The 64,477-nt window shown below is 38.2% G+C and overlaps 1 protein-coding gene and 1 long non-coding RNA gene across 2 annotated transcripts; one reads left to right on the plus strand and one right to left on the minus strand.

The window, feature by feature from the left end:
* Positions 1-9,809: 9,809 nt before the first annotated feature.
* On the minus strand, positions 9,810-47,723 carry LOC144456249 (uncharacterized). Its single transcript, XR_013485168.1, has 3 exons — positions 47,539-47,723; positions 13,984-14,139; positions 9,810-10,145 (listed from the first exon to the last, which is right to left on the minus strand). It is a non-coding gene; the product is annotated as an uncharacterized LOC144456249 (long non-coding RNA).
* On the plus strand, positions 26,465-42,132 carry LOC110200639 (cytochrome P450 2C23-like). Its single transcript, XM_078150648.1, has 8 exons — positions 26,465-26,574; positions 27,534-27,739; positions 28,056-28,210; positions 31,064-31,240; positions 36,594-36,735; positions 39,730-39,917; positions 41,327-41,468; positions 41,951-42,132. The coding sequence occupies exons 1-8, from the start codon at positions 26,465-26,467 to the stop codon at positions 42,130-42,132; spliced, it is 1,302 nt and encodes a 433-aa protein (XP_078006774.1).
* Positions 47,724-64,477: the final 16,754 nt, after the last annotated feature.

The raw sequence follows: 64,477 nt of genomic DNA on the forward strand, positions 1-64,477 counted from the left end.
AGAGTTTAGGTACCAACTACTTAAGATCACCATGCTACCACTCAAAACAGTACATCAGTCTGCTAAAGACTTATGATTTTGTTAGTTAAAGTCCAAGAGCAGGTGAGAACCCAATTATAACTCAGTAGCTAAATCTGAGAGTTGTCTAAAGTTCTTAGACATCATGGTACTTGCCTCTGGCCACATAGCTCTAAATAAGCAAAATTCAGACCGATATTTTTCAGACTACAGGTCCAGCATTATAACATGGCATCCACTCTATTTCCTTTATTTCAATGCCTCCCTGCTTTTACAGTTTTTTCACTCCCTGTCTTGCCTCACTTTTTTCCTTTCAGCATCCTTACCAATAATGAATCAGTTCCATCTTAAATTGACATCAATGTCAAAATCCCTTATTTTCTTGACCTATGGAGACATGCATCACTTACCAAATTCCAACAACCACTTGCCTTGTCTGTAACTGTAGGCTTGCTACTGAACACAGAACTTTTCTGTGACTCATTATCTCCTGTCTTTACCACCTAGTCTAAGATTTCTCTTTTATACTGAGTCCTCTCACATTATTCCCTTCCCCCTTACCAGAATTCTGAAGTCAGTATAACACTGAAAAAAATTTGAAAATATCTATTGATAATTTATAATTTTCTACAATTCTATATTCTAAATCACTTCTGCATCACACACACACACACACACACACACACACACAAACACACACACAACTCCTTTCTTTCGTTCCAGGATGGTAGAGGGAGGTGGAGGAACAGAAAAAGGAGTTAGCATGTTTCCATGTAACTATCAGCCCCTCTACTCGGATCCCTAATCAAAGCTCCTTTCTCCTCTGATAGCTTGTGCCTTCTATCCTCCCTTGTTTTTTCTTAACTTTTTGTCTCTTCATGTCAATTGCTTCCTTCCCTACTGCTTACAATCATGAGCACATCTCCTTCATTCTTAAAAGGAAACGAAGAATCCAATCCCCAGAGATTCCCTGACAGGTTCTTATTGTCTCTGCATTACTCAGCACTCTTAGTCCATCAAAAATGATACAACATGCCTTTTTGAATATGTGCTGGGTTAACAACGTCTTTTCTGCCTCAGTGTAGGAGGAAGGCACAGGACATCTCAGTCCTTCATGACTGGCTTTTCATCTTGAAAGTGCAAGGGTACTGAGGCACACATGGCCAATAGGAAACGTACCTGGCAATCTCTCTCCCTGCTCTGTTCAACTCCAATTATATTGCCCCTCTCTGCTTACTCCTTTGTTACATGATCAGTCTCCTAGGAAAATGATCTATCCATTGGCCTCTACTTTCTCACCTCCTACTTAACTCCCCTCCCCGCAATCTGTCTTCCATTTTCATTACTAAAAAGAAACTGCTGTCTCTGAGATCAAAGCGTCTTTTAATTGCAAAATTCTGTTGCTTTTTCTCAGTCTTCATCTTTTGACTTCTCTGAAACTTTTGATATTATTGACCACATACTCCTTCTGGGCCAATAATTCTCCTCTTTGGATTTCCTTGACATTGTACCTGTCTTCTAGTTCTCTTCCTCTTCCCTGTCTGGCCACATTGTGGCCAAGATCACTTGAAAGAGAAGACTCTGCTCTATGAACGAGTTTAGAGCTCTATGGCTGGTAAGGGTGAGACGTGACTGGGAGCAAGAGCCATGACAAATAATCGTTTAGCTGTGCCAGTGAACTCATAGAAACAGTGAGAACCATAATCAGCAATTCTGACATCAGAGGAAGAAGCACCAAGTGACTTCAAAAGCACTTTGAATTGCCCAGGACATTGCACTGTATTGAAAAGACAGAGACCCTGGGAAACTGCAAAGGAAACCGCTGGAGTAAGTAAGAGACCAAGACCAAACCAGAAAGGAGCTCCAACGGGATGGAGCCAATTTGTCAGAGGAGAGAGATGAGGAAGACATCAGCTATAGGCTGCCCAGTTCACCATTCATTCTTGTGGACTAGGCTCTAAGATCCATTGTTTCCACTTACTGAAAGAATACTCATGTTCTCCTCACCCTCTCAATGTTGGAGCCCTGGAACAAAGCCCAGCCTGGCTCACCTTAGTTACAGCACATCTTCTGTATTTGTGACTCTCTCATCCAAGATACAACAGTCAGTAGGTTCTAAAAGCAAAGCCTGTTTTCACTTGTCAGTCAGTCCGAGGTCTTCTGCCCCAATACTTCTAAAAGCAATCTCTCTCTACAGCTGTGACCTTCCCTCACTGATGGCTAGGATAAAACTAGTGACTTTTTGGAAACTGAAGATTTTTTTTTTTCAAAACGTACCTTGCCTAATGTTTAATTCATTATCCTCCACTTTTTTAAAAGCCCTTATTATGTTCAGGAAAGTGACCTATGCGCAAAATTGCTAAGAAAACTGAATGGCAATGCGTCTCTCCTCCCCAGGGGAAACGATTCAGAAAGTCCCATCAACACTACAAATTTCAAAGAATCAGTAATCGAAATATTCAGGTCACACGAGAAAAGAAGATGAGAATGAAATGCTAGCTCTTTTTAAAAATGTGGGGAGCAGCAAAAACTACCCACATGTTCCTAAACATTGGCATCTGGCCTTTATCTTATAGCTTTAGACAACGTTGCTTGGGCTGCTAACAGGTTAAGTGACTTGGCCAGGGTCACCTAGACAGGACATAAACCCAGGACCATCATGACTCCAAGGTCAGCTGTTATTTCCCTCTATTATGCTGTCTCTTGTAGTACTTCTCCCACCTGCCTCATTCCTCCTCAGTTTCCTTTGCTGAATCTTCATCCAGGTCATCCCTAGCAACCATGGGTGCCCCCCAAAACTCTGTTCCATGCCCTTGTTATTCTCTCTATATAGTAGGGGCTCTTAACCTGAGGTCCAACGACCTATGAAGAAGGTCTATGGATAGTTTTAAGGATATCCGTGGACTTGTTCATAGACAATTTCACAATACCTGAAAGCTATGATCAAAAAAAAAAAAGAACCTTGATACAATAATAAAAGAAATACTTAAAGAAAATTGTCCTGAAGCATTAGAACAAGAGGGGAAAGTAAAAACAGAAAAGATCTACCAATCATCATCTGAAAGAGATCCTATGAAGAAAATCCATGAGAATATTATAGTCAAATTCCAATTGGACAAATTTCAGCCTTGATGTCCCATATACATCTTGAACTCAACACGTCCAAAACAGAAATATCTTTCTCCTTAAACCTTCCCTTCTGAACTTGCCTATTAATGTCGAGGGCACCACCACCCTTTTAGTTACCCAGGATTGCAATCTCAGTGTCATCCTCAACTCCTCTTGCCTACTTATCTCCAATAGCCAATCTCTTGATGAGTCATATTATTTCTACCTTGACATCTGTTATATACGTTTCCTTCTCTCAACTCACACAGCTACCACTCTGATTCAAGTCTTGTTAGGTCATTTCTGACATCATGCAATAAACTTGTACTCAATCTCCTTCACTTACCTTTCTTCCCACTTCAATCCATGTTGCTAAATTCAACTGCCAAATAGATTTCCTAAATCACAAGTCTGATCATGTCTATAAGAAACCCCAGTCATTTCCTATTACTCCCAGGATCATATATAAAATGTGCTGGTTGACTTTACAGTCCATCATTACCTAACCCTGTCCTACATTTCCAGTCTTTTCATTTTTCTTTTTCCTCTATACACTTAGTCAATAAATTTAGTAAACAATATACTCAGTCAATAAACATTTCTTAAGCACCTACTATGTGCCAGGCTCTGTGATAAGTGTTGAAGATACAAAAAGAGATAAAAGACAGACCTTGCCTTCCCTGGAAGAGATCTCTCTCTCTCTCTCTCTCTCTCTCTCTCTCTCTCTCTCTCTCTCTCTCTCACACACACACACACACACACACACACACACACACACTCACACAAAATATATATACGATAAACATGAAGGAATTATCAGAAGGAAGGCACTAGAATTAAGAGTTTGAAAACCTTCCTGTAGAAGATGGGATTTTGAAGTCGCTTGGTGCTTCTTCCTCTGATGTCAGAATTGCTGAAATCTAAAGGAAGCAAAAGAAAAAAAGGCGATAAGTAGAGATGAGGAAGGAGACCATTCCAGCAGTGTGGGACAGCCAGAGAAAATGTCTGGAGCTAAGAGATGGAGTGTCACCTTTGTGGGACAGCCAGAAGCCCAGGGTCACTGGACCAAAGAGTATGTGTTAGGGAGGAAGGTGCAAGAAGACTGGAAAAGCAGGAGGTGGTTAGGTTATGATGGGCTTTGAATGCCAAGCAAAGTATTCTGTATTTGATCCTACAGGCCATAAGAAGCCACTGAAATTTATTGAGTGGTGTGAGCGTGTGTGTGTGTGTGTGTGGTGTGTGTGTGTGTGTGTGTGTGTGTGTGACTTGATCAGACCAGCATTTTAGAAAAATACTTTAGGGGTTGAGTGGAACATGGATTGGAGTGGGGAAAGAGCTGAGGCAGGCAGATCCAATAGCAACTTGGATGCAATTTTCCAGGCATGAAGTGATGAGGGCTGGTCTCAGAGTAGTGGCAGTGTCAGAGGAGAGAAGGGGATGTATGTACGGATGTTAAAAAGGTGAGGTGGAGTAGAGGGAGCATTCCAGATTAACATTTGAACATTCCCCCTCCAAACAACTTGAAAATAATGTATCAAATTGAATTCTGGAGTTGCAAAGCCAACAAAATTTGAGGTGAGACTTTTCTAGTCCAAGACAGTTTGGTATGTCAGAAGGAGAAGTCTGTGAATACTTATCCAAGAAGCATGGTAACACTTATATGGACTTATGCAGAATAAAAAAAAACAGATGAGGAAAACAATATACACAATTATTATAATACATAAATGGAAAGAGAAGGGAAAGAAGGAAGGAAAGGAAAGGAAGGAAGGAAGGAAGGAAGGAAGGAAGGAAGGAAGGAAGGAAGGAAGGAAGAAAAAGGAAATGGATGGGAGGGGAAGAAACTGAACATTGTATAATTATAATTACCAAGGTTGACTTTAAAAAAGAGGTGAGAACATACACCCCCCTCCCTGCTTTGCAGAAATGGGGGACTATGGGTGTGGAATACTGCATATTCTGACAAATGCAGTCGATAATATGCTGCTCAGTTTTTCTCAACTGCTTTTATTTCTCTTTCTTTTTTATTTCTTGTTACAAGAGATGACTTGCTGGATGCCAATAAATTTAACAATGTAAGTGAAGTGGAATAATCTTCACAAAAGTATCAACTGCCTAGATTAATAGAAGAGGAAACAGCATATCAAAATAAACTGTTTTAGAAAAAGAAATTGAGGGGCAGCTAGGTGGCACAGTGGATAGAGCACCGGCCCTGGATTCAGGAGGACTTGCATTCAAATCCAGCCTCAGACACATAACACTTACTAGCTCTATGACCCACGGCAAGTCACTTAACCTCATTGCCTAACCCCTCCCTCCAAAAGAAAAGAAAGAAAGAAAGAAAGAAAGAAAGAAAGAAAGAAAGAAAGAAAAAGAAATTGAACAGGCCATAAATGAGCTTCCTAAGAAAAGAGGATTAGAATCAGATGTATTTACAAGTGAATTCTACCAAACATTTAAAGATCAATTCATTCTGAATCAATTATAAAGGCTGTGTGAAGGAAGATGCTATCAACATCTAGAGAAGGACATGATAAATAAAAGTTTGTATTGTATGGTTTTATATATATCTATATCTATATACACACATGTATATACACGTACATATATACACACATATATACATATACATACATATATACACACATATATACATACGTGTATATAAATACACATATATATTAATTGTGGGTTGGGTTTGGTGGGTTGGTGAAGGAGAAAATAATAAACAGTATGGAGAAGAGAACAAAAGAAACATCGAAGGAACCACAGAAAATTGGTTACTTTGAAAATGATGCGTAGCACTAATTATATCGCTTCTTTTTTGAAAAAGTAACTGTAATGAGAATTTACAGTCTTATATTGAATCCTCTCCTTATGTTGTGCTGTGTACACGGAAATGTGTTTTTTGTTTTTGTCTTTTGGTATTTAAGTTCAAAATTAATAAAAAAAAATTCAAAAAGAGAGATGAGTTGCTTAGCAAGGGACCAGAGAAGGATAGATTCTAAAACGGGGGCATTATAAAAGTAAAGAATATCAATTTATAAATTTATAAAAAGACCTCCTGTGCAGCTAGATAGAGAGCTAGGTGTGGAGTCAGGAAGACATGATTTCAAATCCAGCATCAGACTCTTACTAGCTGTGTGACCCTGGGAAAGTCACTTAACCCTGTTTGGCTCAGTTTGCTCATCTGGAAAATGAGCTGAAGAAGGGAAGGGCAAACCACGTTGCCCCGAAAACCCCAAATGGGGTCATGAAGAGGCAGACACAACTGAGCAACAAACAACAAATGAAGAGTCAAACTTTGCTCTTGACTTTTCTCGGTCACTAAAATAAAGTAATATTAACCACGTAGAGCAGAAATTTTAAAAAACCCTCACTTTTCAAAATATTTATTCACCTTTTAACTTCACCATTAAAGTGATAAGACAACAGTTCCAGCTTCCTTCAAAATACCAGATTTATCACTGACTCCTCAGTCCCACTTCTTTCCTAGAAAACATAATAAACTTTGGGCACACGGTCACAGCCACATTGTGCGATGACCGACTTTGATAGACTTAGCTCTTCCCAGCAATGCAAGGATCTAAGACAAGTCCATTGCGAGAGACCCCCACTGGCAATTTTTGGCCTTACTTTTTTAGGACAAGTTGCCTGCAGGCTTTTTGGCAAGAGAACTGTGACTAGAGAGGTTGTGCTGCCCTCTGCAGGCCAAGTCGGGAGCACCTTCAGAAGCAGTCCTGGGCAGGGCAAACTTGGGTGTCTGAATTTCAGAGACACTCAAAATTTCAGAAGTGAAAAAAGCCTTGTAGTTCATCCATTTCAACCTATCCTTAAGCATGAGTCTTTTCTGAAGTGTCCTTGACAAGTGACAAGTATTCTGGACTTTGAAGACTTTCAGGAATTCACAAACAAGAATACACATATGTGTAGCCTTAGGGGGCTAGGTGGTGTAGGGTAGAATGTCAGGACCTGGAGTCCAGAACACTTGAGTTAAAATCTTGTTTTAGAAACTCCCCCGTATGAATTGTGTCACCACGGGCAAATTGCTTAGCCTCTTTCATCCTCAGTTTCTCCATATATAAAATGAGGATTATAATAGCATCCACCTTATGAAGTTGTTTTAAGGATCACTTGAAATAAATCAGATGAAATAACAGCTATTAAACACTTTTTGAACCTTAAAGTGCTACCTAAATGCTAGCTTACTAATGTGCTCATGAATGCTAGTTCCATCCCTCTAGAGGCTCAGGCCAAGATATCCAAATTTTCAGGGTTAGAAAGGCCCTCATAGGCCATACCCTCTCTGAAGCAGCCTGTTACATTTTGGGACAGTTGTAATTTTGGAGAAGTTTTTCTTTCCAGTGAGACAAAGGTCTGTTTCCCTTCATTGTCTCCAGTTCCTCTCTCTGCATCTAGCAGAACAAATCTATTCCTTCCTCCTCATACCAACCGTCTCCATGAAGACGTCTTCGTGACTTGTTAGAAATGGAAGAGGCTATAGAGGTCATTTACAGATAAGAAGGCTTAAGACTGGAGAGGCCCAGGATCCTGATCAAAGTCATAGAGCTATTGAGTGGTGGACCTCAGACTTGAATCCAGGTTCTTTCTCTCCAGGAGAATGCAAGATCATGACAATCCAAGGAAGAGCAGACATCTAGGAAGAGGAGGGGTAGTCAGCAATGTCAAGTACTGCAGAGAGCTCAAGAAGGCTAAAGACCAAGAAAAGGCAATTGGACTTGGCAAGGAAGAGATCACTGTTTATCTTAGAGAGATCAATTTCAGGTGAGGTGAGGCTAAAAACCAAATTGAAAGATGTTGAAAGGGAACAGGAAGAGAAAAAGAAGCAATGAATGTAGTTTTACTGTGTAAGGGAGGAGAGATATTGGAGAGTAGCTTGAGAGGCAGGTAGGGTAAAGTGAGGAGTTTTGAAGGTTGATAGAGATCTGTAAGTAGTATGGAAGGAGCTAGTGGATCAGGAGAAATGGACAATCAGATAGAGAGAATGGATGATGAAAGGGACAAGCTCCCCATAAGAGAGGGAGGGGATAGGATGAAGGGCACAAGGGCACACACTCTCCCTTCCTTCATTAACCTAGGGTTCACTCTCACTCTCTCAATGTAAGCACACTTAATGAGAAAAGTAGACCTGCATAGGAATATTTGTGGGATGTGTAAATATCTGGTAATGCATACGACAAGTACAACTATATGAAGGAGTACATGGAATCTTGTGGCAACTAGGTGACATTATAATGCATAGATAGCTGGGCCTGAAGTCAGAAAGTGCTGAGTTCAAATCTGGCCTCAGACACTTAGCAGGTTTTTGCAACAAAGGACACATTTTTCTCTGATTCTGGAACAAAGAGAGGGTTAATGGGGAAGTTATCTAGAGTGTAGAGTTGAGTAGAGAGATCTTGTGATGGATTGCCTCAATCTTTTTTGTAAAGAATTTAATGAGGTCATCTGCTGAGCTGGAGGGAGAAATACACGGGGTTGGAGGAGAGCAGAGGTTTGGAACAGCTATTTTGGGTAGCAGGATAGAGAGTAGATTAGGTGAGAGCAAAAGATGGGCTGGCAGCATTGCATTTTAAGACACCATTGTTGGACCTTCTCCATCTGTGGTCGGTAGCACAAATGTTCGTGCAGAAGGCAGATGGTAGAACAGTCCAGGCCTGGGCTTTGGAAACTGATGAGTAGCAATAGGAGAAGGGACAAGGGACACAAGCATAGAAGACAATGTAAACTTGGACTGGTTAATTACCCAGCTATCTGATGGGTGGCATTTTGAAGGAAAGAAAGTGAAGTCAGAGTAGCTGTAATGGCCTTGGAAAACAGAGAGGAGTGGAGTAATTAGAGGCCGCCCTTAGAATGAAGAATGAGGAGGGGAGGAACAGAGAAAGATGGCTGTATGGTAGAGTAGAGCGATAGACTCAGAGTGAAGAAAATCTGGCTTCAAAACCTACCCTTAATACTTACAAGCCATGTTTCCATAGGTCTGTAAACTCTTTGTGCTTCAGGCAACCCTCTGATCATTTTCTATGAAGTTCTAGGTGGATGATGACCTCCATGGATGCTTCCAGAAAATGACCAGTCTCTGAAAGTATCTCAGACACAGTTGTGTTGGTCCCACACTATTCTAAGCTTCTGACACTAGGGTTTTGGTGTTTAAGTAAAATCACGTTGACATATACATAACAGCTAGCATTTCTATAACTGAGGGTTGTCAAGTGCTTTATGTATGTAATTCATTTGATCCTTAGGACAAGCCTATGAGGTAAGGGCTATTATCCCCATTTTACAGATGAGGAAACTGAGGCAAGCAGAGGTTAGTTCACTTGTCCAGTGTCCCATAGTTTAATGAGTGTTTGAGAAAGGATTTCAACTTAGTTCTTCCTGATTCCAAATCCAGCATTCTATTTACTATGACATCTAGCTATCACAGGAACACAAGCACACTCTGAAATCCACTATAATAATAATAATATCATATTTACATAGCCCTATAAATATTGTGAAGTGTTTTAAATATGATTAAATTATATAAATAGTTTGAAATTAAAAGAAATTCCCTAATATGAGCACTCATATGCGTTCTTCATTTGGGGCATATGTTTATGTGTTTTCCTAGGGGAACATAGCTTCATTCCTAGGGAAATGCTCAGAGCAAAAATCACAGAATCTCAGAGAATTAGAGGACTTTATAGACCACCTGAACAATTGGTACCTGAACAAGAAAATAATTTCATCTAAAGCACCCCCCAAAAGATTCTAAAGGGGTCCCCCAGCTTTTGCTTGAAGATGTCCAATGATAGGGCCTCCCAACACAGCTCGTTTCACTTTGAGATAGCTGTAGTTGTCAGGAATTTTTTTTCCTTACACCATGCCTTTGACTTGTAATTTCATTCTTGCTAGATCTGCTTTATGGGGCCATCCTGAAAACAAGTCTCTTCTCTCCTTCACATAACCTGTAGTTCCCATCAAAACATATAGGTGGTGCAATGGATAGAACACTGGACCTGCAATGAGGAAGACATGAGTTCAAATTCAGCCTCAGACACTTAGTAGCTCTATGACTCTGGCAAGTCACTTCATTTCTATCTGTTTCAGTTTCCTCATCTGTCAAATGGGATAATAACAGTGTCCACCTCCCAGGGCTTTTACAAGGATATAATATAATAATGTTTGTAAAGCACTTTGGAAAAAATATACAAATAAAATAAAATATAAGTCAATCCATAAATTCAGTATATAAATTAACATTCTAATACATGAATATTACAGATATAAATATGTAATATGAGAATAAATGATAGCTTTCATATGCATGGTGCTGCTAAACTCTAAATGGGCTGCATTATCCCCTGTGACCACTAAGGAGCGATGCAAGGTTGATCATTGAGGGTAGCAATTTTTACTTTCATGTTTGGTGCCCAAAGTGATATTAATCCCTTCTCAAGCTAGCACTTCCAGATTCCTAATCTAGGGAATAAAAATCATACCATTAAGAATATAGAAATTGTTGCAATTATCCTGACTCTGGCTCCTATTCCTTGGGAGAATTTACACGCCATATCCACTGTTTAGGCAGCCAATCTGAGGATGACTGCTGATTTCATATTAATGAAATGCAGAAAAACTCTCTTAAGGAAGTAAAGGCAGGCATGTAATTACCTATTTTTCCTCTTCTTTGCTTCCCCCTTTACCTTCTCGTCATCAGTTTGGGGGAAGCTCTAGGAGGATGGGGGAAGGGAAAGAATTTTTACAGCATCCCCTAAGAACAAAGGGATGAGCAGAATATGGAAAACCTGGTTTGGCTTACCAGTCAGATCATTGAGTAGCATTCAAAACAGTTCTGCAGATTTGGGGTCTTTGCATGGTGTGTGTGTGTGTATGTGTGTGTGTGTGTGTGTGTGTGTGTGTGTGTGTGTGTGCGTGTGTGTGTGTGTGTATCCCTCCCTCTTATCTTCTTCATTGGTTCTGTTATTCTTTTCTTTTCTATATAATTTCATTCCAAGAGCTTTCCATCTCTCTTGGACTTAATGCTCCTGTAGAATTTGAGTTCCTAGGATATTACTTATCCTTTATCCAAACTCTATGGAATCTGTTCTCCCTGTAACTCAGCTGTTTGTTAGCATATAACCAGTACTCTATCACAAATTCTAAGATACCATGGTAACTCTCCAATGGTCCTTTCCTTTCCACCTGCATAATTAGTTTCTCTTTGGTGAGAATGAGATCAAAAATTGACATATCACTTTTTGAAACATGAAATTTTCATTCAGGTAAGTCAAGACCTTATGATTTTTTTTTAGGGAGGGGAGTAGACAGAAACAGAGAAAGGAGAGACAGAGTATCAAGGAAATAGAGACCAGAGATAGAGGGTAGAGAGACAGAGGCAGAGAGACACACACAGAGAGGCAGATAGATAAGAGAGATAGAATAAAGAGAAAGAGAGAAATAGAGAGACATAGCAGACGGAGATAATGATAATTAACATTTTTATAGTGTTTATTACATGGCAGGCACTTTTCTAAATGCTTTACAATAATTATTTCATTTGTGCCTCACAATAACAATCCTGGGAGGTAGGTGCTACTATTATCTCCATTTTACAGATGAGAAAAGGGAGAGAAATAGAAGTCAAATGAATTGCCCAGGGTTACACAGCCAGTAAGTGACTGAGGCTGGATTTGATTCCAGGCATTCCTAGCTCCTAGAACTGGAACCACTGTGTCACCTGGCAGTTGAGAGATGGGGGGGGACGAGGGGAGAGAGAGAGAGAGAGAGAGAGAGAGAGAGAGAGAGAGAGAGAGAGAGAGAGAGTGCATTCCAGCAGATGTCCAGATTTTGAAGTTCCCAATCAGTACTGTCTCATACCTCCTCTTCCCAAATTCCTTGGCTGTTTCCTCTTTCCATCCAGGTAACTCTAGTGACAACATTGTTTTTATTTTCCCCTCTGTTGAGCTTCACTCCAATGGTTTCCCCTTTGCTTTTCCTTTTTCTGGAATTTCCTCACATGCTTCTGCTCTCCCTCCCCTCCTCCCTTAACTGACCTTTATTGGTTTTCTTTTGAATATTGTATACTCTTATTCCACTCAAGGATCTCATCCTACCATGTCTTGAGGATACCAAAAAGGTCAAATTTCCCTCCTTGCAAGAGAATCCATAATTGCCTTTGCTTGATTACCATACGCTGGAACAAATTTTTAGAGATAATGTATTTTATTGTGGGATCCTTCCATAGATTTTGCCTTCTGTCAGTTTCAAGATTTTTTGCTACTAATCTTCCTACACTGCAGCTACTCTCTGTAATAAAGATATACATAAAAACTACATAGGTAGTTTTCACTCTCCCTTTTCAATTTAAAGCTCTTTTAGTGACATTTCAAAGGCTCTAGGCCTGGGATCCTATAGCCTCAAGGCAACATGTGGTCCCCTATGTCCTCAAGTGCTGCCTTTTGACTGAATGCAAACTTCAAAGAACAAATTCCTTTACTAAAAGGATTTATTCTGTAAAACTTGGATTCACTCAAAAAGCTTCACTCATGGACCTAGAAAGTCACATATAACCTCAAGGCCTCAGGTTCCTCACCCCTGCTCTAGGCATATAAACCTTTACCAGCCCAACCTGTAGTTCTTGCTTTGGTCACTTGCAGGTGCACTAAATTTGTGACCTTTGGGTAGAAAAAAAATTAACCCATTGTACTTTCTTCTTGGGTTTCTTCTCCACTACTCAATCTAGTTGTCATGAATATTTGTTAAAGTAGTTGTGGGAGACAATTTGGTTGAATGGTTTCTTGCTGCTCCACCATTTATGGCTGTCTCTGATGTTTTCATCTCTCTAAACAGAAATAGACTTGGATTAGTAGAATTATTAATTAATAAAAATTGTTTCTGGCAAGATAGCACTAAAAAGGAAGAGTAGAGAATTTTCTTCCACAGACTTATAATATGATCTCCCATGAAACCTGTTGCAATAGGAATTGTCATGTGTAATTTAACAATAATCATTCTAACAAATATTTATATAGCATATTAAGATGTGTAAAGCATGTTACAGGCATTTTTGCTTTGATACTTACAATAGCCTGTGGAACTAGGTAAGTTGGCTATTATTATCCTCACTTTGCAAATGAAGAAAGGAAGTGCATGCAAAGGAAGAGTGTACCTCCATTCTGGGAAGGTATTTCTAGAACAAATGTCCTTGCTCTACCTGATTAGTAAATTCCCTTTCTAAAAACTAAATAAGGCAACTGGCTAATGATCCTTGATAAGCATACCAGTGGGGGCTCATGTGCAACAATATCATGAGACCCCAAATCCTTATGTTTCCTCTCAGAATCATGAGAAATGAACTAGTTCACCACCTTTTAGAGAACTGACCTTACAGTACTTGTAGGATTTGGGAAAGCAAGCTTTAGAGATGGTGCAATATTATTTTACCTAAACCAGACACAAACTTATGAAATTTGAAATACAGTCAAATAGTATCTTGTCCAGGAAGTTGTGTAATGACTCAAATCTTGATGCAACTTCAAAATAAATAGTTGGATAACCTTCAAACAGGAAGAATTCTTCCTGGCTTTCTTCCATGAAAGGGTTAAATACTTAGGTGAGGATGCATCGCCCCTAAAAGTTATTTCTGTTGTTATATCTTTCAAGGAGTCTGACATAATCTGGAAGATATGTCTGGAGACACTATGGAGGGAGTAACCTTTTGGAGCACTATTTTGTACTACTAATTCAAAAGCCTTCTTATTCTCAGCAAACAACCATTTTTTAAGCATCAACTATGTGTCAGGAATTGTGCAAAGTACTGGTGACACAAAGTAAGGCAAAAACATCATCACTAACTCCAAGATCTTCACATCTTCATGGGAAATGCCACCCTTGGACCTGGGAAAGCAGGCCCAATAAGTCAGTTGTCCCGGATCATGTTCTGGATCAAGCGATAACAAGCTTGAGGAAGTGTGATGGTCGTGGAATACAGGTGGATGGAAAAGTCCCCTCCTGTAAGAGAAGCTCAGTTCAGCAGAGGCAGGTTTCCACTCTCAGTTCTGTCAAGATAAACAGTTGTCCCATTGACCTAAATTTACCCCCTTCTGCAGTCTCTGTCTTACACCAAAAGAGCTAGATATAAGGGTAGGTAGGAGGAGGACATCTTCACATTGCCCTGGAATCCTCACATAGCACTTACAGCATCGAGTGGTGCCCAGACAAGGGGCTGAGCTTGGAGAGTGACTACACACTGGAGACTGGGTCATGGGCTTACTGCCTTGGCATGATTTTTCTGGCTGTCTCAGAAGCCCTCCATGCAGTCCTAGGTTGGCTGCAATGCCACCCTATCCTAAGTAATCACTTTTAACAGAGAGACTGAATCTGTGAGTTCATTGATATAGGGAGCTCCAACAGGAGAAAATTTCCTTTATCAGTGAACGCTTGACTCTCTGCTGCGATTAATCGACTTAGGGAGTTACCTGAGGAGTACTGAGAAGCTTTGACTTCGGGGTCACACATCCTGTATATAGCAGATGTTTATAGTAAATTCTCTGTTACTTTCAAAATGATTCTGCTGCTTCCCTATGCTTTCTTCTTAATTTCCTTCAATCCTTTTTACATACTTTATTTTTTAATATTTTATTTTTTCCAAACACATATGAAGACAATATTTAACATTTATTTTTTTAAAAAAAATAATTCCAAAATTTTCCCCTCATTTGCTCTCCTTTCCCCTCATTGAGAAAGCAGACAATGCAATAGAGGTTATGTATGTGCAGTCATGCAAAACACATTTCTATATTAGTCATATTGTGAAAGAAAACAGAGAAAAAAAATGCCAGGAAAACAATATTTTTTTTTAGAGTATGTTTTTATCTATAGTATTCATCCACCAGTTCTTTCTGTGGAGGTGGATAGCAATTTTCATCATAAGTCCTTTGGAACTGTCTTGGATCATTGTAATGTCGAGGATGGCTAAGTGAGTTATAGTTGATCATTGTACAATGTTGCTATTACTGTGTAAAATGTTACCCTGGTTCTGCTCATTTCACTTTGAGTCAGTTCATGTAAGTCTTTCCAGGTTTTTCTGAGAGTATCTTGCTAGTCATTTCTTATAGCACAAGAATATTTCATCACAATCATATACCACAACTTGCGTAATGATTCCCCAATCAATGGGCATTCCCTCAATTTCAATTTCTTTGCCAACACAAAAAAGAGCTGCTATAAATGTTTTTGCACATATAGATCCTTTCCCTTTTTGTTCTTTATCTCTGTGGGATACAGATCTAGTAGTGATATTGCCGGGTCAAAACGTATGCACAGTTTTATAGCTCTTTGGGCACAGTTTCAAATTGCTCTCCAGAATGGTTGAATCACTTCACAACTCCACCAACAGTGCATTAATATCTCAATATTCACACATCCTCTTGAACATTTGTCTTTTTCCTTTTCTGTCATATTAGCCAATCTTATAGGTGTAAGGTGGTACTTCAGAGTTGTTTTAATTTGCATTCCTCTAATCAATAGTGATTTAGAAGATTTTTATATGACTATGTGATTACTTCATCTGAAAACTGCCTGTTCATATTCTTTGCCTTTTATCAATTAAGGAATGACTTGTATTCTTACAAATTTGACTTGGTTCTCCATATGTTTGAGAAATGAGGCCTTTGTTAGAGAAACTTGCTGTAAATTTTTTCACAGTTATGATTACTGTGGATTTCCCTCCATTATATTTTCTTCCTGTTTATCCTTCTCTCTGTCTCTCTGTGTCTCTCTCTTCTTTCACTCTGTCCTACTCAAAAGTGTTTTTCTTCTGTACACTGACTTTTCTAAGCACCTTCTCTTCTAGCAGCCCCTGTTTCTCTTCCCTTTCCTTCCTACTTTTCTATATGGTAAGATAACTTTTTATACCAAATTTAATGTGCGTGTTATTCCTTCTTCGAGCCAATTCTAATGGGTAATCTTCAAGAACTACCTTCCCTCTCTGCCTTCTCCTTCACTTAAAAGCTTTTTTGTGCCTCTTTTATGTGTGATAACTTACCCCATTCTACCTTTCCCCTCTCTCAATGTATTCCTTTTTCTTATCCTTTAATATTATATTTTTAGATATCATCCCATCATATTCAACTAACACCTGTGCCTTTGGTTTATGTATACTCCTTCTAACCACCGTAATAACGATAAAGTTCTTAGGAGTTACAAGTATCATCTTCCCATGTAGGAATGTAAACAATTTAACCTTATTGAATCCCTCATGATTTCTCTTTCCTGTTTTCCTTTGTATGCTTCCTTTCAGTTTTGTATTTGAAAGTTGAATTTCCTATTCAGCTCTGGTCTTTTTATCATGAATGCTTGAAAGTCCTCAATTTCAGTGAATGTACATTTTCCCCCCTGAAGGATTATGTTCGCTTTTGCTGGGTAGGTGTTTCTTGGTTATAATCCTAGCTCCTTTGCCCCATTGGATATCATGTTCTAAGCACTGTGATCCTTTAATATCTTAGCTATTAAATCTTCTTTGATCCTATCTATGGCTTCATGATGTTTGAACTGTTTCTTTCTGGCTGCTTGCAATATTTTCTACTTGGCCTGGAAATTCTGGAATTTGGCTAAATTATTACTGGGAGGTTTCATTTAAGGATCTCTTTCAAGAGGTGATCAGAAGATTCTTTCAATATCTATTTTACCCTCTGGTTCTGGAAGTCAGTACAGATGACTCTCAGGAAGACAAATAATTCTTAAATTATCTTTACACAGTCTATTTTCCTGGTCAGTTGTTTTTCCAATGGGACATTTCACACTTTTCTCTAATATTTTATTCTTTTGCTTCTTTTGTTTATTGATGTCTCATGGAGTCGCTAGTTGACACCCAATTCTAATTTTTAAGAATTTTTTTTTCTTCTGCGAGCTTTTTTAAACCTCTTTTGGCCAATTCTATTTTTTAAGGAATGCTTTCCTTCACTGAATTTTGTATATTTTTTTCTATGTGGCCAATTCTGCTTTTGCAGGAATTGTCTTTGGTGAACTCTTGTACATCACTTTCCATTTGGCCAGATCTGATTTTTAATAGATTCTTCTCTTTAGTGGATTTTTGTGCCTCTTTTATCATTTGACCTATTCTGATGTTAGATGTGTTATTTTCTTCTGTATTTTTATGCTTCCTTTACCAAGTTGTTGACTCTTTTATCATTATTATCTTGTATCACTGTAATTTCTCTTCCTAATTTTCCTCTACCTCTCTTATTTGACTTCTAAAACTTTGTTTGAGTTCTTACATGAATTCTTTTTGGGTCTAAAACCAATTCACTATTTTCTTTGAGGTTTTGTATGTAGCCATTTTGACATTGTTGCCCTCTTCTAAGTTTGTGTTTTGCTCTTTATTGTTACCATAGTAATTTTTTATGGTCAGTTTTTTTTTTTTATTGCTTACTCATTTTTTCCAGTCTATTTCTTAATCTTCAACTTTATGTTAAAATTGGGCTCTGCTCCTAAGGTGAAGGGGACACTGTCTAAAGCTTCAGGATTTTTTTTTTGTTCTGTTATTTTCAGTGTCTGTAAGTTTTCAGTTTTTCTGAAGTGGCATGATCTAAGGAGAGGTGTGGTCACTGACCTGTTGGCCTGTTTTCTGATCTGTGAACAGCTACAAGCACTATTTTGTCCCTGAAACTGTGACAAGATCCCAACTCCCTTGTGTGTGGGAGTTCTAGTGTACTAGTTCTCTTTTTTTGCCTTGGTACTGGGACTGGGATGCTTGTTTGGGCAATGCAATAGAGTCCTGCACCCAGTGCCAAGTAAGGGTCCCCTTTAATCTTCTTTTGATTAATTTCCAACCACTGTTGCCATGTATGGCTAAGTGTTCCAGAAATCACTTCTGGCTTATGCTAGGGCTCAAGACCTCACAGATGATTTTCTGCGACTCCAGCACCACTGTTGCATTGAGCTGAGTCTCAGGGCTCCACTGCTTACTTATGCCAGGCTGCAGGCTTATTCCGGGGTTTGAGCCTTGCTCCTAGATTGCCTGGTACATCATGTCCTAGATGGAGCTCCCCTCTTATTCCAGTGAGACAGACCTTCCTGGCTACCTTCTAAGTTGTCTTGGACTGGAATATTATATCATTGGCTTCTTTTGTTGGTTTTGTGGCTCTAGAACTAGTTTTAATGGATTAATTTAAAGTTATTTGGAGGGCGATTTGGGAGAAGTCAGTTGAATTCCTACATTAACACTGCCATGTTGGCCCATTTGGGGTTTTCTTGGCAAACATACTGGAGTGGTTTGCCATTGGTTTCACTAGCTCATTTTAAAGATGAGGAACTGAGGCTTTGATGAATTGCCCAAGGTCACACAGTTAGTAAGTATCTGAGGCCAGATTTGAACTCGGGAAGTTGAGTCTTCTTGACGTCAGGCCTGGAATTCTATCCACTGTGCCACCTAGCGGCCAATAAAGAAACTAGCAAAGGTAAAACAAACAAACAAACAAACATTCTAATCTTGATGGGTTCACAGGAGAATCCCATCAAACTTTTAAAGAACAATTGGTACTAATACTTTGCAAATTATTCTCAAAAACTGAGAAAGAAAATACCCTACGATAATACTTTTCGGAGAGAATATAATCCTAATATCTAACCCAAGGAAAGGTAAGATGCAGAAGGAAAGCTATAGACCAATATCATTAATGAATATTTACTCAAAAAATTTTCAACAAAATCTTGTCAAGCACTCTATATCAATTTATCTAATAAATCACTCATTATAACCAAATAGGATTTATAACAGGACTATAAGGGTGGTTCAGCACTAGAAATACTATAATTAATCATACGAAAACCCCAAACACCCCACACCACATGGTTATCTCAATAGGTGTAAAAATAGCTTTTGAGAGAGTGCAGCAGTCTTTTATTCTAAAAGCTCTACAGAGTTTAGGCATAGAGAGATCTTTAAAAAAATTTTTTTTAAAGCATCTATCTAAAACCAAAAGCAATCAGCACGTGCAATGGAGATATGACAGAAGCATTCTTAATAAATAAAGGAGTAAAGCAAGGATTCCCGCTTGGCCCATTATTATTTGATATTGCTTTGGTAATGCTAGCAACAACAAGACAAGAAAGGAATTAAAGGCATAAAGATAGGTAGAGAGGAAATAAAATTATTTCTCTTTGCATATGATATGATGGTATACTTAAAAAAATCCAAGAGAATAAGCAAAGATAATAATCAAGACAGTTAATAGGTTCAGCAAAATTGCAGGCAACAAAACAAATCTTCAAAAATGAACATCATTTCCATATAAATAATAATAAAACACAAGAAGCAAAAATAGAAAGGGAAATCCCATTCCAAATAACTAAAAATGCATTAAATATCTGGGGATTAACCTACCAAAGCAAACAAACACTTGTACAGATTTAATTAGGAAGTAAGAGCAACTTGAATAGCTGGAGGAATGTTCAGTGTTAATCATTAGACCATGACCGTATCATAAAAAATGAAATAGTTCAAAAGTTAATCTGTACTTTTAATGCTGTAGCAATCATATTACCAAGAGAATATTTTATAAAACCTGGTAATATAATACCAAAATTCATTTGGGAAAACAAAATAAATAGAATATCAAGGGAAATGATGAAAAGAAGTAGCAATGGAGGAGAATTAACACTTCCAGACCTCAAATTATATTATAAAGAAGCAATCATCAAAACCATCGGGTATTGGTTTAAACAAGAGATCCAGATCAAAGAAATAGACTAGATGAAGGGAGAATCAGACACAGTGAAACTCAATAGCCCAGGGACTGATAAAATAGAAAACATAAAATACTTAGAGAAAAACTCCTTATTTGGAGAAAAGTATTGAGAAAATTGGAAGACAATCTAGTAGAAATTAAGCTTACACCAGCATCTTCTACCATATTCGACAATACATTCTGAATGGATATGTGACCTTAATACATAAAAGAACTGGAATAGAAACAGATCATATAGCTCTCACAATTATGGGCAGGAGATGTCTTTTTTTCCACTCTCTTTCTAGTGCCTTTATTTATTTATTCATTTATTTATTCATTCATTCATTCATTCATTCATTTATTTATTCATTCATTTATTTATTCATTTATTCATTCACTTATTTTTTCTTTCTTCCTTCCTTCCTTTCTTTCTTTCTTTCTTTCTTTCTTTCTTTCTTTCTAGTCAATTGGGGTTAAGTGACTTGCCCAGGGTCACACAGCTAGTAAATGTCAAGTGTTTGGTCTGAGGCCAGATTTGAACTCAGGTTCTCCTGACCTCAGGGCCGGTGCTGTATCCACTGCACCACCTAGCTGCCCCAGGAGATGTCTTCGTAATCAAACAAGGGATAGAGTCAATCACTAATGATAAAATACATAATTTTGATTAATTGAAACTGAAAAGCTTCTGCACAGACTCGACACATTACACATGCTATCAGGCTTTTTCAAAGTATTGATTAATTGTGTTGAGGTTTTTTCCTCTTTAAAAAATATTATTTGTTATGTGGAATGACTCCCTGGAACTGGGAGAAGGAAGGATATCGGGGATCATTATGATGAAATAAGAAACAGAAGACATCAGTTGAAACTTGCTAAAACTTTGAATTCTTTCTCCAATGTCTCTCCACAAAGACTTATTGCACTTAGATCAGTAAAGGATGTGTTTAATATTTTTTTTTGCATTTCCTTTAATGTTTTTTAGTAAATTGCTATACATAGAAATTTTTATTCCCATTCATTAATGATCAGAAATATATCATATATAACTTTTCTAAGATTATTATTAGGTCACTAATTTTTTTCTTTCTTTCTTCCTGATTTCTTTTCTGTTTTCTTTTTATCATTTATCTTGGGACGAAAAGGGTACACTAAGGATCTAAGTATAATAGTTTTACTGTGTGAAACTTATTTAGCTTTTCCTTTAAATATGTATATAATATGACATTTAATTTGTGTAAGTTACTGATATTATTTCAAAGTCCATGTTGTCTTTCAGCATGGTTTTTTTCTATTTTAATTTATTACATTTTTATTCTTGCCATTTCTTTTCTTTTAATATTTTCTTTTTATTTTCCCCAGTTATAAGTCAAAACAATTTTAACATTTGTTTTTAAAACTTTGAGTTCCAAATTCTCTCCCTTTCTCCCTTCCAATCCCCTAATTGAGAAGGCAAGCAGTTCAGTATAGGTTATACATGTGTAGTCGTGCAAAACATACCCTTAATAGTCATGTTGTGAAAGAAAACATAGACAAAAAAACTCAAGAAAAAATAAATAAAGTTTTAAAAAAGTATGCTTCCACATGTTTTCAGACATGATCAGTTCTTTCTCTGGAGATAGGGAGCATTTTTCATCATAAGTCCTTCAGAGTTGTCTCAGATCATTGTATTCCTGGGAATAGCTAAGGCATTCACAGCTGATCATCTTTTAATATTGCTGTTACTTTGTACATAGTAAACAGTACATCTTTGCATCAGCCAATGTAAATCTTTCCAGGTTTTTCTGAGAGCATCCTGCTCATTATTTCTTATAATATAATGGTATTCCATCACAATTACATGCCACAATTTGCTCAGCCATTCCCCAATTAATGGGAATCCCCTCAATTTCTAATTCTTTGCCCCCAGAAATGAGCTGCTATAAATATATTTGTCCATATAGATTATTTTTCTTTTTAGTTTTTTTTTTTATCTCCTTTGGGATACAGACCTAGTGTCATTGCTAGCTCAAAAGGTATGTACAGTTTTATAGTCCTTTGGGCTTAGTTCCCAGTCGCCCTACATAATGGTTGAATCAGTTCACAACTCCACCAATAGTGCATTAATGTCTCATTTTCCCCACATCTCTTTCAATATCTGTCATTTATCTTTTCTGTCCTATTAGCCAATCTAATAGATATGAGGTAGTACCTCAGAATTGTTTCAATTTGCATTTCTCCAATAAATAGTGAGTTAGAGTATTTTTTTTCATGTAGCTACAGACAGCTTTGATTGCTTCATCTGAAAACTGATCACATCTTTTGATGATTTAGTAATTGGAGAATGGCTCTTGTTTTACAAATTTGACTCAGTTCCCTATATGTTTGAGAAATGAGGCTTTTATCAAAGAAATTTGCTTCAAAAATTTTTTCACAGTTACTATTGCTAACTGTACTTCCCCTCTATTCTGTTCAACCCATTTATTCTAGTCTCACTCACCTTCCACCCTGTCCCTCCTCAAAAGGGTTTAGCTTCTGCCTCCACCACTCTTCCTTCCCTACCCTTTGCCCCTCCCCCCTTTTCTCTTATCCCTTCCCCCTCCTGCTTTTCTGTAAGGTAAGATAGATTTCTATACCCAACTGAGCGTGTATATTATTCCCTCTTTGAGTCAGTTCTGATGATAGTAAGGTTCATTGCTCTCCTTTTCCTGCCCCCTAATCCCCTCCACTGCGAAAACTTTTTCTTTCCCCTTTTATGTGAGATAATTTACCCCATTCTACCTCTCCCTTTCCTTTTGTTGGAACCCGTATGTCAAATTTTCTGATTTCAAGTCTTTTTGCAACAAAATTCTGAAACTCTGGCAATTCATTGAATATCCATTTTATTTTAATTCAAGATTATGCTTAACATTGCAGGGCATGATATTTTCAGCTATAACCTCAGTTCTTTTGCTCTTCAATGTACAGTGTTGCAAGACCTGTGGTCATTAGGTGTCATCACTGCCAGATCTTGTGTAATTCTAATTGTGGCTCTGCCATATTTGGATTTTTTTTTCTCATTGCTTGTAATATTTTCTCCTTGAGCTAGTGGTTTCAGAATCTAACTATAATATTCCTATAGGTTTTCCTCATACAACCTATTTCAGGTGGTAATCAGTGGATTTTTTCTACTTCTACTGTGAAGGGAATTATGATTTTCATATTAATTGATATGATATGTGTAATGAATTTAGATAAGATCAGATTTTTCAGAATTGTCTCTTCTAGCTTGTGAGTCAGAAGTTCACAATGCAGGTTGAAATGATCAAGCAAACCTTTAACAACACAATTACTACACTGTTGTGCCTCTATACCTTAAGTGAATCAAAGACTGTAGAACCTCTTCCCATCACAGAACTCTGTTCCTGTGACCCACCATGTAATGATGGTTGACTTTCATTTCATAATCATGTTTTTTTCTGGGATTTTAAAATTTTCTTTAAAATTTTTTTTCTCAATCTTTCTCATTTGATTTTTAAAGTCTTTTTAAAAAATTCTTCTATGAATTTATTTTGTGCAGGTAACTCTTTGACCTTACTTTTTGGGGTGGGAGAAGCTTATTTTTTGGCTTCAATGTCCTAGTCTGAAGATGAACCCCATTTCTCTTTATTCCCAAAGTAACTTTCTATGGTTGGGTTCTTTTTCCTAGGCCTGATCATTTTTTTAAAAATTTATAGCAGTTTGTTATTGTAATCACCTCTAATCCTGGGGTATTCGAGATAGTGTCTCTGGCCTCAGATGCTCCTTCAGTTCTTCCCTGTAGCTTAGAACCTAAACCAAGAACTCCACCCTCCTTTAAGTGCCCACAGCCATCAGTGTTCCTGCCCCACTGCTTCTGTACTCACCGGGCATGTGCTGATTCCTTCTCACCCAGGGACCGATATCAGCAGGCCAGTTGGTGTTGGAGTTCTTATTAGCAGAGATTCTCTTAATCTTCCCTGGCTCAGAACCTGACTTCTGACAAAGTCTGGGGAGTGAAAGTTCCTGTGACTGAGGCCAAGACTACCTCCTGACCCAGCTAGCCCTGGGGCGTGCTGCTTGCTGTCTCAGGGGAACTAGACTGAAGAAAATAACAGAAGAAAATCTCTGAAAGATTTCTTCCCAAAAGTACACAAGGGGTTAAGTGTGGAAGCAGAATTTAAATGTTTAAAAATTGGCTTCCCAGAAAAAAATATACCTGTCACACTTTTAAGTTGAACTGCACTGTTAAGATTTTTTTCATCACTTTTTCAATAAATAAAACAAATAAATAAAACAATAAATCAAACCCTGATTTGTGGTATTTGTCAGATGTCCAAGGTATAAATGGCCATACTTAGAATTTAACAATTAGCTCTCTTAAGATGGACTAAGCTGTGGTACTGGTTAAGAAATAGAGTGGTGGATCAGTGGAATAGGTTGAGTATGCAAGACACAGTAGTCAATGACTATAGTAATCTATTATTTGATAAACCCAAAGACCCCAGCTTCCAGGATAAGAACTTACTTTTTGAAAAAAAACTGCTGGGAAAACTGGAAAAGAGTATGGCAGAAACTAGGCATAGATCAATATCTTATACCACATACCAAAATAAAGTCAAAATGGGCTCATGATTTAGATGTAAAGGCTGATACTGTAAGCAAACTGGGAGAGCAAGCAATAGTTTACCTATCAGATTTATGGAGAACAGAAGAATTCATGACCAAACAGGAGAGAGAGAACATTAAAAAATGCAAAATGAATAACTTTGATTACATTAAATTGAAAAGTTTTTGCCCAAACAAAGCCAATGCAACTAAGATTAGAAGGAAGGGAGAAAACTGGAAAAGAATTTTTACAACCAGTTTCTCCGATAAAGGCCTCATTTCTAAAATATATAGAGAATTAAGCCAAAATTATAAGAATACAAGTCACTCCCCAATTGATAAATGGTCAAAAGATATGAACAGGCAGTTTTCAGATGAAGATGAAAGCTATCTATAGTCATATAAAAAAATGCTCTAAATCACTATTGAGTAGAGAAATGCAAATCAAAACAACTCTGAGGTACCATATCATTCCTATCAGATTGGCTCACATTAAAAAACAAGAAAATGATAAGTTTTGGAGAAGATGTGGGGAAATTGGAACACTAATGCATTGTTTGTGGAGTTGTGAACTGATCCAACTATTCTGGAGAGCAACACTTTGCCCAAAGGACTATAAAACTGTACATACCCTTTGATTCAGCAATACTACTTCTAGGTCTTTATCCCAAAGAGATCATAACAATTGGAAAAGGACCCATATGTACAAAAATATTTATAGCAGCTCTTTTATGGTGGCCAAGAATTGGAAATTGAAAAGATGCCTATCTGCATGCAGATTGAATCATACTATTTGCTACCTTTTTTGTTGGTTCTTCTTTTTCATGTTTCCTTCCACTGTTTCTAATTCTTCTTTACAACATGACTAATGTGAAAATATTTTTAATATGAATGTGTACATATAGCCTATATCAGATTGCATGCTGTCTTGGGGCGGGGGAAGGGAAGGGAGGGGGAGAAAATTTGGAGCTCAAAATCTTATGGAAGTGAATGTTGAGAACTAAAAGTAAATTAATTAATTAATATTTTAAAAAGAATTGTCGGATGAAACATTATCCCAGAAACCTGTGTCATATATTCTGACAAGTACATATATTTTCCATGGGGAAAGAAGCTCAACAATACATATCTAGCAAAGAGGAACCTCAATTTTTGAAAGGCCTTCTTATGGAGTCCTTAAGATTTTCTCCTCAAGTGTTGCGTAGTTTTTTTGTTGGGCTCCCTGTAGAAACTTGAAGCTGCCTTTTTTTGTTTTCCCACTTAATAATATTTTATTTTTTTCCAATTACATGTATAGATAGTTTTCAACATTCAGTTTTATAAGGTTTTTCTTTCTCCCCACTCCCACTTTGCCAAGATGGCAAGCTATCTTATAAGGGTTATTTATGTACAGTCATATTAAAAATATTGACATTAGTCATGTTGTGAAAGAAAAATCAGAACAAAAGGGAAAAACCATGAGAAAGAAAAAAAACAAAAAAGTGAAAATAGTATGCTTTGATTTGCATTCAGACTCCATAGTTCTTTCTCTGGATATGGATGGCATCTTCCATTGTGAGTCTTTTGGAAAAATCTTAGATCATTGTGTTGCTGAGAAGAGCTAAGTCCATCAAAGCTGATTGTCACATAATATTGCTGTTATTGCTTAGAATGTTCTCCTGGTTCTGCTCATTTCACTCAGCATCAGTTCATATAAGTCTTTCCAGGTTTTTCTGAAATCTGCTTGCTCATCATTTCCTACAGTATAATAGTATTCCATTACATTCATATACCACAATTTGTTCAGCCATCCTGCAGTTGATGGGTCCCCTCAATTTCCAATTCTTTGCTCCCACACAAAGAGCTGCTAGTAATATTTTTGTACGTGTGGGTCCTTTTCTCATTTTTATGCTCCCTTTTGGATACAGACCTAGTAGTGGTATTGCTGGATCAAGGGTATGCACAGTTTGGTTGACCTTTGGGCATAGTTCCAAATTCCTCTCCACAATGGTTGGATAATTCACAACTCCACCCTGAAGTCACGAATGACTGATACCCATCTAGAGGAGGAAGCAAAACTATGGACATCCATGCTACAACCAAATACCCAAATGCTTTCTAAAAAAAAGAGTAGACACAACAAAGTCATTAGAAGGTGAGGCAGCTAGGTGGCACAGTGGATAGAGCTCCGGCTTTGGAGTCAGGAGTACCTGAGTTCAAATCCAGCCTCAGCCACTTGATACTGACTAGCTATGACATTGGGCAACTGACTGAACCCTGATTGCCTCACCAAAAAATAAAAAAACAAACAAAAAACAAAGTCATTAGAAGGTGAGTTAACTTTAAGATTAATGAATAGTTTTCATTTTTGAAATTAGTAAGTACATAGTGGTTAGATTTTTTACAAAATGATGTACATTTTTAAGGATATATAATTGAAGTTTCTTGAATGTGGCCTTATTTGATTACAGCAAAATGTTAATGTGGCCTTCCAACAAGAAATGATTAGAGAAACCCAGAGAAAAGAGGGTCCTAAGAATAGAGTGTAGTCAACAGTGTCAAATGCTGTAAAGAAGTCTAGATGAATGTGGATTGAGATAAGTCCATCAGATTTGATTATTCAGAGACCATTAGTAGCTTTAGTAAGCTCAGTTGGAGTTGAGTGTTGATTACTGAAAAAATACTGCAAATATTTCAGAAAGGAGGGAAGAGGCAACAAGAGTATATAGGTTTTGTTAGAAGATGGCAATCCCCTCTGCACCCTATGTGGCCTTCCTCCATGTCTTCCTATATATCTCCCATAGGTCATCTACCCAACATCAACCCCAGCCCCCTCCGCCCCCCTTTTTTAGAACCTCTTTACACTAGAAAGTTACCTTTGGAGTACACAAGGAAACTTTACCTGACAAAGATACTATGCCATATAATGACAGTGATTCCCAAGGAGCAAACTAAAAGGAATAAGAATACTATTTTGTTGTCCCATGCTTATGACTTTGTACACCCAGAATTCATTAACAACATATGATCCCATGCATGCATAGGTAAACATATGGACACATGTATATGGCATATTATGAGGTGGTTGTGGGAGTAAATTCCAACTTTCTAAAGTTTCACCTTGATCCACTCCTATTTTGTGGCATTCTTTTCACAGCTGGCTGAAAAATATGGCCCCATCTATACTCTTAAATTGGGAACCCAGCGTGTTGTAGTGCTACAGGGATATAACATTATGAAGGAAGCTCTAATTGCTCAAGGAGATGCATTTGTAGACAGAGGAATTGTTCCAATATTTGAAGATGTAATCAAAGGGCAAGGTAAGTTTAGTATATTTAAAAGAGTCATGGAGAAAGAAAAGGGTATGGCAGAACATATCCAGTAAAAAGTATCCCCCAACCCCCCCCCAAATAGTTACTGGTTTCATTTTTATATTGTATTCTCAGCACCTAGGACAAAACTTTCATGAGGTAGGTACCTAATAACTACCATGCTGCATTGTATTTTCTTATGAATTAAATAAAATTAAACTTGGTCATTGAGTTAAGCCAAAATCCCCATGGCCACCACGGGCAATGTGCCCCATCCACCTCCAGTGTTAGAAAGACAAATGTCCTTTTCTTTTCCTTTGCCTAGGAGTTGTTACCAGTTGTGGAGAGAAGTGGAAACAACTCTGCAGATTTTCCCTCATGACCCTAAGGAACTTTGGGATAGGGAACAGAAGCATTGAAGAGAGAGTTCAAGAAGAAGCCCAGTGCCCGGTGGAGGAGCTCAGGAAAACAAAGGGTTGGGTTTCAATAGACTGAATTATTCTGACCAATGCAATGACTGCCATTGATTCCAGAGGACTTAATTTGAAATGCACTGCTCTTTTTCTGACTGAGAGGTGACACACTGAATATGCAGAATGAGATACATTTTTGGACACAGACAATGTGGGATTTGTGTTTTGCTTGACTATTCACATATATTACAAGAATTTAAAAACATTTTAAATTCAAGAGGCAAGAAGAGACAAGGTCTGTTAATTGAAAAACAAAATAAAATAAAAAGAAATTGATTTTATACTTTCTGCTCTAAAGAGAATGTTTCTCTTCCTCCCACTTTGAGTGCTGAGATTACTTAATGGTTAGACCTTTGTCGCGGGCACGATAATGCAATCAGCATTGTATTTAGGAAATAAGTTAGAAACTCTTGACAACAAGGTTGCAATTGCAATATGGTTATAAATATTCATTTATTTACATTACCCTGCTACCCTATGATGCTTCGTGAGACAAGAGACGTACCCACCTATTGAGGGCATGGCACAGTTCTAATATTACCCTCAATATTAATACCCTTCATGATATTACTGCCAATTTTGAACTACTCAGTATGCTACAATTGGTCTATGATTTTACAATATCAAATTTATATAGGTACTATGGTGCAACAAGAATTGGATCTTTTAGAACAATCAATAATTGCATTAGGGAAACATATACAACAACTAGAAATGTGCTTCAATTTGAAATGTGATTATTGTTATTCATTTATCTCTGTAACTCCATATGTGTATTCAAACTTTAATAATGTAACTATTGAACAAATATTAAATAAGTTCCAAGGTGCATGGTACTCTGACAATATTATCTGGGATATTAACCAGCTATCCAAAATACAACATGAAATTGCTGATTCTCGTATTGATGGTATTGATCCTAAAGATATTGCAAACAAATTGTTAGATTGGGTTGATCAACTTAATCTTTTTAAGAATGTATTAAGTTTGCTATTGCATTTTTTACCTTGGCTATGTTTTGTATTGATTTTGTGTTTCTTCCTTCCCTGCTTGTTAAAATATACTCACCATACTTTAGGTGAGATTTTTTTCATCCCTTCATCTTCTCAAGTTAAACAGTCGGGGTGGGGGAAGATTGTTGAGGGCTTGCACTGATGGGTTTCAGGATTTAGGTCAGGCTGGGTTGTTCCTGTCCCTGTCCATTATCTAAGAGCCACCTAGGTCAGAACATAGGCTCTCTGACCTCTCCCAGGCACTGTCTTTCCCTTGAGAAGATGAAGGATTTTCAACAGACCTTGAAAGATAACCAGGAAGCAAGGAGACGACTCCGAGGGGGACTCCCTTCAATTACTGTTACCATGAGAAAAGTTATTGTTGATACTTGGCTTTTTCCACTCTGGGTTCTGTTCCCATGAATGGGGTATAAGAACCCCAGCCCTCAGATCAATAAACGGAACTGGTTCTGAACCTGTTACCCACCTGGCCGGTGTATCTCTTTATCTCTCTCATACTCACCGGAAAGTAAACACTGTCAGGGACACAGGTGCCCGTGACAGACCTTTCCTTTTTTCTGAAGTCTCTAATTAACTTCCCTCTCCCCAGTCCTAATCACCATCCCCACTGTACTTTTTGAATGTTCCATCTCTAGAGGAGAAAGAAATGTTGTCTTCTACTCAACTTTCTCTCTCTATTCCATGCTCATTTCAGTCAGAGAAATGAGATTCTTACTCCCTGAACTTCCATAAGGCCAAATGGATTCTGACTTCTCTAGTTCTGTTTTGTATTACTCTGAAACTTGCTTTGTCCATTTAAGATAAGATGTTTTGTCTGTTGATAGCTCCTAGAAATTCCCCTCTTTCGTAATCAATACCAAGATTTCTTTTTCCTGAATGGAAGCCTACAACTTTACTACCCTTTGAAGACTGACACAAAAGTTAGCCCCAAATGGCTGTTATGAAAGTGGAGAAGTCTTGATTTATCCTTCCAAATGTTTAAAAGTGTATTTAAACAAAGGTAAATATCATATGTTGGAGGGACTATGGGAAAATCAGCATATTGACAAACTCTTGTAGCTCTGAATTATTCAGGCAATCTGGAAAGCAATTTGGACCTGTCATTCCCCCGTTAGTAAATTATGCATGTCCTTTGCACTAGCAATACCATTTCTGGCCAGTATCCCACAAAAAATATTAAAAAGAAGAAAACATGTAAAATTGAAAGTTATATACAAAAAAAGTTTAAATACATTTTTGAGGGGGGCTACAAAGTACTGGAAACTAAGGGTCAGCTCATCAATTGAGGGAGAGCTGAATAAATTATGATATATGAATACAACAGAATTCTACTGTGCTTTGAAAAATGATGAAAGGGACAGCTTTACACCTATGATGACTTTATGAATGGATGCCAAGTAAAGAGAGCTGAACCAATTTGTACAATAACAAAAACAATGGAAAGACAAACAGCATGCAAGGCTCAAGTACTCTAATTAATATAAAGACCCACCATGATTCCAGAGGAACTATGGTGAAACATACCACTCTCTTCCTGACAGGGAGGGAATGGACCCATGATGTAGAATGTGATCCACATTTCTAGCTATTTTGCAATAGCTAGTGGGGATTACGTTTGCTTGACTATGTATATGTATTTCAAGGGTTTTGTTTTTCTTTTTTCCCAACGTGTAGTGAAGATGAAAAAGAAAACACTTTTTGTTAATAAAATTTTTAAAAATTAAACTTAAAAAGAAATGCAATTCCTTTGAATAGAACATACTAGTTTATAAGTAGCAATATAAAGTTGTCTCTTTATGACACTAAACTCACATATGTGTTTTCTTTTTGGTTTTGGGGGGGTGCAGTTCTACAACTTTTTACCAGCATTCAGAGTGTACCTCCCGGGAAAACATAAAATAATTTCCAGAAATCTGGAGAAAATGAAACACTTCATTTTGGAAAGAGTGAAGGAGCATCAAAAGATGCTGGACCCCAACAACCCTCAAGTCTACATTGACTGCTACCTTTCCAAAATGCAGCAGGTAGGATTCATGGGGGAAACAGCTTGCTCGTGGAGCAAGGCTGATATTCCAAGGATTTTTACAGGCCACTCTCTTCAAAGCACAGGAAGGAATATCAGAGAATCTCAAGGTATTCATGTCTCCCAAGAATGTCATTGGCTTTCTATTAAAGGGTTTTTGTTTGCTCTTGCTCTGTCCTTTATCTGAGCTCTGTATGGGAAATACTATTGGAAGAGTTCTGCTTTGTTGGGTGATGAGCTGCTGATCTGGGTTATCATGTTTGGAGGAGGATATTGTTTTAGAGAATGATAATAGAAATCAACTAATAAACATTTACTAAGAGCCTACTATGTGCCAAGTACTTTACTAAGTGCTGAAGACACAAAAGAGGCAAAAGAGAATTCCTGCTATACAATGTAATGGAGGAGATAATATGCAAATTAATACATACAAAGTAAGCTCTGAACAAGAGAAATGGATGTACAGCAGGATTTAGAATCAGGAAAACTTGAGTTCAAAGCCAACTTCAGACAATTCCTAGCTGGGCAACCCTGGGCAAAATCATACTCCCACCGTCTGCCTCTGTTTCCTTACCTGTAAAATGGTGATAGTATCATTACATCCCTGGGTGACTGTGGGGATAAAATGATGTGTTTGTAAAGCATACTGTTTACTTTAAAACAGAGGCAGCAGATGGCTCAGTAGATGAAATACATGGCTTGGAGTCAGGATGAACTCAGTTTAAATCCAGCCTCACACACTTCCTAGCTGTGTGACCATGAGGAAGTAACTTAACCTGTGATTGTCTGAAAATTGAGCCACTGCAGAAGGAAAGGCCAACCACTCCAGTATCATTGCTAATAAAACACAAAATAAGCTCATGAAGGATCGGACATGACTGAAATGACTGACCAAGAAACACACATTGAAGCACTATGTAAATGCTAGCTGTGACTAGCTTCCATAAAAGCACTCAAAATCCACTAATACCAGGAAAAGGGCAGCCTTTATTTTGCTTCACAGAAAAATGACAAAGATACAAAAGTCTCCCAGAAACCCACAAACAAATTCAGAAAACAAATGGAGCACTTATAATATCCCATACTGTTCCCTGACTACGGAAATTTACTCAGTTGCCATGAGGACATCTGTCCAACATTCCAAGTAATCCTTAACTGTCTTCCAGTCCCACAGAGTTGCAGTCAGACTGATAGAGGAATGTTGTGTTGGTATGGATAGAGTACTGTGCCTAAGATCAGAAAGATTTATGTTCAAATCTGGACTCAGACATTTTATCATGGTATAAGCCTGGGCAAGACACTTAACATCTGTCTGCCTCTATTTCTTCAACTGTAAAATGGAGATAATGATAGCATCTGCCTTCTAAAGTCATTGTAAAGATCAAATGAAATGATATTTGTAAGGTGCTCAGCCCAGGGCCTGGCACATAGTAAATGCTTGATAAATGCTGATTTCCTTCATTCCCTCACAGTCTAAACCAATCGATTAAAATTGCTCTAGAAGGAACAATCATTTTGAGATGAACAGGCAATCCTCTTTCTCATTTGATCTGAACTGTGCAAATAACTCATGTCAGGGGGGAAGGGGTTTAGCAGGAAAGAGTAGAAAGTAAATGTCTTTTTCTTTTTCCCTCTCAGAACCCTATTATGACAAAAATCTTTGTCATTTTTTTCTATTCACACCACAACCACCCTAGTTCACTTTAACATCATCTCTCATCTGGACAATGACAGTTCTTCCTAATTGCTCTTCAGGCATCCAGACTCTCAATGTATTCTTCACAAATTTGCAAAGCAAACATGTATAAAATGCAAGGCTCACTATGTCAATCCAAACAACACAGATTAATCTCTTTGGCTTTTAATGCCCTTCACAATCTGGCTCCAGCATCTCTTTCTAGCCTGGATGTGCATTTTCCTCACCACACTCTCTATGCTCCAGCCAAATCTGCCTCCTTGTTGCCCCCTGTACATAATATCCCATCTTTTCCCTACTTACCTTTATACAGTCTGGCTCCCATCCCTGGAATGCTCTCACCCATTTTCCTCAACTCTTAGCAGCCTTAATGTCCTTCTACACTTAGCTGATACCTTCTTCAAGCAGCCTTCCCTTATTCCACTTTTTGTTAGTGTCCCACCCAAATATCTCCGTGAATTTATTTTCTACAGATCCCATGTGTACTTCCCTTTAAATATATTGCATTCCTTCAGTAGAATGTAAACTCCTAGAGGGTGGAGACCGAATTGCTTTTTCCTTTCCCTTTATATCCCACGCACCTAGCAGTCTGCCTGGTACGTAAGAGATACATCTTATGTATTTGTTGATGGACTGATTTAAAATATTGCTAAAAAAACATAGATTATTGAAATGTTCACTAGAAACTATCTTCCAGGTTGATACCAAGATTTCTTTAACACCTTCCCTAGAAATATTGCATCTTTGTTCCTTTTGCCTCTATGTTTTTTGCCTTCATTTCAGTAGCCCTGAACCAATGTGTAATTTTTAAAAATAATGTTGAATTGACATAAAAGCATAAGAGTATTGATTGCATTGCTTAATATTTTCTCATTAATTTATTTACCTTATGCTTGTCTGATTTCAACTTTCCTGGGTCAAATACCTGACTCACTTTGAGATCCTTTTTAAGGAATGCCAGAAATCCATGTTTTTTTTTTCCATAATGCTATCTTCTTTTATCAAATGTTTATATCCTCGCACTCAGTGAAGAATAGATAAACAAAACTCTTGTTAACACATAAGCATAATAAAGAAAAATAAATTCCCATATTTGCCACATCCAAAAATATCTGTCTTATTTTGCATACTACTCCAACAACTCTTTCTTAGAAGGCAGGTAGCATTCTTCATCACTGGTCCTCTGAACTCATAATTAGGGATTATATTGGTATGGATTCATTAATCTTTCAAAATTGTTCATTTTTCAACATTGAGGCTGTAAGCCAATCTTATTTCATGCATGGTTAAGCTTATATTTCCAGAATTACTTATGTAGACCTATAACCCATTCTCAATTAATTTAAATATTACTGTTTTCCAATATCTCCTTTGATTTGTCAGAGAGAAGGAGTACCTGACCTGTCCAAATTTCTTTTCCTTGATAGGTGAAGGGTTTTGTTCTCATTGCCCAAAATACTTGTCTAGTGTTGAGGATCTAATGTTTGATCACTACATTTCTTGATGTGTTTGATGATTCTTTCTGTAGGGACAGCCTCTGAATTCTATCAAAAATATATTTTGTTCTGTGTTTTTTTTTTAACAATTGTACATTTTGCATTATTGAAATATTATATTCAGGATTTAAAATTAATTTCGTATTTCTAAGATGTATAAGATCATCAAATTATTTCACGTCCTGTCTTCAAGCTCCTTTTGGCTTGTAGAGAGCCAATGTTTTCCAATATTTTTGTTTCTGTATTTCATGTCAAAATTTCTCTATTTTCTAGTAACAAAGCAGCTAGTTTCACCTTAAAAGAATCGATACAGCTTTTAACACATCATTCAGCATATGTTCTGAATTGTCAATTCAGTATTTCATGTTTGAGACCTCTTATTTCAGCCTAATCTTCATCCTTTGCTCCTTTTAATTCTTTTCTCTTTGTGAAACACTTGAATAACCATAGCTATAGCATTTATAACCTGCTTCAAAAATTTCAATGCACTTTACAAATATTATCTCTCTTGTGGCTTATAACAACCCTAGGAGGTAGATGCTATTATTATCCCCATTTTTGAGGTGAGGAAATGGATTAAAAGGCCAAGTCCTGATTCCAAGTCCAGCATTCTATCCATTTTGCCACCTAGCTTCATCTAGGGTAGTGTTGGTTTATATCTGAGAGTCCTATAATACTTACTACATTGTTTTCTCATTTATCAGAGATGCTAGAATATCTGTTTTTAATTATATAGCTTATATTCATTGTTTTATATCCTGGTCTATATTATTTGGTCATTTTCCTTCTCCATTTGGTCATTTCCTTTCACTGCCAGTTGGTTTTGAGTAAAAAATGAGCTTCTACCCAGCTTTGTTCCACGTTTTTCCATGTTCCCTGTTTGACCTTGAAAAAATCACTTCATGGGGCAGGTAGGTGGTGCAGTGGATAGAGCACTGGCCCTGAAATCAGGAGGACCTAAGTTCAAATCTAGCCTCAGACCAAACACTTGACACTTAACTAGCTGTATGACCCTGGGCAAGTCACTTAACTCCAATTGCCTAAAAAAAAATCACTTCATCTCTCTGGGCCACATTTTCTGTAAAAAGAATTGTATTGGATCATGTGATGTCCAAGATACTTCTAAGCTCTAAATTCTGTGAGCTTGCATATTTCATAGATTTTCACAGATTTTGTGATTTGGAAGGGACCTCAGTAGCCATTGAATTTTAAGGGCTGTCACACAAAAGGATTAGAAAGCTTTTGCTTCCCTGCTCCCAAGAGACGGAACTCATAACAGTGGTTTGAAATTACAGAGACACATTTCGTTTCCACATGAGGATAATGTCTAAGACTGGAATGAAATTCTTTATTATATAACAAATTCCCCATCTGTGGAAGCTTTCAAGCTGAAGCTAGATGACCCCTTAAGGGGGATTTTGAAAAGGAAATTTCTAATTGGTCACAATTTGCCTGAATGAAGTTCATTTTCCCTACAAAATTTGAAATTCTGTATTCTCCACTGCAAAACCTTCCTTTCAATTTCCTTTTCTGAAAATCTGCAATTCCTTTTAATTCCTTCTTGTTGTTGTTGTTGTTGTAGTTCTCTTGCTCCTCCTCCTCTTCCTCCTCCTCCTCCTTCTCTTTCTCCTCCTCCTGCTTCTCCTTCTTTTCCTAAGATCATGTCCTGTTTTATGGAAAAATATAAGTATAAGGGGTCACTCACCAGGTCAATAAGGTTTTAAGTGAATTACTTGATTAAGTCTTCTCCATACCATACATATCATTGATAGTAAATAGACAGGTGAAAGTGATCCAACTCTGTCCTGTTACATATGAGGAAACTGGGACCTTGAGGAACGAAACGACTTTCCCATGGATACATACATACATACATACGTATATCTTAGCTGAGGCTAAATTTAAATCCAGGACTTTCTGATTCAAAGTCTAGTGCTCTATCCACTATGCCATATTGTTTGAGGGAAAGAAGGCTGCCTGGGAAGGGCAAGCCTGTGATTGGGCAATAGAATCTTGAGGGCATTAGGAAGGTTCTTGTCTCTCAGGGTAGGGAAATGATAGTGGGGGAGGGCTCCTAGGACAAACTTTATGTACTTCATATGGTTTCTAGTGGCTTTCCCTGCTGTCTGTCATTGCTTCATGTTTTTATATCTCTCCTTTAGGAAAAAGAGAATCCCCACTCTGAATTTGACTTGGAGAATCTAATAACACCTGCAGTAGACTTATTTGCTGCAGGAACAGAGACAACCAGCAGCACCCTAAGATATGGCCTGCTGCTTATTCTGAAACATCCTGAAATCCGAGGTAAAGTACAGGAATTGCCATGCTTAGAGACCAGCTTATTTTCCCAACCATGTGCCTTGCTCAGGAGCTGGTCCCACATTTCCACCTTTTGGTGTTGTATGACTCCCACAGGCCCATTTTAGAAAACAGAACACTTGGGCAAGACGTGATATTCATTTAAGTGTGTGAAGGTCTATCAAGGGAAATTCAATTCAGTTTAACAAACATGTATGAAGCTCCCACTGTTCATTCTTAGTCCTGTGCTTGGAATATGAAGACTTAAATGAAATATCCCCTTTCTTCCAATGCCTTACATTCTGCCAGGGCTGATTCTGCTGGATCCAAAGAGGCAGAGAGAGGAACCATGGGTAGAAGTTGCAAATTGACAAACAGAGACTTCACGTAAGAAAAAGACTTGCCAGCTCTTAAAATTCACCAGAACATCCGATGAGCTGCCCTGGAATTCTTGCTTATTGGAGGTTATTAAGCAAAGGCTGAGTGACCCTCTGTTCGTTCCATCAGAAATAGGATGTGTGTTCAAGCATGGAGGGCTCTAGGTGAGAATGGGTCATTTCTAATGCCGAGATTCTATGACTCAGCAACTTAAGATATTGAGAGAGGAGCTGAGATACATATCTGGTGAATGGTTTAAATGAAGATGATAATGTCATCACTAGCAGTATGAAATTAAAATGAAGACATGTACTTTCTTTGACAATATTAGCTGGTATCAATATAGAGGATATAATGTTTGCAAATCACTTAACATATATTGTTTTATTTGATGCACACTAATGGGGGTGCAGTTATTATCTCCATTTTACAAATCATGGGATAACAGATTTAGAGGTATAGGGAACTTTGAAGACAGATAATTTATGATTCCCATTTTACAGATGAGGAAAATGAGGCTCAATAGGTTTTATGCCTCACCTAAATTTATACATTTATAAGAGAAGTAGAGGAAGAACTGGGAAGAGAAATGAGAGTCATCCAAGAAAATCATGAAAAATGAGACAACAGCTTGCTAAAGGATACCTCAAAATGCTGAAAAAAATAACACTTTAAAAAATAGACTAGACCAAATGGTAAAAAAAGGTGCAAAAGGCCAATGAGGAAAAGAATTCCTTAAAAAGAAGAATTGGCCAAATGGAAAAGGAGGTCCAAAAGCTCACTGAGGAAAAGAATTCCATAAAAATAGGACACAACAAATGGAAGCTAATCTCTCTACGAGAAATAAAGAAATTATAAAACAAAACCAAAAGAATGAAAAAAAAAAGGAAGACAATGTGAAATATCTCAGAAAAAACAACTGACATGGAAAACAGACACAGTAGAGATAACAAAAATTATTGGACTACCTGAAAGCCATGAACAAAAAAAAAGAGCCTAATTATCAAGGAAAACTGTCCTGATATTCTTGTACCAGAGGGTAAAATAGAAATGGAAAGAATCCACTAATATCTCCTGGAAGAGATCCCTAAAGGAAAACTTCCAGGAATATTATAGCCAAATTCCAGAGTTCTTAGGTCAAGAAGAAAATATTGCAAGTAGCCAGAAAGAAACAATTCAAGTATCAGGATGACATAAGATTTAGCAGCTTCTATGTTAAGGCATCTGAGGGCTTGAAACATGATATTCTGGAGATCAAGGGTACTAGGATTAAAATCAAGAATCACCCACCCAGCAAAACTGAGTGTAATAAATGAGGGGAAGAAACTGATATTCAATGATGTAGAGGAAATTAATACGTTCTTGAGAAGCCAGAGCTAAATAGAAAATGGACTTTCAAATACAAGACTCAAGAGAAGCATGAAAAGGTAAACAGGAAAGAGAAATCATAAGGGACTTATTAAAGTTGCAGGAAAGTTTACTTTCCTACATGGAAAGATATTTGTAACTCATGAGACCTTTCTCATTATTAGGGCAGTTAAAGGGAATATATATAGACAGGGGGCACAGGGTGAGTTGAATATGAAGGGATGATATCCAAAAAATAAAATTAAGGAGTGAGAAAGGAATGTGCTGGGAAATGGAGAAAGGGAGGGGTTGAATGGGGTAAATTATCTCACATAAAATAGGCAAGAAAAAGAATTTACAGTGGAGGGGAAGAGGGGGGAGGTGAGAAGGAATGAGTGAACTTTACTCTCATCAGATTTGGCTTAAGGAATAACATATACAACCTCGGTATGTAAATTTATCTTACCCTACAGGAAAGTAGAAGGGAAGGGAATAAGAGAGAGAAGGGTGATAGAAGGGAGGGAAGATTGGGGGAGGGTGTAATCAGAAGCAAACGCTTTTGAGGGGTACAGGGACAAAGGAGAGAATAGAATAAATGGGGGCTGGGATAGAATGGAGGAAAATATACTCTTTCACAACATGATTATTATGGAAGTGTTTTGAATGACTGCACATGTATAGCCTATGTAAAATTGCTTGTCCTCTCAATGAGGGTGGGGAGGAAGGGAGGAAGGGAAAGAATTTGGAACTAAAAGTTTTAGAAACAAATTTTGGAAATTGTTTCTCCATGCAGCTGGGAAATAAGATATACAGGCAAAAGTGTATAAAAATCTATCTTGCTCTACAGGAAAATAAAAGGGAAAGGGGATAAGAGAAGGGGTAATACAAGGGAGAACAGATTGGGTGAAGGGGGAATCAGAACATAAGCTTTCATGGGATGGGGGAGGGGAGGGATGGGGAGAAGTTAGGAACTCAACATCTTGTGGAAGTGAATGTTGAAAACTAAAAATAAATAAATAAATTGTAAATTAAAGAAAGAAAGAGAGAAAGAAAGAAAAGAAAAGAAAAAGAAAAGTAAAGAAAAGAAAAGGAAAGGAAAGAAAAGAAAAGAAAAGAAAAAGCCTTTCCTTCCTGGACTGTGTAGAAGGAGGACACTGAGCCCACTGAGAGTCATCTTAGGTCCCATGATCAGGCAAACACTCCACACAGGCTCTGTTGGCATTCTCAGGAGACCAGGAAGCTCAGTTGTTTTTTCCTGTTTTTTTGTCCCTGCAGCAAAAATTCATGAGGAAATTGATCATGTGATTGGACACATTCGAGTTCCTTCCATAACGGACAGACAAGATATGCCCTACATGGATGCTATGGTGCATGAAGTACAAAGATTCAGTGACCTCCTACCTCTCAACCTGCACCATGCAGTCAACCAGGATGTCAAGTTCAAAAATTATGTACTCCCTAAGGTCAGCAGTCATAAAACCATGGGATTTAGTGTCAAAAGACATCTCAAATATCATATGGTGCAGTGATCACACTTTAGACATGAGAAAAATTAGTCCCATTGTCATGATCTCACATGAAGTTCTCCTTAAGGCAGTCTTTTGTTACATGGGGCTAACTGAGATGTGGTGCTGAATGCAGAATAAGGGAAAGTGTATACTTATCTTGGTTCTCCCTGCTTCTCATTCACCATGGCAACACTTTGGAAAGAAAATGTACAGTGAAAATAACAAATTGAGATTGCTCAAGTGAAAATTTTCTTTATTCCTTTTTACTAGACAGTGAAGAGGATTGTGTAAATAGTATTATCTGTCCCATTGTGCAGATGGAGACACTGAGTCTCAGGTCAAGTGATTTGTCCAAGATCATTTAAAAATGTTGGACTTGAAAATAGAACATATGTCTTTAGACTCTAAAGTACTGCTTTCCAGGGGATAATAAAAAAAAAGCATTGACTGAATTTAACTGAATCAGATTGAAGTTTCCTGGCAATGGCTGAGTAGAACTATCGTCCCTCAGAGAAAGAGGAAGGGAGCATGTTGCCTAATTTCACATTTAATATACCCTATTGAGTGCATTGTTCAGTTTAAATTATCAAAGTTCAGTAAGAATCGTCTATGTGAGAATTCCTAGGCCAAATGCTATTGACAAGAGGCAAGAATAGAAGGGATTTTGACCATTAGGGACTTTAGCTTCTGCAGGAGTGAGAACAATTTGGAACCAGAGAAGTCCACACAAAGTATTATTTCTTTACTTCAGACCCAAGCTGTGATTTGATTAGCAGAGTGGCTTCCTGCTGAATCAACTCCCTCAGAAGGAAGCCTTGGTCTGCCCCTAGAGGCTTTAAGCATTGTCTAATGCACTGGCCATTCCACTCCCCAGAGTCACACAGACAGCAGGTGTAGACATGAAGTATAGACCAAGGGACTGAGGGGACAGAGTGAGCACAAAGATCTCAGGGCCTTTGCCAAGGCTTCCTGTAGGAAGGGGTACCCAAGCAAATCCTTGAAAAAAGCTGGGGATGTTAAAAAGCCGAAGTGAGCAAGGAGTGCCTTCCAGGCATTGGGACATGGCCATTATAAAGGCATGAAGACCAGACAAGGAGCCTTGTGGTTGGGGAACAGCAGTTGTATCAGTTTAGTTTGAACACTAAGGAGGGCATAATGGGGACAATAATGGAGAGATCAACCAGGAAAGCTAGACTGGTGCCTATGCAGATTCTCAATGGCTAGACATCCCAGTCTATACCATACACAAAGGAGTGTGCATTTTGTACTAGAGACAACAGGGAGTCATTGAAGATTCTTGGGACTGTGATATCAAGGATATTCATGATGATAACTGACTGTGCCTTGGAATTTCTTCCCTCCAGGGAACAACAATCTTGCCAGTGCTGTCCTCAGTTTTATATGACAGCAAAGAGTTTCTCAACCCTGACCAGTTTGACCCCCAGCACTTCTTGGATAAGAATGGGAAATTCAAGAAAAGTGACTACTTCATGCCTTTTTCCATTGGTAAAAAAAAAAATACCCTTCCCATCTCTACCTCTCACTCTACAAGGAGGATTCAGTTCCCTGCCCCACCCTCCTCTGCTGGAGCCTCCTCCTGGTAGTTCTTTGGAGGACACATCGCCCCACTGTGGCATATGACACATTGCCTTTTCTAGTATTCCCATGGCCTAGCTTCTTCTCAGAGCCTCAAGAGATGAGAAGAGCCTCTTGGATGGCTTATAAGCCCCCACATTTTAGTGGAACCATGACTCCATTGCAAGATCCACTGCACAAGGGCTCATCATGGTTAGAATGGTACGAAGAAGGAATTCCTTCCTCCCCTCTAGTGACCAGTAATGGCTGAAATATAAACCACATTAATAGTTCTCACCATTTCTGCCCATCTATATACTTCACTTTTATTCTTTTCCTCACTATTGTCCTATTTCACTTTGGCTGACACTGATATTGCATGAAGATTTCTAAGCACATTTTTTTTTTCTCAGGAAAACGGTCTTGTCTTGGAGAGGGCCTGGCAAGGATGGAGTTGTTTTTGTTCCTTACCACCATTCTGCAGAACTTCACCCTCAAACCAGTTGGAGATCCAAATGCAATTAGCATCAAGACCAATCAGGTTGGATTCTTCACTGTTCCACCACATTACCAACTATGCTTTCTTCCTCATTAAGTAAGAAGACAAAATTGATTTGGTAAATTAGCCAGCTGGTTTCATCTTCTGGACCCTATACTCTCACATTTTTGACTGGAATCCCCTTGAAGGAAAAAGAAATTCCCACCTATTGATTAAAATGATTCTTACATTTCAGAGATAAGATGGCCATGCAGAGTATGTTATGTCATTATGTTATAGGGGCTACATTATAGACATTCATTTGCAACCCTCTCACCAATCTCTCCAACTACATCCTCAATTCTAGTTTTAAGGTGTGGAGGAAGATATGTAAAACATCTCTCAAAAAACCACTTATACTCTTCTTTTCAAATATCCTCAAGCATGTTCTTATTTTGTATTGTATAGAACTTGTTTGTGAATTTGGAGAACAATAAAAAACAGTTGTGTTGCTAATAACTCCTGGTGTGCGAATGTGTGTCTTCACTTCCATACACTGAAGATTCATGACTTCAGAAGCAGCATGGTAATACAGAAGGAGCCTTGACTTTGAGGGCAGAGGACCTGGGAACAATCTTGCCTCTAATACTAACAATGTGTGTGGCCTTGGACAAGTCACTTCACTATTCTCATGTCAGATATTTCATCTCTGCAATGAATAGGTTAGACAACATGGACTCAGTGTTCTCAACTGCTTCTCAATCTATGATATGTGGATCAGTGGAGAATGTCAATCCACCCATCCATGATTTAGTGGACCATTTCCAAAGGTTATAGTCAAAGGAGAACTATCCCCTGATGACAGCCACACTAGTGGTAGACTTCTCTGCTATTGACTAGGAAGGTCACCAGGTGCCCAATTCACTGCTCATTGATGGACCTATAACTTTCTAGTGTTGTAGAATCTTCCAGAGTTTAGATCCTGACCACCCAAGATCACCTTCATGCTACAACATAACACAATCCATCTATCTGTCAAGGATCTATGATTTTGTGGGTAGTCCAAGAGCAGGTCAGAACTCAAGTATAACTCGGTAGCTATGTCTGAGTGAGTTCTTAGTTCATAGACATCATAGGACTTACCTATGGCCACAGAGCCCTAAAGTGTTATAGGCAGAATTCAGACCCACATTTTTCAGAGTCCAAGTACAGCATTCTATACACTATTAACACATTGCCATTACATTCTGAGGCTCACATCTTCTGCATCAACTCTTTTTTTTTTCACTTCCATGCTTCCTTGTTTTTACAGGTCCTCACTCCATCTCTTGCCTCCTTTCAATATCTTGACCCAGAAGTCAGTTGGTTCTATCTTAAATTGACCTTCATGTCAGAATCCCTTTTTCTCTTGCCCTATGGAGACGTGCATAAACTATCAAATTCCAACAACCACTTGACTTCTGTGTTACTGTAGGCTTGCTACTGAACCCAGAACTCATCTCTGACTCGTGATCTCCCTCCCTTCAGCATCTATTCTAAGATTTCTCTTTTCTACTGAATCCTCTCACATGTCCCTTTCTCTCTCACCGGAATACTGAACTCAATATTTCACTGAAAAAATTTACAATATCTATTGGTAATTTATTATTTTCCAAATCCTATGTTCTACATCACCTCTCCTTCACACACACACACACACACCACACACACACACACACACACACACACACTTCCTTTTTTTTTTTTTATTCCAGTATGGGAGAGGGAGGAGGAGGAATAGAAATTTCTGCTTGCAACTACCACCTCCTCTACGTGGGCCCTTAATCACAGCTCCTCCTTTCTCTTCTGACAACTTGTGCCTTCTATCCTCCCATGTCTTTTCTTAATTTTCAATCTCTCCACATCAACTGCTTCTTTCCCTACTGCTTACAAACATTCACATCTCCCTCATTCTTAAAACAATAAAACCTAACTCCAGAGTTTCCCTGTCTGCTTCTTATTGCTTTGTGTTACTCAGCACTCTTGGCTCTTCAAACTGATGCAACATGCCTTTTTGAATACCTGCTGAATTAACAACAGCTCTTCTGGTTCAGTGGAGGAGGTGGGTTTGCTTCAACTCCGGGAGGCATAGGACATCTGAGTCCTGCACGACTGGCTTTTCATCTTAAAGGTTCAGGGGTGCTGAATCACATATGGCCAGCATGAAAGCCACCTGGGAATCCCTCTACATGCTGTCTTCAACCTCAATTATATTGCCCTTCTTTGCCACTCCTTCCTTGCATGGTCAATCTCCTAGAAGAATGATCTATCCATTAGCCTCTACTTTCTCACCTCCTACTTAACTCCCCATTCCATAATCTGGCTGCCATTTTCATTACTCAATAGAAACTGCTCTCCCTAAGATCAAAGTGTCCCTTAACTGAAAAATTCTGTTGCCTTTTTATCAATCTTCATCTTCCGATTTTTTTGAGAGCAATCTCTCTCTACAACTGTGACCATCCCCATGTGATGGTAAGGATAAGATTAGTTACTCTGAAAACTGAAGATTTTTTTTTTCAAAATCTAGCTTGCCTAATATTCAATTCACCAACCCTCCCCCCTTTAAAAGCCTCTATTTTATTCAGGAAAGTGATATATGCACAAAATTGCTGAGAGAACAGAATAGCAATATGCCTCTCCTCCCCAAAGTAAATAATCAAGAAACTTACATGAGACATGACAAATTCCAAAGAATCAATGACCTAAATATTCAAAGTCACATAAGAAAAGACAAGAATGAAACATTAGCTCTTTAAAATATGTGGAGAGTAATGAAAAGCTATCAAAATGTTCCTAAACACTTATATTTGGTCCATATCTTACAATTTTAAACCAAGTTTCTTGGGCTGCTGAGAGGTCAAGTGACAGGCCCAGGGTCACCTAGACACAACATAAACCCAGGTCTTTCATGACTCCAATGCCAGCTGTTAGTCCACTCAATTATGCTGCCTCTTCTAGTACTTCTCCCACCTGCATAACTCCTCCTCAGTTTCCTTTTCTCCATCTTCACCCAGGGCATCCATATCAACCACGGGTGCCTCCCAAAACTCTGTCCATCACTACATAACCCCTTCTTACATTTCCAATTTTTTTTCACATTTCACTCCCCTCTATATACTTGGTAAATCAGTCAATAAACATTTCTTAAGCACCTACTATGTTCTGAGCACTGTGCTAAGTGCTGAAGATAAAAAAGAACATAAAAGATAATCCCTGCCTTCCTTGGAAAAGCTTACACACACACACACACACACACACACACACACACACACACAGTAGCTTTCTCTAGGGTTGGTTGGGAAGGAAGGAAAAAAATTTAAACTGCACAGCAGAGAACAAAAGAAAAATTAGAACAAACCATGGAAAAACAGGTTAGCATTGAAAATGATGCGTAATACATTATATAGTTTTCTTAAAAAACAGTGTGAAATGGAAATTTATGGTTTTATATTGAATTCTTTTCTTGTGCTGTAAGTAGAAATGGTTTTTTTTTGTCTTTTTTATTTAAGGTCAAAATGAATAAAAATTTTTAAAGAGAGATGATTTGCTGGGCAAAGCAGCAGGGGAGGATACATTTTGAAATGGAGGCATTACAAAAACAAATGATATCAACTAAAAAATTAAAAAGACCCAAGGGACAGCTAGGTGCGTGCAGTGGACAGAGTGCTAGGCCTACTTGGAGTCAGGAAGACCTGAGTTCAAATTCAGCTTAGAAACTTACTAGCTGCGTGACCTTGGGGAAGTCACTTAACTCTGTTTGCCCCACTTTCCTCATCTGTAAAATGACATGGAAAAGGGAAGGGCAAACCATTCCTTTGCCAAGAAAATTGAGCCTGGCATTATGAAGAGTCAGACACAACTGAAATAGCTGAACAACAAACAACAAACGGAAAGAGGTGAACTTTGTTATTGACTATTCTTGGTTACTTCAATAAAATAGTATTAACCAGCTATAGCAGATTATTTTTCAAAACATTTTTTCAAACTACTTCTTCATCTTTAAACTTCACAATTAAAATGATGAGAGGACATTTCTAGCTTCCTTCATAATGCCAGTTTTATCATTGACTCCTCAGTCCCACCCCTTTCCTAAAAGACATAATAGTCTTTGGGCATCTGTCCGCTGTAGGCACCAACCATAGGGCAATGGACCTGTGGGGATTTGTCATCCGTGGCCTTGTGGCTTGAGCTTTTTCTTCCCTCATCATCCTGTTTGTGTGAAGAGGCAGAGGTAGAGGTGGGGAAACTCCCTGCAGGTCCACTTCCTTTGTCCGCCTTTGGGAACTTCCTCCAGCTCAAGCCACAAAACATCCCTAAGTTCCTCTTCCAGGTAAGGGGGCTTTATTCTGGGATTGGTTTCCACCTGCTGAATCACCAAGGACTTTTCATTCAGGTCTATTGAGGCTGCACATGGTGGTACAGTCATTTCCAATTTGTGGTAACACTGGAACTTTGTAAATATTTGGTTCATTCGTTCCAGAATGCACTTAACCATGGCATAATGGAGTCCTGGCACTGCCCCTTACTAGCTGTGACAGTTGGAAAAGTCATTTCACCTTGAGCCTCACTTGTCCCATTTTTTAAAATGGAGGTAGTAATTTGGCACTACCTCTATCTTAGAGATACTTGAAGCTAATGCAGAATAGTGTATATAAAGGATTTTCAAAATAAAAAGAGCCCAAGAAATATCATCTCTTTTTGTAATGCCTTCTTTGCTGCTCACTGGATGCTGTTCTTGAATGCAGATGGGCTTGTAGGAGGTGGCAGGTAAGCTGAGAATAAACATTGTTATTAAGTCTGGGTTCCCTAAAATCATGTTCCAGCAATTCTGTTCAAATACTATCCTTTACCTCTGAAGAATTGGCAGGAGCTGATTTTGCCCAGTTGCAGGCAGGAAAGAAGGAGAGTAGAGGGAGGAATTGAATAGAAGGAAAACCTGCTAGAGTCCATGGTAATAATCAGCTTGTTGAAAACAGGACTGGAAATCCAGCTGAGTTCAGTCCTGCCACCCTACCCCAGAGGCCACTCTGGGCAGGGCCTCAGGTCAGTAGCTGCCCATACCCTCCAGCACAAGGATGGTGAGTTAAGCTTCAAGGGTTTGCTCATAAGTGAAGGGGGAAGTGTTGACAGAGAGTGACTGATAGTAGGACAGAAGGAAATCACTGAAACACCAAGGATAATGAGCAAAAGAGCCACAACAAAGTCCTGCTCTTTTACCTCCTCAGAACATGGAGATGTCTTTAGACTCCTAAAATATAAAAGAAATAAAATTTAACAATATAAAACTTTAGCAGCTTCTGTCAAGCTGGCAAAGGTTTGTGAGCATGCACCTTCTAGTGTCTGAGAACCAGATGAGCTAGGTTGAGAGAGGTTCAGCACCCGGTTGGCCAGAGAGTCATGAATGATTTGGCTACAGTCACCGAAAGACCATCAACTAAATTATAGGGGGCTCAAGGTGGTCAGGTTGGGGGATGAAAGACTTACCTGGAAGAAATCATAGATTGCCAAAGTATTGAAGTGTCAGGCAGTAATGGAGAAGGGAACATTCCAGGTGTCAGAAGAAAAGCCTTACTTATCCCAAGCCATTTCAAGTACTTTGTACTTTCAGCTAAGATCCTAACCAAGCAGAAATGACCCTGTGCATGGTCAGAGGTGCTTACCAGCTGACCAAAGTCTTAATGAGATGGGGGTAATTTAGGGCTACCCTCTGCAGCTGTTTGAATTTCTGTTTAATCAGGCCTCTGAGTGAGTTCTAGGCATTTTAAAATGAGGAGGAAAAAATCAGTTTCTCCCACCCATTTTGTTTTCTACCTTTTGGCAACAAAGACTTCTCCAAATGAGTGATTATACAGTCGCTGTGTATCCTCACTTGGGAAGGGAAAAGGAGAAAATGAAGAGTCGGTATGTCCTGTGGTCTGTTTAGCTAGCTGTCTGAGGCCCCAAAAGGGCTGTAGTGCAGTGTGGGGGCAATGCTGCCCTAACTTGACATCCAGATTGGGGTGCTGGTACAGCAGCCCCAGAGATGACTTTCTGGCTTTCCCCTTTTGTACAGAAGTAGCCCCGTCTCTGGCACACATCAGGGAGGCTCCCGAGCCTTCGGGGCCTCTGGGATCTGTGTGGTTATTTCTTGGCTCTGCTCTGTGATCTGGCCTTTGAGCTTTTGTTGCTGTGGTTGTCAGCATTGTAACAAATTGAAGGGAGACAGGAGGGAGAAGGGGGGAATGGGGAGAGAACTCGGATCACTCTGTAAGTGCCCTTTGGCCTGTTCTTCATGTCCCTGGCTAGCCTCCACTGAAACCCGTGCCTGCACAGGTGATCGTGAACTTACACAAGGAGCAAAAGGGCCAAAGTGCATTCCTGGCCTGCGTTTCTGTTTTAACTCTTCACTGGCAATCTGAGTGACCACTCAGGGCCCGTTGTTCAGCATGGCTAGGTCCCAGTTGGTTCAAATAGTGCATCTCTCTGAAACATGAGCACGTATTTGTATTTGTGCTGTCTATTTCCACTGGATTGGAACCAATGGCCATTTTTTACATAATTATAAGTTAAAGGGAATTTGAATGCATGTGATCACCTCAGGAGACTTATTGGTTGTAGTAATCAGTATGTAGCTGCAATTCATAGATTGGTGTGTCTTATATCCCAGAAATGAGCCAGCAGGTAATGTCCCAAGGTTGACACACACCCTAACCCCCTGTAGTCTGATGTTTTTAGCCTGACAGTCCTGGAATGGAACCATTCCTTTCAGGGGTTGGGAGATGGGGGTGACAGGGTGGCAAAGAGCAGCAGACTTCTATGGGAGGCTGTGCTTTAATTTTTTTAAATGATCTTGGCTGTTACAAACTGTTTCTCCTCCTACCTGTATACCTATTACTTCTCAGTCTACTGTATATTTATTGTGCCATGTGCACTGCTAGTGCGCCTAAGACACTGATCTTCTTTGCTTCTATTTTTCTCTCTATGCTCTCACTTGGAAATCTCATCAGCTCCCATGGATTTTTATCATTGGATCAGTATATCCAGCTCTAGGCTGTTTTCTGAGCTCCAGTCCCACATTATTAACTGCTTACTGGACAGTTTGGAACTGTATATGCTCTTTATTACTGAGATTAAACTTCTTTTCCCCCTAAAACCAGCCACTGTTGAACTTTCTCATTTCCATTAAGGGGACTATTATCTTTCTAGTTCATAGTGTCAAGGTGTCAATCTCAACTCTGCTCCCTCATTCCACATATCCAATAAGTCGCCAAATCTTGTAATTTCTTCCTTTTCAACAGCTCTGGCTTCCTTTCAGACTCAGCTCAAAACTCACCTTCTGCAGGAAGCCTTTCTCCTTCCCCCACCATATCTTCTCCTTTAAGGCTACCTTCCATTTACACTGTACTATCATTTCTACACTGAGTTAGGTATATGTGGTCTCCATTAAAACAAAAAGTTGTTGAAGGCGGGCCCTTTTTTTGCTTTTTTTTTGGTATCCTCATATTTAACACAGTTCTTGGCACAAGTAGGCACTTAATAAATGTTTATTATTAAATTGATTGATATTAAGCACCAGTGATATTGGAGGCATGATGCTGGCCCCAATGAGAAAGAGCCAAAACCACAACTGTCCTTGCTTTCAAAAGGAGCTTACATTCAGTAACTTCAAATTATCTCCATAGTAAACTCATGTTTCTTAGGTGGGAAATCAAAGCTTCTCATAATATGGCTCCAACCTCCCTTCTAAGCCTCATCTCATACTTATTCCCTCCAGTCATTTATACTATGTCCAAACTGGATAGATCTCCAAAGCCAAATGCTCCACTTTGACTTGCAGAGTTCCCTGTGTCTGGCACGTTCTCTCTCCTTCATTGTGTCCTATTAAAGTCATGCTCATTCTTTATAGCCCAATTCAAAAATTGTTTCCTCCACAATGATCTTGTATAACTGTTACAGCTCTTGTCAGTAACAGCTTTTCATCTCTTGGGCTTCATATACCCTTCATTCATATCTACTACCTCTTTTGTTATGTATTACTTTTGTCTGGTACAATTTAGTCTAACAAATATTTATTTTTAATAACTGAAGGAAAATTTATTTTTTCATGGCTAATTTATACCAGTGTAATATAAATGATCAAACCACCTAAATTAACCTAAATAATCGAGTGCTATACCAATAAAAAAATCAAAAAGTTAATTTATTCTCTTGACTTTTAATATTTCATTTTTCAAATATCATTTAAAAACAATATTAACCTTTGTTTTTTCCCCAATTTTGAGTTCAAAATTCTTTCCCACCCTACCTTCCCTTCTCCATAATTGAGATTTTTGTGCATCTTTTGCCATTTGACCTATTCTGTTCTTTAAAGTGCTATTTTCTTCTTGCATCACTTTCATATCTTCTCACATGTTTTCCTCTTCCTCTCTTATTTAATTTAAAAAATACCTTTTTGAGCTCTTGCATGAGTTCCTTTTGAGTCTGAGACCAACTCACTTTTTTCTGAGGCTTTACATGTGGCCTTTGACATTGTTGTCCTTTTCTGAGTCGGTGTTTTGACCTTCATTGCCACCATAGTAACTTTTTATGGTCAGGTTCTTATTTTTGTTGTTGATGCTTCCTCATTTTCCCAGACTATTTCTCGACTTTTAACTTAATGTTAAATTTGAGCTCTGCTCCCAGGGTGGAAAGGGGAAGCGTCTGAAGGTTAAGATTTCTTTCTCTGTTGTTTTGAGAATTACTTCTGGGAGTCTGTAAGTCTCAAATGATCTAAGGAGAGGTGTGGTCACTGCCCTCCTCACTTTACTCTTCTCTGCCCGCTAAAGGATGATCATTCTCTCTTTTGCATGGAGGCTAGAACTTTTCTCTTTCATGTTTGGTGCCCAAAGTCTCATTAGTACATTCTTAGGCAACCACTTTCAGATTCCTAATCTTGGTAATAAAAATCATAATATTAAAAACACAAAAATTGTTGCAATTCTCCAGACTCTGGATTCTACTCCTAGGGAGAATTCACTCTCCTTATCCATTGCTTATTCAGACGATAGGAGGATCATTGCTAATTTTATATAACTGAAATGTGGAAAAGTTCTCTTAGGCAGGGTAAAGGCACACTTTTTAATATGTGTCCTTTTTTCTTCTTTGCTTTTCCCTTGTTGTTACTATCTTCAGTTTGGGTTAAGCTTAGAGGATAAAAGAAGTGAAAGGATTTCCATAGCATGCGAAAGGAAGAAAGGGATAAGAAGAATACAGAAAGACTCTTTGGCTTATTAGTCTGACCATTAGGTAGCATTCAAAGCTGTTCTGCAGATGGGGGGGGATGTTTGCATGGTTTGTGTGTATACACACACACACACACACACACTCACATGTATGCATAAATACATATATGTATGTATACCTTTCTCTCTAATCTTCCTCACTTGTTTTGTATTTCTTTTCTTTTCTCCATGTAATTAAATGCTGAATGATTTCCATCACTCATGGACTGAATGATCCTATAGGATCTAAGTTCGAAGGAGGGCAGTTATCCTTTCTCCAAAGACTATGGAATCTGTTTCCCCCCTAATCTTGGTTCTGTGTTAACCTATAATCACCTGCTTTCTCCTCTATCACAAATTCTAAGATGCCAAGGTCAGCTCCCAAATGGTCCTTTCATTTCCATCCCAGTAATCAGTTTCCATGTTGTGAGAATGATATCTAGAATTGAAATTTCACTCTTTGAAACCTGAATTTTTATTTAGGTAAATTGGAATATTATGAATTTTTTTGTTTGTTTTGAGAGGGAGGCAAAAACAGAGAGAGAATATCAGAGATACAGAGACAAGAGACAGAGAGTCATGAAGACAAAGACATGAGACAAGGAGGTAGAGATACAGAGAAAGAAAGAGAGAGAAAGTCATAGCAGAGAGATAGAACAAAGAGAGAAAGAAGACAGAGAGAGATAACTAACATCTTTATAGAACTTATTATGTTCCAGGCACTGTGCTAAGTGCTTTACAATTATTAACTCATTTGATAATCACAAAAACTATCCTGGCAGGTAGCTGCTATTATTATCTCCATTTTATAGATTGGGAAAGTGAGTCAATCAGAAACTGAGTAAATTGCCCAGAGTCACACAGCTTGTAAATGTCAGAAGCTATATTTGAAGTAAGATTTTTCTAAATCCCAGCATGGCACCCCATCCACTGAATCACCTAGATACATCAAAAGAGAGAAAGGGGGTAGAGCCAAGATGGCAGAGTAAAAGCAGGGACTCACCTAAGCTCTCCCCCAAGTCTCTTCAAATACCTCTACAAAGTTACTCTGAACAAATTCTAGAGTGGCAGAAGCCATAAATAGACAGAGTGAAGCAATTTCCAGCCCAAGAAAACCCAGAATATAGACAGGAAAGGTCTGTTGCACCATCCTGAAAGAGGAGCATCCAGTGTGCAGGACACAGCACAGACCTGGCCTGTGCAAAGCTATAGCAGGCTTGTATGGACTGAATCACCAGCAGCAGTGGCAGGGTGCAGTCTTCTCAGCCCACAGATAACACAGATAATTTAGAAGATCAATTGGAGGGGTCTGTCAAAACTGGGTGAGAGAGAAGCACAGTCAAGCACAGGGCTGCAGGGTGTGCCAATACATCCCATGCACCAGCACATGAGGAACAAGCCTTGGGAGTGACTGAATCAGCATCAGTAGTGGTGGCAGTAGCTGCAGTAGTGGTGGCAGTGGCCGCAGCAGTGGCAGTGCTGCTCCTGCAGCTATTAGCCCACAGACGGAATGTTTGAAAGTCACCTATTTAAACTTATGAGAGCCAAGATGATGGAGTAAACAGTAAGTAGCTCTCACTCTTCCTTATGGACCTTGAAAAACCCAGAGAATATTGCCCCAGGAAAAATCCTAAAATAATAGAGTCAGTAGAAAGACTAGATACAGCAGTCTTTTAGCTTGTGAGGCTAAGGGGATTAACAGGAAAGGTCCCTCTTGCTGTGGTTGATGAGACCAGTACAGAAAGAGAGGCATCATAGCAAGCCAGTGACAAGCCCCATCTCAGCAAACCAGTAACCAGGCCCCTAACCCCAGCACAAGAAGCCTGGGACAGTGACCCCTGTACCCCAGAAGCAGAGATCAACTTTAAAAGCCAGAAAAAGGCAAACAATATGAGCAAGAAGCAACATAGAAAAACAATGACTTTAGACAAGTATCTTGGTGAAAGGGAAGATCAAAACACAACTTCAGGGGAGGATAACAGTGTCAATATACCCACATCTCAAACCTCAGAGAGGAACATGAACTTGTTCCAAACCCAAAAAACCTTCTTGGAAGAGCTCAAGAAGGATTTTAAAAGTCAAAAAAGGGAGGTAGAAGAAAAATTGAACTATGTATTTGAAAATAGAATTGACAAAATGGGCAAAAAGTACATTGAAGAAAACAACTCCTTTAAAATAGTATTGGGCACCAGCCTTGGAGTCAGGAGGACCTAAGTTCAAATCTGCCCTCAGACACATAACATTCACTAGCTGTGTGACCCTGGGCAAGTCACTTAACCCCATTGCCTAGACAAAAAAAAAAGAAAAAGAAAAAAAAAGTAGATTTGGACAAATGGAAAAGGAGGCCCAAAAACTCACTTAAAAGAAGAGCTCCCAAAAAATAAAATGGGTGGGGAAGTTAGGTGGCACAGTGGATAGAGCACCAGACGTGGAGTCAGGAGGACCTGAGTTCAAATTCAGCCTCAGACACAAACATTCACTAGCTGTGTGACTCTGGGCCAGTCACTTAACTCCAATTGCCTCAGCAAAAGAAAAAAAAATTAAAAAATAAAAAGTAAAAGGGCCAAAATGAAAAGGAAATACAAAAGCTAACTGAAGAAAACAATTCATTAAAATTAGAATTGGGCAATTGGAAGCTAATGACTCTATGAGACATCCAGAATCAGTCAAGCAAAATCAAAAGGATAAAAAAAAAATAGAAGAATATGTAAAATTCTTCATTGGGAAAAAAGAAAAAAACTAATGAGGAAAATAGATCCAGGAGGGATAACTTAAGAACTATTGGCTAACTGAAAGTTACTATAGATGTTATTAAATATTAAATATCAAAACAAACCCAGAAACTACATCAACACAATTACAAAACACTTTTCACACAAATAAAGTCAGATCTAAATAACTGGAAAATCATCAGTTGCTCATGAGTAGGCCGAGCTAATATAATAAAAATGACAATTCTACCTAAGATAATTTACTTAATCAGTGCCATACCAATCAAACTTTTAGGGTCACTGCTGCAAGTTCTTGTGTGATTCTGATTGTAGCATCACTATATTTAAATGATTTTTTCTTATTGTTCATAATATCGAATCCTTGAGCTGGAGGGTTAGGAATTTAATGATAATATTCCTGTGGGTTTTCCTCATAGAATCTTTTTCAGGTGGTGATTGGTAGATTTTTTGCTATTTCTACTTCCCCTCTTGTTCTAATGCATCAGGACAATTTTCTTTAATTATTTATTGTATTATTTTATCAAGATTCTTTTTTATCATAACTTTCAGTTAACACAATTGTTCTTATGTGTTCACTTCTTGACTCTGACTCTAGCTCCTACACCTTTGGAGAATATCCATTGCTTAGGCACACAATATGAGAATCACTAATTATTTCATGTTAATAAAATGCAGACAAACTCTCTTAAGGAGGTAAAGGTAGGCATGTTAATAACTATCTTTTCATCTTCTTTGCTTCCCTCTTTCCCTTCCCTTCTTCAGTTTGGGGGAAGCTCTGTGAGAATGGGGGAAGGGAAAGGATTTTCACACTATCCCTCAGGAACAAAGGGATGAGAAGAATATAGAAAGCCACTTTGGCTCACCACTCAGATCATTAAGTACCATTCAAAGCAGTTCTGCAGAGTTTGGGGTCTTGGTACAGTGTGTGTGTGTGTGTGTGTGTGTGTGTGTGTGTGTGTGTATGTATCCCTCCCACTTCTCTTCCTTTTTATGTCTTTTTTTTTCTTTTCTACATAATTTCATTCTTAGAGCTTTCCATCCCTCTTGGACTGAATGCTCCTGTAGAATTTGAGATCACAGGATCTTACTTATCCTTTCTTCAAACTCCATGGAATCTGTCTTCTTTCTATCTTAGGGGCTTGTTAGCCTGTAAACAACTCAATCCTCCTCTATCACAAATTCTAAGATGTCATGGTAAACTCTGCAGTGGTCCCTTCATTTGCACCTGAGTAATCGGTTTCTCTTTGGTGAGAATGAGATCCAGAATTGACATTTCACTTTTTGAAACATGAAATTTTCATTTAGGTAAGTCAACACATTACAATTTATTTTTTGTGGGAGGGAGAGAGAGAGAGAGACAGAGACAGAGTGTCAGAGACAGAGAGGGGAGAGACAGTGTCAAAGAGGTAGAGAAAGGACGAGGGGGGAGAGAGAGAGAGAGAGAGAGAGAGAGATAGCAAAGAGAGATAATAATAACTAGCATTTTTATAGTGCTTATTGTGTACTGGGCACTGTGCTAAGTGCTTTACAATTATTATTTCATCTGAGGCTCCCAACAACCTTGGGAGATAGGTGTTGTTATTATCCGCATTTTACAGATGAGAAAACTGAGACAAACAGAAATTTTGAAATTTGCACAGGGTCACACCACTAGGTAGTGATTGAGGCTGGATTTGAACCCAGTTCCTCCTAGCTCCAGGCCTGTCACTTCAACCACTGTGTCACCTGGCTATTGACAGAGAGCGAAAGATAGAGGCCATTCTGGCAGATGTCCAGATTTTGAAGTCTCCAATCACTACTATCTCATACCTCCTGTTTCCAAACTCCTTGCCTATTTCCTCTTTCCATCCAGGCAACTCTAATGACAACATTGTCTCTCTTTTCCCCTTTGTTGATCTTCATTCCAATGGTTTCCCCTTTGCATTTCTCCTTTCTGGAATTTTCTCACATGCTGCTGCTTTTCCTTCCCTCCCCCATTACATGTCCTTTATCCTTTTCCTTTTGAGTACTGTATACTCTTATTCAACTCATGGAGCTCATCCCATCATGTCTCGCTGATACCAAAAAGGTCAAAATTCACTGCTTACAAGAAAATCTATAGTTCCCCTTGCTTGGTTCCCATACTTTGTGAATAAGATTTTGGAGATCTGAGGCCACGGGTTTTACTGTGGGATTTTTCCATAGACATGGCCTCCTGTCAGTTTCAAGGAATTGGTTGCTACTATTCTTCCCACACTGTAGCTACTCTCTGTGATAAAGACGGACATAAAAACTACACAGGTAGTTTTATTTCTTTTTTTCCTTTTCAATTTGAACCCCTTTTAGTGATATTTCAAAGGTTCTAGACATACAAACCCTTACCAGCCCAATGTGTAGTTCTTGCCTTGGTCTCTTGCCAGTGCGCTAAATTTGCAACTTTTGGCTAGAAAAAAATGACCCATTGTAGTCTCTTCTTTGGTTTCTTCTCCACTACTCAATCTGCTTGTTGTTGTAAATCTTTGTTAGAATACTTGTGGGAAGCTGTATGGCTGTATGGCTTCTTTTTCCTCTACCATTTATGGCTACCTCTAATGTTTTAATCTCTCTAAAGAGAAACATAGAAGAAGGTGGAGAGAAGCCAGGAAGTTGCCTGAGCTCTCCCCAGTTTTCCTCAGAAATAACGTTAAACCAGGCCTCTAAAGGGATTCTGGAGCACAGAACCTACATAAAGATGGAGTGAAACAATTCTCCAGCTTAAGATAACTTACAAGGAAAAAAAATTAAAAAAATATAACTTAGAAGGACTTCAGGAAAGGTCTGTCTCACTTGGGTAAAAGAGGAGTGCAGCCCAGCATGGACAGTGTCTGGCCAAGCCAATAGGAGGCCCTTAGCCACAGCATAGATCATCAGCTGAGGCCCCTTGGTCCTGACTCAGGAGAACAGTGGCACAACAGGCCAGGTGTAAGGGCTCCAGTCCCAGAGAAGGCAGGTTGCAAGCCCTGGAAACCAGGCATGACCAGGTTGGGGCACCCTAGTTCAGGGTAATCCACACTGCACCTGAGGCCCAGAACACAAAGCTAGTGATAAGGCACTTTGCTCCCAGCACAAGAAGTGCCTGCTGTGCCTCAAAAGCAGAGCTCAACTGTAAAATCCATGAAATAGGCCAAAAAATGAGCAAGAAACAAAAAAGAACCTTGACCATAGAAAACCACTATGGTGATAGGGAAGATCAAAACACAAACTCAGAATAGGACAACATTGTCAAAATACCTACATGTGAAACCTCAAAGAGGAATACGAGTTGATCTGAAGCCAAAAAAAGCTTTCTTGGAAGAGCTCAAAAAGGATTTTAAAAGTCAAATAAGAGAAGTAGAAGAAACATTGGGGAAGGAAATGAGAGGTATGCAAGAGAGAGTCCACAACTTGGAAAAGGAAGGACAAAAATGGACTGAAGAAATCAATTCCTTAAAAAATACAATTGGCCAAATAGGAAAAAGAAATCTACTGAATAAAAACAACTCTTCAACAAGTAGAATTTGCCAAATGGAAAAGGAGGTATAAAAGCTAACTGAAGAAAATGATACCTTAAAAATTAGAACTGGGCAAGTGGAAGCTAATGACTCTATGAGACATCAAGAGTCAGTCAAATTGATTTCTTCAATTCTGAATTTTTGAAAATCCTAAAAGTTTTGCAATTTTTAATTTCAAAAGAATGAAAATATAGAAGAAAATTTAAAATACCTCATTGGAAAAACACCTCACCTGGAGAATAGATCCAAGAAAGACAATTTAAGAATTATTGGTCTACCTGAAATCCATGATAAAAAAAAAAAGAGCTTTGACAGCATCTTTCAAGAAATTATGAAAAAAAAACACAAACCACTCTGATATGTTAAAACCAAAAGGCAAAATAGTCATTGAAAGAATCCACCAATCACCTCCTGAAATAGATCCCAAAATGAAAACTCCAAAGAAAATTGTGGCCAAATTCCAGAACTATCAGGTCAGGTAGAAAATATTGCAAACAGACAGCAAGAAAGAATTCAAATATCATGGAGTCCCAACCAGGATTGCAGAGGACTTAACAGCTTGTACATTAACGGATCAGAGGACTTGGGATATGATATTCTGTAAGGCAAAGGAGCTTGGATTACAACTGAGAATAACCTACCAAACAAAACTAAGGATAATCTTTCAGGAGAAAAGATGGATATCCAAAGAAATAGGGGACTTCCAATCATTCCTGATGAAAAGACCAGAGCTGAACAGAAAATTCAGTCTTCAAATACAAGACTCAAAAGAGCATAAAAAGGTAAACAGGAAAGAAAAAAAAATCTATAAGGTTAAATGTTTACTTCCCTACTCAGGAAGATGATACTTGTAAATCCTGAGAACTGTATCTTTATCAGGGTAGTTTGAAGGGGTATACATAGACAAAGGGTGTGCGTATAAGTTGACTTTGATGTGACAATTTAAAAAAAAACCGGGGGGGGGGAAGAATTTTACTGGGGAAAGATGAAATGGAAAAGCAGAATAGGGTAAATTATATCACATGCAGAGGTGCAAAAGGCCTTTTTCAGTAGAGGGAAAAAAAGGGGATGTGCATTGCTTGAATCTTACTCTCACTGGACTTGACTCAAAGAGGGAAAAACATGCACATTCAGTTAGATATAGAAATCTATCCTACCCTATAGGGAAGTAGAAGGAGAAAGGGGGAAAAAAAGGAGAGGGGTGGATAGAAGACAGGGTAGAAAGGAGGGCAGAGGTAGTAGGGGAAAGGGGAAAGAAAAGGGAAAAGGGCTGGACAAAAGGAAGGGCAGATTGAAGGAGATGGTGGTCAGCAGCAATACACTGGTAAGGAGGGAAAGGGTGAAAGGAGAGAGAAACATCTAAACAAGGGTAAATAGGATGTAAGGAAATATAGAGTAATTTTAACTTTGAATGTGAATGGGATAAACTCTCCCATAAAATAGAAGTGCATAGAAAAGTGAATGAAAAACCATAATCCAACAATATGTTATTTATGAGAAACACATTTGAAGCAGAGAGATACTCACAGAGGAAAGGTAAAAGACTAGAGTTGAATATATTATGCTTCCGCTGAAGTAAAAAAAAAATCAGGGGTAGCAATCCTGATCTCAGACAAAGCAAAAGCAAAAAATAAACCTAATTAAAAGAGATAAGGAAGGAAATTGCAACTTGCTAAAAGGTACCACAGACAATGAAGTAATATCAATACTAAACAGATATACAGTAAGTGGTATAGCATCCAAATTCTTAGAGATGTTAAGTGAGGTACAGAAAGAAATAGACAGCAAAACTATACTAGTGGGGGACATCAACCTCCCCCTCACAGAAGTGTATGAATCTGACCACAAAATAAGCAAGAAAGAAATTAGGGAGGTGAATAGAATTTTAGGAAAGTTAGATATGGGAGACATCTGGAGAAAATTGAATGGGTATAAGTATATAACATTTTCTCAGTGATATATGGCACCTGCACAAAAATTGACCATGTATTAGGGCCTAAAAATCTCATAATCCAATGCAGAAAGGAAGAAATATTAAACACATATTTTTTTTTCTGATTATGATGCAATAACAACTGCATGTAAGAAAGGGCCATGAAAAGATAAACTGAAAACCAATTGCAAACTAAATAATCCAATCCGAAAGAATGAGTGGGTCAAACAACAAAAGCAATCAATAATTTCATCAAAGAGAATGAAAATAATGAGGCAACATACCAAAACTTATGGGATGCAGTCAAAGCAGTTCTTAGGGGACATTTTATATCTATAAATGCTTACATGAATAAAACAGAGAAGGATGAGATCAATAAATTGGGCATTCAACTAAAAAAGCCAGGAAAATATTAAATTAAAAATCCCCAATTAAATATCAAATTAGAAATTTGGAAAATCAAAGGAGAAATTAATAAAATTGAAAGAAAATTATTGAACTAGTAAGTAAAACGAAGAGCTGGTTTTATGAAAAATCAATAAAATAGATAAACTGTTGGTTAATTGGATTGAAAACAAGGAAAAAGTAAACCAAATTACCAACATCAAAATGAAAAGAGTTGATTCACCACTGATGAAGAGGAAATTAAAACAATAATTAGGACCTAATTTTCCCAAGTATATGCCAATAAATTTGACAATCTTAGTGAAATGGATGAATATTTACAAAAATATAAATGGCTCTGATTTACAGAAGAGGAAATAAAATTCTTAAATAACTTCATTTTAGAAAAAGAAATTGAACAAGCCATCAACAAACTCCCTAAGAAAAAATTTCCAGGGCCAGATGGGCTTACAAGTAAATTCTACCAAACATTTAAAGAAAAGTTAATACTGCATAAACTATTTGTAAAACTAGGCAAGGAAGGAGTCCTACCAAATTGCTTTTAATGACACAAATATGATGCTGACACCTGAATCAGGAAGAGCCGAAACAGAGAAAGAAAATTATCGGTCAATTTCCCTAATGAATATTTATGCAAAAATTTTAAATAAAAGATTAAAAAAGAGATTGCAGCAACTTTCCATGAGGATAATACATTATGACCAAGTGTGATTTATGCTGGGAATGCAGGACCAGTTCAGTTTGAGGAAAACTATCAGTGTGACTATATGAATAACAAAATTAGCAGAAATCCTCTGATTACCTCAGTAGATGGAGAAGAATTCTTTTAACAAAATACAGCACCCATTCCTATTTAAAACACTAGAAGGCACAGGAATAAGTGGAGCTGTCCTTAAAATGATAAGCAGCATGTATCTAAAATCATCAGCAATATTTTATGTAATGGGGATGAGCTAGTTGCAAGGCTGTCTTGCACTCAGCCTGATGCTCTCAGGCTCTCAGTCCAGCTAGGTCAGTACAAGGTCATGGACCTGGGTACACCTTCTGCAGCATAGAGGACAAGGACAGATGGAAGCCCTGCCTAGAAGTGTATGCTCAACTCTGTTAATTCCCTTGGCACTAGGGAATTGGGGAAAACTGCAGTTGCTTTTTGGTTCCCTGAGGCTTACTTCCTTCCCTCTGTACCTCTGAATCCTCTTTCATGGAAGTTACAGGGGAAGTTAGAACAGCTAAAAATACCTTGGCAGATTCTGGAGAGTTTGATCATTAAGGAGTTTTGAAGCACCTGTACAGCCTGGTCACTCCCTTCCCTTGAGTCAAGAGGGTATTTGTTAACCCCTCTCATAGGAGAAGACAGTTTCACCCTTTACCCCTCACCTTTGACTTCACCCTCCCCCACCTGGGAAAGGAAGGAGGCGGGAGGGGCAGCAACTACACAGTGGGCCCCCCCTGGCAATGGCCTTGGGCCCTAGGGCAGCCTTTGCCTGGAAGCATCACCCAGGTTCAGCACATCCTGCTCAAGGTAATGAAGCTAGCCTCCAAACTTGGGTAAGCATGCTCTTTTAAATTTTGACACATAGGTTGTTTTTCTTTTTCTCTGATTTTTTGGGGTTAAGACTGAGAAAGGAATTGATGTTGAAAGGCTGTGAACAGTTTAGTGACATTGAGACAGTTCCAAATGAATTTCCAGAATGACTTCACTAATATCATATTAATGTGCCAGTTTTTCTGCAGCTCCCCCAATATTTACCATTTCCCTGTCAGGAAGACTTGGTTTCATTTACTGGCTGTGTAAACTTAGAAAAGTCATCTACTGTCTTAGTGTCCCCAGAAAACTCTCTAGCATAATGTTTCAGAGAAAGTGCCAACAAGGATTAATAGAAGAGATAGACCAACAGGAACTTGTGCTTAATGGAATCACACATTTAATTTTTAAGAATGACATAGCACAAAATTGTCATTATCATAAGAGGGGTTTTTGGTAGGAGAAGCTTTAATATGGAGTTAGAGGATCTAGTTTCAAATCCTGCTCTACCACTTCCAGGTTGTGTATATTTTTCTAATCCACTGAACTACTCAGGGCCTGAATTTTTGCTTTTGAAACATGAGGTGAGTAATGTTTGCACTACTCACCTCACAGGATCACAGCTTCAGCTGCCATTCACTGAGTTGATGGCCTTTTGTAAATCCCTTCAGATTTCTGTACCCAAATTTCCTAATCCTTAAACTTGGTGGGGATTTTTTGGTAGGGGTGTTGGGGAGAATCACAGAATCAGAAGAGTTCCCTGTTTGAGAACTAGGTCTTCTAGTCCCACACTCTCAGTAATCAGGGAAGAAAACTGAGGTCTAGGGACCAAGGTCAGAATGATAATGGGGGTAGAGCCATGATGCTATTTCTGCTATTATTCTCTAGTGACTTAACCACCCTTTCGCTCAGTTTCCACAGCTGAAAAATAGAGATAATAATAACAACTATGTTCTTGGGTTGTTGTGAGGATTAAATGACATAATACTTATAAAGCTTTTTAGCACAGTGCGTGGGATATAGAAATGTCATATAAATATTATTAATGTTATATTACATTTATTATATACATCAGGGGTTCAGTAATTGTATCAATGAAGAAACTCCATGTTACAGTAGAAAAGGTAAGCCAGTTATGCCTTTGCAGGAAAGGTAGCTCCAAAAATCATCCACAGAGGCAGGATGCAGGTGCGGCTGGTAAATGTTTAAGAGCCAGCTTCCCAGGAATGTATATATATATATATATATATCTACATATACACACACATACATACATATACACATATACATGCATATATGCATATATATCTATATACATACACATATATACATGTATATATGCACACACATATGTATATACATACACATGTATACATGTATATATGCACATATATATCTATGTACATACACATATATACATGTATATATGCACACACATATGTATATACATACACATGTATACATGTATATATGCACATATATATATATACATACACATATATACATGTATATATGCACACACATATGTATATACATACACATGTATACATGTATATATGCACATATATATCTATGTACATACACATATATACATGTATATATGCACATATATATATATCTATATACATACACATATATACATGTATATATGCACACACATATGTATATACATACACATGTATACATGTATATATGCACATATATATATATACATACACATATATACATGTATATATGCACACACATATGTATATACATACACATGTATACATGTATATATGCACATATATATCTATATACATACACATATATACATGTATATATGCACACACATATGTATATACATACACATGTATACATGTATATATGCACATATATATCTATGTACATACACATATATACATGTATATATGCACATATATATCTATGTACATACACATATATACATGTATATATGCACATATATATATATCTATATACATACACATATATACATGTATATATGCACACACATATGTATATACATACACATGTATACATGTATATATGCACATATATATCTATATACATACACATGTATACATGTATATATGCATATATATGTATTACTGTCACGCTTTTAAGTTGAATCTGCACCATTAACATTTTCTTCATTGCTTCTTTTATGCCTAGAAATAAAACAATGAATCAAGCCCTGATTTGTGGCATTTGTCAGATAGCCAAGGTGTAAATGGTCACACTTAGCATTTAACAACCAGCTCTCTTGAGGTGGACTGAGCTGGCTCTAGCACACACTTGGGCAAGAACCTCATTCCTTTATCTTCTTTCTGAAACTCTCAGAATCTCCTTTGTTCCAACAGAGCAAGAAGCTTTGATGGAATAGCTCCTTTAGACAAATTTTGCAGGCAGTGGATGTTCTGTGAATGGAAGAAATGATAATACATGAATAGTGACCAGCTGAGACCTTACCCAGGTGTGTCTAATTGTTTTTGAAGCGCTCTCCATGTGCTGATCATTGATGGCGCATTAGATCACCTTTGAAATTTTAAAGGTCTGTGGGTAAGTCCAAACATGGGGCAAGGCATACATTCTAATGACATGCTCACAGCCTTACACCTGACATGAAAACAATGGTCAGTATGAACAGAAAAATGTGTTTCATATCAATCCAAAGGGAAAGACCAGAAAGAACAAATGTATCCATGGCCACAGTCTCAATCTGAGATCTGTGGTTGTTTTCCAAACTAGAATTGGGCAAGTAATCCATAGAGGTCTGTGAGAGAGATGGGCTCATGCTGTGCTTGAGGTATCATTAGTAGTTGAATGCATATGCCAAGGATGGTGAGAGGGTGAGTATCATCAAGGATTGGTACTAGAAAAAGCACTAACCTGAAAGATCAGGGTCAGGCAGACTAAAGCTCAGAAGATTTTCAAGGATGCAAAAATGTTGGGGACACCAAAAGTCCAAGCAAGAAGAAGAAAGGGATAGATAGTGAGGAGGGCCTGTAAGGCTAGCAGGCCAGTACTCAAAGAGGACAGAAAGAAGGCAGAGCATATCAATGTTTATTTTACTGCCATTT

Source organism: Phascolarctos cinereus, unplaced genomic scaffold (genome assembly GCF_003287225.1).
Source record: "Phascolarctos cinereus isolate Bilbo 61053 unplaced genomic scaffold, phaCin_HiC Scaffold_3;HRSCAF=262, whole genome shotgun sequence".
Taxonomy (NCBI): Eukaryota; Metazoa; Chordata; class Mammalia; order Diprotodontia; family Phascolarctidae; genus Phascolarctos; species Phascolarctos cinereus.

What these genes read in the sequence shown, in the direction of transcription:
- LOC110200639 (XM_078150648.1), top strand. Translation starts at nt 26,465, where the DNA reads ATGACTGATACCCATCTAGAGGAGGAAGCAAAACTATGGACATCCATG. An exon ending in ACCTTTCCAAAATGCAGCAG is followed by an intron (nt 31,241 to 36,593) that starts GTAGGATTCATG and finishes TCTCTCCTTTAG; the next exon opens with GAAAAAGAGAATCCCCACTC. An exon ending in GAAACATCCTGAAATCCGAG is followed by an intron (nt 36,736 to 39,729) that starts GTAAAGTACAGG and finishes TTGTCCCTGCAG; the next exon opens with CAAAAATTCATGAGGAAATT.